Source organism: Phyllobates terribilis, unplaced genomic scaffold (genome assembly GCF_046119375.1).
Source record: "Phyllobates terribilis strain yellow unplaced genomic scaffold, ASM4611937v1 Scaffold_7__3_contigs__length_470593459, whole genome shotgun sequence".
Taxonomy (NCBI): Eukaryota; Metazoa; Chordata; class Amphibia; order Anura; family Dendrobatidae; genus Phyllobates; species Phyllobates terribilis.
This window is the reverse complement of record NW_027362767.1, coordinates 217,833,302-217,905,390: the sequence shown is the minus strand read 5'-3', so window position 1 is coordinate 217,905,390 and position 72,089 is coordinate 217,833,302. Positions and strand designations below refer to the sequence as shown.

At 43.3% G+C, this 72,089-nt stretch overlaps 2 protein-coding genes across 3 annotated transcripts; one reads left to right on the top strand and one right to left on the bottom strand.

Annotated features, from left to right (window-relative positions):
* Positions 1-14,025: 14,025 nt before the first annotated feature.
* Positions 14,026-19,928, bottom strand: NDUFA8 (NADH:ubiquinone oxidoreductase subunit A8). Its single transcript, XM_073639737.1, has 4 exons — positions 19,671-19,928; positions 17,735-17,898; positions 15,986-16,151; positions 14,026-14,246 (listed from the first exon to the last, which is right to left on the bottom strand). Exons 1-4 carry the CDS (start codon positions 19,719-19,721, stop codon positions 14,109-14,111), a joined length of 519 nt encoding a protein of 172 aa, XP_073495838.1. The 5' UTR covers positions 19,722-19,928; the 3' UTR covers positions 14,026-14,108.
* MORN5 (MORN repeat containing 5) lies at positions 19,768-67,800 on the top strand. 2 transcript variants are annotated; one of them, XM_073639738.1, is made up of 5 exons: positions 19,768-20,082; positions 24,980-25,127; positions 33,851-33,962; positions 35,797-35,928; positions 67,565-67,800. In XM_073639738.1, the coding sequence occupies exons 1-5, from the start codon at positions 20,036-20,038 to the stop codon at positions 67,642-67,644; spliced, it is 519 nt and encodes a 172-aa protein (XP_073495839.1). In that variant the 5' UTR covers positions 19,768-20,035; the 3' UTR covers positions 67,645-67,800. The 2 variants fall into 2 exon arrangements, with proteins under 2 accessions (XP_073495839.1, XP_073495841.1); XM_073639740.1 differs by lacking the exon at positions 67,565-67,800 and adding an exon at positions 41,049-41,068.
* The last annotated feature ends 4,289 nt before the right edge of the window (positions 67,801-72,089 follow it).

Sequence of the window (72,089 nt, the reverse complement as noted above, 5' to 3'; positions counted from 1 at the left end):
TATATCACACAGGAGACACCAAGACCACTGTGTATACATCACATAGGAGACATCAAGACTACTGTGTATGCATCACATAGGAGACACCAAGACTACTGTATATACATCACATAGGAGACACCAAGACTACTGTGTATACATCACATAGGAGACATCAAGACTACTGTGTATGCATCACATAGGAGACACCAAGACTACTTTGTATATATCACACAGGAGACACCAAGACTACTGTCACTCAAGGTATGAGAAAGACTTAGTGCAACACAAAGGGAAGAGTGAAAGGGAGCCCAGACTCTAGGAAAGGGGGGAGTGGAGACCTCCTAGGCTGACCTAATATCACCCTTTCTCCACTAACCTCCCTGTATTGGTTCTTCACCAATCGCCACACGCGAACCTCGCCCTGTCTTTCCCTGGCGTTTGGCCCTGGCTAGGGAAGGGAGGGGGATGAGCGCTGGACAATCCTCACTGACAACTAAAGATAACAAGGGGGAACAAACAAGGGAAGATAGCTTAGCTTTTAGTCGACTTCAGAGAGATGAACACTCATCCTCATAGCTTCAGAGAGAAAGAAGTAATGCCCTGCTCTGAGCCTTCACAAGGGGTAATGTGAGTATCGCCGGCACTGCCCTCTAGCAGACAGCAGGTATTTATACACCTAGGCCGGGGTGTAAATTGGCAAGAGAAAGATAACCGCTGGGTCCTAGAGAGACAGTCTCTAAGAAGGTGTCTGTAATGCCAAACGAAGAGATCTTCTGCAACCAACTGCAGGGTGAATGTCTGTCACTTCTGACACACGTGTGACAACTACTGTGTACGCATCACATAGGAGACACCAAGACTACTGTGTATAGGAAACACTGAGACTGCTGTATACATAACATAGGAGACACATGAGGCTGTTGTATATACATCACATGAGACTTGGGGCTGCAGATTATATATCATAGGAAGCAACACAGAGGCTGCCGCTGTGGTCTGCCGTGGGACGGGAGCGCATCGCGCTAACTCTGCCCATGAAGTATGTTTTGATGCTGGCACTGGCCAGGATGTAATCTTTATTGGTATGTGCTGTAGCGTTCAGTCCTGTGCTCGAGCTTGCAGAACAAGAAGAAATTCAAGGGCTGGCTGCTGTCAAAATGCAGCTGCCAACCCAAACACTGCGAATTTGCCCGGGGGCCGAAGAAAAGGTCATTAAGGCCTCGGCCTGAGGTTCCCCACCACTGCTGTAGTAATCCCACAAGAGCAGGGTCCTCTTCCCACTGTACGCGTCTGTCATTGTTAGTTTGTTCAGCTAATTTATATTTTGCATGTAACCTTGGGACTCCCGCACATTACACATTTTATGACCTCCCATTCTAAACCCATAGACATTAATATGCAGGTAGTTCCTCTTTGCAGCTAGAACAGCTTCAGCTCTTGTGATGAGGACTTCTACAACATTTTGGAAGTGTCTGTGAGAATTTTTGCTCATCCATCCAGAAGAACATTTGTGAGGTCAGATGTTGGAGGAGAGGCCGGGCTTATAAATTCTGCTCTAGCTCATCCTAAAGGTGTTGGATGGGTTCCAGGCCGAGGCTCAAGTTCTTCTGCACTAAACTCTCACCATCCATGCCTTTATGGAACTTGCATTGTGCACTGGGCACAGTTATGGGGAGCAGATAAGGGTCTTCCCCAAACTGTTCCCACAAAGCTGGAAGCTACAATTGTCCACAATGTCTTGTGCTGAAGAATTAAGTTTTCCCTTCACTGGAATTAAGAGTCCAAGGCCAACTACTTAAAATCAACCACATCATTACCCCTCCTCCACCAAACTTTACAGTGGACATATTTCAGTCAGGCGGGTAACGTTCTCCTGGCATTTACCAATCCCAGACTTATCCATCAGATGCCGGAGAAGTGGGATCCATCACTGCACAGAACATGTTTCCACTGCTCCAGACTCCAGTGGTGTCGGCTTTACACCACTCCATCCGACGATTGGTATTGTGCTTGGTGATGTAAGGCTGCATGCAGCAGCTCAGCCGTAGAAACCCATGCTATGAAGCTCCTGGCTGGCGGCGTAGTTTTAGTGCTGAAGTTATTGTCAGAGTAGATTTGGACTCTGCAGTTATGGAGTCAGCAGAGCGTTAGTGACTCTTACGCACTATGCGGCTCTGCAATCAGCGTGCCCGCTCAGTACCATTAGGTGGTCTGCCGCTTCATGGAGGAGTTGCTGTGGTTCCTTCAACTTTTCAATATGTCTCACAGTTAATCACGGAATATTTAAAAAGGAACTGACTTGTTACACCAGTGGCTCCTAGTATGGTACCGCGCTGGTATCAGTGAGATCCTTTTTGGTTTAGTACCGTGCATTAGTGTCTTCTTTACACCCACCTTTGTTAATCGTGACTACTCTAGATCCAGAGAACAGGTATTTTCTGCAGCTACGCCGAACAGAGGTGAAAGGATAAAAATTAGGGAATCCCATAGAATTGACTTCTCAGTTTAGCACAACGCACAATTTATAGCAACCCAAGGGGTCCACATCAGCCCATGCAGGTCTCGTAATATGCAGTTTTACATGCACATTCAAATGTGATCCCGTAAATTAACGGCAAGTCGTAGTGGTAATGAGCATGTGTGTCCTGGAACGAAGCAGTGGTCGCACATGTTCACAAAATGCTCCATTTACACAGAACTTGTCCTATGTGAATGGAGTAATAATGAATATAGATGAGCGAACCTGAGGTTCATACTGGACAGTCAGTGTCTGTTGCTAAACGCTGAACACGGACTTCTACCGGAAGTCCATTGCGATGTTCGGTGGAAGAGAGAGATTGATTTTTTTTCCAGATCCAAAATTCGGGTCTCCATGGTTTTCAATTCTGGTTCAAGTTCGGATATACAGTGGGTACGGAAAGTATTCAGACCCCTTTAAATTTTTCACTCTTTGTTTCATTGCAGCCATTTGGTAAATTCTAAAAAGTTCATTTTTTTCTCATTAATGTACACTCTGCACCCCATCTTGACTGAAAAAAACAGAAATGTAGACATTTTTGCAAAGTAATTAAAAAGGAAAACTGAAATATCACATGGTCATAAGTATTCAGACCCTTTGCTCAGTATTGAGTATACAGTGTTCCAAATTATTATGCAAATAACATTTTCTCAGATTTTCCCAAATTACCTATATGAATTGCAGTCATTGTAATTTTCCAGTCAAATAACTATTAGAGTACAATTGAAAGGTTTTTGTATAAACTGCCTATGATAACAGTATATTTTAAAAAAATAAAAAACTCAAACTGCACTCAGAATGCATGTTCCAAATTATTATGCACAGCACAGTTTTCAACCTTTTCATTTTAATAAAGAACAAAAAAATGGTCATTTTTGAAATTATAAGCATTAGCAGGTTATTACACACTGAAATCAAACAGTTTTCAACTTAAAACTTTATTCTAGGTGATGTTACATTTGCACATAGGATCCCTTGTTCGAAAGGAGCTTCTGAACTCTCTCGTCCATTGAATTTGTCAGGTTTTGGATGGTTTCTGCTTCAATAGTTTTGCATGAGGACAGAATACCCTCCCAGAGCTGTTGCTTAGATGTGAACTGCCTCCTGCCATCATAGACACTCCTTTTGATGATGCTCCTCTCTAATAGTTATTTGACTGGAAAATTACAATGACTGCAATTCATATAGGTAATTTGGGAAAATCTGAGAAAATATTATTTGCATAATAATTTGGAACACAGTGTAAGCCCCCTTTTGAGCTAGTACAGCCATAAGTCTTCTTGGGAATGATGCAACAAGTTTTTCACACCTGGATTTGGGGATCCTCTGCCATTCCTCCTTGCAGATCCTCTCCAGTTCCGTCAGGTTGGATGGTGAACGTTGGTGGACAGCCATTTTCAGGTCTCCCCAGAGATGCTCAATTGGGTTTAGGTCAGGGCTCTGGCTGGGCCAGTCAAGAATGGTCACAGAGTTGTTCTGAAGCCACTCCTTTGTTATTTTAGCTGTGTGCTTAGGGTCATTGTCTTGTTGGAAGGTGAACCTTCGGCCAAGTCTGAGGTCCAGAGCAGTCTGGAAGAGGTTGTCATTGAGGATACCTCTGTACTTGGCCACATTCATGTTTTTTTCAATTGAAACCAGTCGTCCTGTCCCTGCACCTGAAAAACACCCCCATAGCATGATGCTGCCACCACCATGTTTCACTGTTGGGATTGTATTGGGCAGGTGATGAGCAGTGCCTGGTTTTCTCCACACATACCACTTAGAATTATCACCAAAAAGTTTTATCTTCGTTTCATCAGACCAGAGAATCTTATGTCTCATAATCTGGGGGTCCTTCATGTGTTTTTGAGCAAACTCTATGCGGGCTTTCATATGTCTTGCACTGAGGAGAGGCTTCAGTCGGGTCACTCTGCCGTAAAGGCCCAACTGGTGGAGGGCTGCTGTGATAGTTGACTTTGTGGAACTTTCTCCCATCTCCCTACTGCATCTCTGGAGCTCAGCCACAGTGATCTTGGGATTCTTCTTTACCTCTCTCACCAAGGCTCTTCTCCCACGATTGCTCAGTTTGGCTGGACGGCCAGGTCTAGGAAGACTTCTGGTGGTCCCAAACTTCTTCCATTTAAGGATTATGGAGGCCACTGTGCTCTTAGGAACCTTGAGTAATGCAGAAATTCTTTTGTAACCTTGGCCAGATCTGTGCCTTGCCACAATTCTGTCTCTGAGCTCCTTGGGCAATGCCTTTGAGCTCATGATTCTCATTTGGTCTGACATGCACTGTGAGCTGTGAGGTCTTATATAGACAGGTGTGTGTCTTTCCAAATCAAGTCCTATCAGTTTAATTAAACACAGCTGGACTCCAATGAGGGAGTAGAACCATCTCAAGGAGGATCACACGGAAATGGACAGCACGTGACTTAAATATGAGTGTCTGAACAAAGGGTCTGAATACTTATGACCATGTGATATTTCAGTTTTTCTTTTTTAAAAAATTTGAAAAAATTTCTACATTTCTGTTTTTTTTCAGTCAAGATGGGGCGCAGAGTGTACTTTAATGAGAAAAAAATGAACTTTTTAGAATTTACCAAATGGCTGCAATGAAACAAAGAGTGAAAAATTTAAAGGGGTCTGAATACTTTCCGTACCCACTGTACAGTGGCAACCAAAAGTTTTGCTTTTTTTTAAAGTGTGATTCTTTCTGTCTGGTTGTTGCCATTTTCCTGGTGATTTTAGTAAACCGGAAAAGCAAGTGGTTGTCAGCTATAAGGACGAATATTGTGTTTGCTATTGTTTTATCCCTTTATGTGTTAGCTTTCAGCATTTGCTGGGCCAAATTTTCTGCATATTTTGGCATGGGTAGTCGAATTTTGCCAATTTTTTTTTTTTTTAAGAGTGTGTTTTTAGGTTAAAAGATGGGAAAGACAAAGCCAAATTTCTCACCAGATGTCAAGAAGTTTATTATTCTGAGAGTGAAGTCAGGCAAAAGCCATAAAGAGGAGCTATGGAATTCACCTGTTCTATGAGTCAGGTGTCACGTATATTAAAAAAAGAAAAAGAAGGTTCTCGAACAGCTGACAAACCTAGAAGTGGACGACCACGGAAAACTTCCTCCAGAGTTGATCACATTATTAAGAAAAAGTCAGTATCTGATGTCCATAAAATGCTGTACAGATTTCACACGAATGGAACGAAGAATATGGGGTCAAAGTGAGTCGCCAAACTGTGGAGCGATGGCTAAGAGCAGTAGGGCTGAATGCACGAGGTCCAGCCAAGAAGCCTTTCATCTCTGCAAAGAACCGACGGTCCGACTTGAGTTTGCCAAAGACAAAGAACACCGCCAATGGAAAGAGACAGATTGATCTAAGGTGTTGTGGTCGGATGAATCCAAGTTCAATCTGTTTGGTAGTGATGGCAGCACTATACAGTATATACCACTCAATTGGAAAATGTAATGATGTAAGGTACCAAACACCTCCAGTGAAACATGGTGGAGGCAATGTCATGGTTTGGGGCTGCTTTTCTGCATCTGCCATTGGCTTCTGCATAGAATTGATGGAAATATCATTGCTATCATGTACAAGGATATACTGGAGAATGTAATGCTGCCACATGGTAAAACCAAAGTAGGCAGGGGATGGAGATGACAGCAAGACAATGATCCTAAGCACACATCCAATTTAGTAAAAAACAGGTTAGCAAAGAAAAATGTTCGCCTGTTGCAATGGCCAAGCCAGTCACCTGATTTACACCCTATAGAGCAGCTTTGTGATGAGTTAGGGCGATGAGTTGGGGCCCGTGCCCAGGGCAATAAAGATGAATTGTTTGCAGATTTGCAAATGGAGCAAGATCCCTCAAGATGTCTTGAATACCCTAGTGGTGTCAATGTCCCGTCGGTGTGGGGCAGTAATTACAGCAAGAGATTATGCTACAAAATACTGAGTTATGTCATTGTAAACAATAAATTACCGTATTTTTCGGACCATAAGACGCACTTTTTCCCCCCCAAATTTGGGAGGAAAATGGGGGGTGCGTCTTATGGTCCGAACGTTGCGTACCTGCGGTGGTGGTGGTGCGGAATCTCCCTCCTTTAAGGTGGTGGCGGCAGTAAAGGAGGAGGAGGTGAGATGCTGCGGGTGTCTGGCTGGGGGCTGCGGGTGTCTGGCTGGGGGCCAGCGCAGGTTGGACTAAATGCGGGCAGTGTCTGGCTGCGGGCCGGGGCAGTGAGCGGCACAGGTTTCCGGTGTGCGCGGCCATCTTCCTGAAGCTGTGATCCACAGGAAAATGGCCACCCGTGGCGGCGCATGCGCTGACTTGTAGCTCGGGCGGCAATTTTCCTGTAGACCACAGCTTCAGGAAGATGGCCGCGCACACCGGAAACCTTCCCCTGCTCACCGCCCCGGCCCGCAGTCAGACACTGCCCACATCCAGTCTAAGTCCAGCCAGACACCAAGGGCCCCCAGCCAGACACCAGCGGCCTCCAGCCAGTGACCCGCAGCACCTCACCTGCTCCTCCTTTGCTGTTGCCGCCACCGCCACCACCACCACCACCGGTCCCCAGGGAGGCCTCGGTAGCACGCAGCCAGACCCGATCCCTGCCCTCAGGCATTCAGGCCCCTATCGCCAAACACTGGCCCCGGCCCTCAGCCAGGCCCAGGGCCCGGCCCCCAGCCATGCACCGGGCCTCAGCCAGGTCCCCAGCCATGCAATGGGCCTCAGTCAGGCCAACCAGCCATGCACTGGGCCTCAGCCAGGCCCCGGCCCCTAGCCAGGCCCAAGCCCCCAGCCAGGGCCAGGCCCCCAGCCTGCCACCGGGCCCCAGATATCTCTTCTGCTGCAGCTGCCAGGTTCCTGAGGGAGGGAACGGAGGGCCCTGCAATCCTGCTCCACCGCAACTCCCTGCTGCTGGAGAACCGGATTCCTGAAGGACCCTGCCTCCTGTGACCCTCGCTCCACCGACCCCCAGGTAAAATACTGTACCTATTAAGACTATAAGACGGACCCCATCTTATAAAAAAATATATTTCTTCTATATTCCACACCAAAATTTGGGGTGCGTCTTATGGTCCGGTGCGTCTTATAATGCGAAAAATACGGTACTCTCTAAGTGGTGATCAATAAATAGTAGATGCAAAACTTTTGGTAGTCCTTTTTCTTTAACCAAATGACCAGACCTATATTCCAAAGCATTGTGGTTAAAATGAAGGTCTTGTATGATGACAACTTCATGGACTTTCAACTCATCACCAGGGAAAAGGCATCACAGAAACCAGACAGAAGGAATCACAGTTAAAAAAAAATGCAAAACTTTTGGCCGCCACTGTAGTTCTGTTACCCGAACTGAACTTTGGAATAAAGTTTGGGTAGGGTACCAGAACCTGAACTTCCACGGGTCCGCTCATCCCTAGTAATGAGCATGTGCGTCCAAGAATGAAGCAGTGGTCGCACATGCTCACGACATGCTCCATTTGCACAGGGGACTGTTGACTGGCGATCATACATCTAACACCTATCCATGACGTCCTGTTTGCAGGTGCTCTACATTTTTTTTTTGCTTCTCACCTTCTGACCTTATAAGGAACGCCTAAATATTTTTCCCTTTATTACTGGAAATTGCGGTATAAAATAGCAAATGATCAGGTTTAGTCATTACCTCTTACAGCATCCTACGGCCTAGGCACCTGCACAGCGCTGTAATCGGGGGGTAACCGGATACACACGACCTGCTCTCTGTGGTCCTTTCGACCTTTTAACTTTTTTTTTTTTTTTTTTTTAACTTGGAGATGAGACGTCTACTAAATTTATCATGCAACTTAAAATGACATCATGTTTAAGACGACGACGACAATAAGTTTCCCCAGAAAGTGGAGCTCGGGAGCCGGCATCTGAAAGCACTTACTGCGGAGGACCCAGATGTGCAGCCGTTCCAGCTGTCAGCGGCTTTATTGATGCATGAGGTCGGTCTAAGAGAACAGGGAACACCAAGTTAGAGCAATCCTTCTCTAATTGCAGCTCCCAGACTGTTTGACAATGATTCTCTGTCCTTAGGATATGTTGTTAGTGTTATTCTCATTAATTCTCCGCCTGAGACGTCCTGGTTTTTTTTTTTTTTTTTATTATGTTTTTACAATCTACAATTTCATTCACAATCAATCTTGATTACTGGAGCTAATTTGGCAGCAACTAAAGGGTCAAAAAAAAAAAAAGGGATCGGTTCATTAGAGCTGCCGTAAAAGAGGACCGTGTTATAGTAATGGAGGAAAACTAGTTATAAAAGCCCCGGCCGCCCCATTACACTACGGGACGTACGGTCAGGTGTACGCAGGATTTTAGGATTTCGGCTCTGTGCCTCAGTGCCATGGAGTCCAGACAAAGTCACCGTAATGAGATTGCAATGTCGGCATTCAGCAGTTTTGCGTTCGCCATTGTTTTTTACACTCCCTGCATTTTTAAGGCCTCAAAAGTAACTGCACAATTGACTAATAACACGTTTTATGCTTTCATTCTCTAAACCAAGTGGGTGGTGCTACAATTAAAAGGGTATTCACATCTCCCCAATATGTAGAAGGTGTAATAATACTAATATTAGCAAATACCTCCAGTTAGAAATATAGTATAGTTCTTCTGATAAGCCAGAACAGTAACGTAGGTATCCATGGTTACAACCACTAACAACTAACTGTCACTACATGAGTGGTCGGATGGATACCTAAGCTACCGCAATGCCCTGCACATGGGGTAAGCGACATAGTGAATCAGAAGAACTATACTAGATTTCTAATTGGAGGTATTTGCTGATATTATTATTATACTTACTACATGTTGGGATAGGATATTGGAGATGGGAATACATCTTTAACTTAAAAGGGCTGTCTGGTAAAACCTGTGGATAGGTGATAACTTACTGATTGGTGGGGGCACTATTGCTGGGAACGGGAAAATGATATCCCAGACAGGGAACTTTTATCCCCATTTATAGCCGACTTCCAGAAGAAGCCATAAGGAATGAACGGAGCAGAGGTGGAGCATGTTTACTGCCGCTCCATTCTAACTGGAATAACATTTCCCTGTACTGTGAGGGTCCCAGTGTTTGGACCCCCACCCATCAACAAGTTATCACCCTTCTCACGGCTGGTGATAATTTGTTTTCAACCCTTTTAAGCGCCTTTCACTTCTAAAAAAAAGTGCTGAAAATAGTGAAGTGCAGCTCTGAAGCTCCCAAAGTACTTTATTTACCCGAAATTACATTTTCAGTCCCCATATCCCCCCCAAAAAATCACTTTAAAGTGTCAACTGCTAGGTACCTAGGAAAGGGTACAAGAACAAAGAAGTATGTAAAGACCAAATTACCATATTTCCTCCCCTGATGAAGCCATTGTGGTAGTGGCGATACGTGTGGGGTTATTTCCTCCCCTGATGAAGCCACTGTGATAGTGGCGATACGCGTGGGGTTATTTCCTCCCCTGATGAAGCCATTGTGGTAGTGGCGATACGCGTGGGGTTATTTCCTCCCCTGATGAAGCCGCTGTGGTAATGGCGATACGCGTGGGGTTATTTCCTCCCCTGATGAAGCCACTGTGATAGTGGCGATACGCGTGGGGTTATTTCCTCCCCTGATGAAGCCATTGTGGTAGTGGCGATACGCGTGGGGTTATTTCCTCCCCTGATGAAGCTGCTGTGGTAATGGCGATACGCGTGGGGTTATTTCCTCCCCTGATGAAGCCATTGTGGTAGTGGCGATATGCGTGGGGTTATTTCCTCCCCTGATGAAGCCGCTGTGATAGTGGCGATACGTGTGGGGTTATTTCCTCCCCTGATGAAGCCGCTGTGATAGTGCTGATACTTGTGGGGTTATTTCCTCCCCTGATGAAGCCGCTGTGATAGTGGCGATACGTGTGGGGTTATTTCCTCCCCTGATGAAGTCGCTGTGATAGTGGCGACACGTGTGGGGTTATTTCCTCCCCTGATGAAGCCATTGTGGTAGTGGCCATACGCGTGGGGTTATTTCCTCCCCTGATGAAGCCGCTGTGGTAATGGCGATACGTGTGGGGTTATTTCCTCCCCTGATGAAGTCGCTGTGATAGTGGCGACACGTGTGGGGTTATTTCCTCCCCTGATGAAGCCATTGTGATAGTGGCGATACGCGTGGGGTTATTTCCTCCCCTGATGAAGCCGCTGTGGTAATGGCGATATGCGTGGGGTTATTTCCTCCCCTGATGAAGCCATTGTGGTAGTGGCGATATGCGTGGGGTTATTTCCTCCCCTGATGAAGCCGCTGTGATAGTGGCGATACGTGTGGGGTTATTTCCTCCCCTGATGAAGCCGCTGTGATAGTGCTGATACTTGTGGGGTTATTTCCTCCCCTGATGAAGCCGCTGTGATAGTGGCGATACGTGTGGGGTTATTTCCTCCCCTGATGAAGTCGCTGTGATAGTGGCGACACGTGTGGGGTTATTTCCTCCCCTGATGAAGCCATTGTGGTAGTGGCGATACGCGTGGGGTTATTTCCTCCCATGATGAAGCCGCTGTGATAGTGGCGATACGTGTGGGGTTATTTCCTCCCCTGATGAAGCCGCTGTGGTAGTGGTGATACGTGTGGGGTTATTTCCTCCCCTGATGAAGCCATTGTGGTAGTGGCGATACGCGTGGGGTTATTTCCTCCCATGATGAAGCCACTGTGATAGTGGTGATACGTGTGGGGTTATTTCCTCCCCTGATGAAGCCGCTGTGGTAGTGGTGATACGTGTGGGGTTGGGTGTTCTCTTTCACCTATTATTTTTGGATTCTTGACTGCACTATTGCAGTAGCTGACTTCTATTCTTAGCATCTTCATCCCATTTATTTGCTGTTCTCCTATCTATCCTTGTGAACTGTGTCTACAGCATGTTATAATTATATTTATACACTTTATTATGTATCACCTTATATCATATTATATGTCATTATCAGGTTCTAGTATTCATGGGATGTGTTATATATGGTTGTATTTACTGGTGACATAGACTGAGGATCGGACAGAACAATATTGTGTTGTGGTCCCATATAATGCTTTTTTAATTGTTTTTATTTTTTGATTGTTCAGTCTATATTAATAAAATTATGCAAATATATACTTTTATCTTATTGGTGATCGCTGTCTTTACATACTTCTTTATTCTTGTGGTGTCCTTGGTAGTTATCTTTCTATATGACGGGTTGATCCCTAGATTATACTATTTGGGTGGTGCCCTCCATTTTTTGAACTCTAGTACCTAGGAAAGGATGGGATTTTGCCGATTTTCTCCTGCCTGTCTGATTGCATACAAGTATAACGGAGAGTCGAGCCTTCAGTACAGGAAGACAAGCTATTGGATAATGGCAGGAGCAATGCATATCAAGAAGTCAGAAAAGGAGGTTCCCGAACCTTTAGTGCTAGCAGAATGCTGATGAAAGAGAACTGCCCACTGAAAAAAAAGAGTGTAGGGCAAGTTACACAGCTTGAGAATCATGACATACAGTGGGTACGGAAAGTATTTAGACCCCTTTAAATTTTTCACACTTTGTTTCATTGCAGCCATTTGGTAAATTCCAAAAAGTTCATTTTTTCTCATTAAAGTACACTCTGCACCCCATCTTGACTGAAAAAAACAGAAATGTAGAAATTTTTGCAAATTTATTAAAAAAGAAAAACTGAAATATCACATGGTCATAAGTATTCAGACCCTTTGCTCAGAATTGAGTAGAAGCCCCCTTTTGAGCTAGTACAGTCATGAGTCTTCTTGGGAATGATGCAACAAGTTTTTCACACCTGGATTTGGGGATCCTCTGCCATTCTTCCTTGCAGATCCTCTCCAGTTCCGTCAGGTTGGCTGGTGAACGTTGGTGGACAGACATTCACGTTTCCTTCAATTGCAACCAGTCGTCCTGTCCCTGCAGCTGAAAAACACCCCCATAGCATGATGCTGCCACCACCATGTTTCACTGTTGGGATTGTATTGGGCAGGTGATGAACAGAGCCTGGTTTTCTCCACACATACCGCTTAGAATTATCACCAAAAAGTTCTATCTTCGTCTCAACCAGAGAATCTTATTTCTCATAGTCTGGGAGTCCTTCATGTGTTTTCGAGCAAACTCTATGCGGGCTTTCATATGTCTTGCACTGAGGAGAGGCTTCCATCAGGCCACTCTGCCATAAAGGCCCGACTGGTGGAGGGCTGCTGTGATAGTTGACTTTGTGGAACTTTCTCCCATCTCCCTACTGCATCTCTGGAGCTCAGCCACAGTGATCTTGGGGTTCTTCTTAATCTCTCTCACCAAGGCTCTTCTCCCACGATTGCTCAGTTTGGCTGGACGGCCAGGTCTAGGAAGACTTCTGGTGGTCCCAAACTTCTTCCATTTAAGGATTATGAAGGCCACTTTGCTCTTAGGAACCTTGAGTACTGCAGAAATTCTTTTGTAACCTTGGTCAGATCTGTGCCTTGCCACAATTCTGTCTCTGAGCTCCTTGGGCAGTTCCTTTGAGCTCATGATTCTCATTTGGTCTGACATGCACTGTGAGCTGTGAGGTCTTATATAGACAGCTGTGTGCCTTTCCAAATCAAGTCCTATCAGTTTAATTAAACACAGCTGGTCTCCAATGAAGGAGTAGAACCATCTCAAGGAGGATCACAAGGAAATGGACAGCATGTGACTTAAATATGAGTATCTGAGCAAAGGGTCTGAATACTTATGACCATGTGATATTTCAGTTTTTCTTTAATAAATTTGCAAAAAGTTCTACATTTCTGATTTGCAAAAAGTTCTACATTTCTGTTTTTTTCAGTCAAGATGGGGTGCAGAGTGTACTTTAATGAGAAAAAATGAACTTTTTAGAATTTACCAAATGGCTGCAATGAAACAAAGAGTGAAAAATTTAAAGGGGTCTGAATACTTTCCATACCCACCGTAATAGACTGCTATGTGCACCAAAAACAGGTTTAGGGTGCAGTCAGATGGCACAAGGATCGTATCGCAATGCTGGGACTGGCCGTTGGCTGTCCTGATCTGAGCGTGACAGAATGTATTTCTATGCATTTGTCACAGTCAGGTCAGGATAGCCGACGGCCAGTCCGAGGATTGCAATGCTTGAATAATACAGCTGTCTGACTGCGCCCTTAAAGGGAAACCGTCACGTTGAACATGCAGTCCTATCTGCAAGCAGCATAATATATAGCAGATAGAGCTGAAAAGGTTGAAATATAGTTTTGTGAGAAAAGACAGTATAACATAACTTATTCATTGAAAGTGCTGTTTCTATTACTAGGAGTCCAGTGGGCGGTCCTACGTAGTGACTGACAGCTAAAATGACAGGTAAACTTTAAATTTTTTTTTGTTCGCATCAATAAGATAAACCTTCCTTCGCCTGCAAAAAATAGATCTATAAAGTATATATAGCGCCATCATTGTTCTTTTACACACAGAACTTGGGAGCAGATTGGCCGAAAATTGGGGAAATCAGTGTTTTTTCGGGGGGGTAATTCCTTATGACTTTACGATGCATGGACGCAGTAAGCGATGATTCATCATTTTATTCCATTCCCACACAGACAATAAAACAGAAGCGTAGACATAAGACCAGAGCTGGACGTGAGGACGTCTACCAGTTCCAGAAGAAGAGCTTGCTGCCATACTTGGAGGGTTTTAATTCTCCCTCGACAGGAGGGTTTGGTTCTGGTCTTGGCCTGGATTGTAAGACATTTTCTGGGAGGGGTCTGTCCGTTTTCACTTTTGTCACCTGATGTGGAGGAAAATAAATAAAAATAAGAAGGAAAGATGAATATCAGCAGGTAATGTTTGGCTCCTTCAATATAGAATTTTCTAAAATTAGACTTTCTTGGCAATAAGACTTTCCATACACCTCAATAAAAAATCCCACATCTCCAACTGCACCGTGAACTTTTTTCAAGGATATGTCCAACATTGCCATACTGTATCCTCATCCAAGAGTCATAGAATGGACAGCCTGTGGCGCCCTGTCCGCCTGTGGCGCCCTGTCCACCTGTAGGGAGGTTATGGTGTTGGAGGATAGATAGCCCACGGATGGGGAGGGAGGAAAGCTCTCAAGCAGAGAGAGCGGGCTTTCCGTAAAGTTGTTGACAACTGCTTTATTAGAAGCAGCAGCACAGCCAGTCATACCAAGGAGTAGCACAGACTCTACATCAACATAAAAGTAGAGATTTTTTAATGAAGACTATTTGCAAAGAAATGAAACAAGAAAAACTAAGTTGGTGTAAAAGAGAACATGGTTTTTCATTCAGATATACCAATTTGTTGTACTCTCCAGTTACAGTAGGAAGATCAGCTCTGGAGAACAAACAGGTTCTCCAACTAAAACTCGAAAGGGACTATGACCAACGTGATTAATCCTCACTGGGACACCCGCGCCCGTCCCAACTACTGCTTAGCTCTCAGCTGATGCAGAGTGACTATTCAATAGCCCTGTTTTATACCTGGGCCTTGTGGTTTTTGCCAGTTGAGAAGCTATGGAGTTAATTCTGTTAGGTTGGTTTCTTCCTGCTGTCAGCACCGGGTGGGACGACTCTATTTAAACCCTTGAGAATCGGATCCCGCTGCCGGTCATTAGCTCTGCTGGTATACACGTCTGCGCTCTGCTCCTGTGCTTTGTCCTGATTATTCCCGTTCTTTGACCTCGGCTTGACATTTGACTTCCCGCTTGCTTTACGATTTTGCCCCTGACGTGACCTCCTGGATCTGACCGGGCTACCAAACTATCCTACTTGTCAGCTTGCACCACCGCTTGCTAACTCCTCAGCCCAGGGCCCCTGTGTGAGTAAAGACCCCTGTACAGGTGTTTAAGGGTGAAGGTCAGGTAAAAAAGGAGTCGCTGGCGCCAAGCCTGTTTGTGGTAGCCATTTTGGAGCTGCCAGTGCCCGCGTGACAATCACCAACAACAAAATATTACTCATTAATAGAGATGACCTCCGAACACGAAAAGAGAGATAACTTTGGAGTAAAGTCGAACCTGAACTTCCACCGGTCCGCTCAACAATTGCAGATTCCAGCTATCCTGTCACCTAACCTCCATCACTTCTTTATGGCTCAGGTAGCCAGTGGTGGTTGTTGTAGTGGCCACAAATACACAGTTGAATCCCATGACCCCCATTATGCAGCGCTCCCAGCCCGGCCACCAGTGCGTCTTCATTTCCGGCCATGTGCATTAGCCTGAAGCAGTCCTGTATGTGTGGAGTCAACAATGGTGTCCTGCAGCTCCCCAACGCTCAGTACTGTCCCCGACCCGGCACGGATATCAGTCGTCCTGTCTGTGGTGTAGACATTGCCCACCTCATATACAGACACATAGCTCTGTCGGAGATTAGACTTATTGATCAGGGGGCAATCGCTTACAGCCTTCCCACCAACCTACAAAAGCTGGACCCAATACAACCCCTCTAAAGTAATGAGGAACGCTGACGAGCGCAGGTTTTATTATATGGGAGTCTCCCCGGGTCCTACCTTAGATAACTCTCCCAGATCTGGTCTCACCCAACCGAGTTTGTCAAGGACACAGTTATCAAATGCCTCCTGCTGTTTACGACAGCGCCGGAGCTCCAGTAACCCGGTATAGTCCAGACAGGTCCAATAGTCAGTAAAGGGCTCGGCACAATGAGCCTTAATTTTCCTAAAAAGAAAAAAAAATAATGAATAATAGGCAAAAAAAGATTAGTGTTACAGGGGTCATCTACTCTGACAACCCTTTATAAATAGTTATATTTTACAGTAACAGATACTCCGGCCCCGGGGCCGCTCCAGCGATGATGGCACCAGGTCTCGTGTGACACTGTTATGCCCCGTGAGCACTGCAGACAATCAAGAGGTCGCTGCTGCGCTCACAATTCCTCTGGATGAACCTCGCACGTCCGAGCCCAGTACTACCCCTTTAAATGATATTTACAAGCTAAAATCTGATACTACTCGTGTAAGTCCAGGCAATTTTCCCCCATTAATGACCAAACACTGCTTTTTTTCACCTGTGTGGGTTTTAAAGCAATAATTCTTATTCTTGTTGGTTATTCAATCCAGGTTTGCGTATTTTTTTTTTCAGTCATACATAAAGTTACACTATTTTAAAAAGTAGTAAAAAGTTTTAAAAAAGAACAAAAAGTTTGTTTAATTTTTCTTTCAATAGCACAACCACTAATAAAATGTGTGAATCTCCTTATATGCATATGATTTGGATAGGAATTTACATATAGGCCATGAAATGGAGCACGGACTCCTTTTTGTGGAATGATGTATATATGACCTGTGGATGAATTTATTCAGCTAGTCTTGCCCCCTTATGTACTTTTTTAAACAAAGTGTTTTTTTAACTTATATTTTCAATAAAGATTGATATGTTTTTGATATGATGGCGTTTTTCCTCCCATTCATTAGAGGCTGTTGTTGATTATGGAAGTGCCTTAGGATATATTTGCCGGGTTTAGGTTGATACAAAAATGTGTGGGGTGGGCTAATGGTGGTGGGGAAGGGAGGGTTGGGGGGTATTTTCAAGTTTTCGCTTTATTTTACAGATTACATACCCCGTAAGGTCCTTGTACAGTTTTTTTAATTTTTTTCAGGGGAGGGGCGGTGGATGATTTTAACAGTAGTCACTTTTACTGCTCCAGATACAATAGAGCCCCCTGAGATGGACAACAGTGCATATCTGAGTCTCCTAAAAATCAGCCTCTTCCCAGCACCTTGTGACCCTCAGATTGTTGAGACTGGAGCATTGAAGGGACTCTGTCAGCAAAAAAATGACTGTTCAAACCAAGCACCCTTGGCATTGCCAGACTGTTCAGTGCATCATCCCACCATCTATTTCAACCATGTAAAGCCAAACCTGTCAATCAATGAAGAAGAGGGTGGTGATTGATGAGAAACAAATAGGCGGGAAGGTGCAGCGAACTGTTTGGTGTGCATGGTTTGAACAGTCCTTGTGCTCATATCACTCATCGAGACCTTTAGAGACATCTCCGTGGGGTCACAAGCGGACCATCCCAACATCTAATGACATAGGGAGCTCGACAAGCATCTAAACAATACATTTAAATAGGTTTGATGTATTTAACCACATACACTAGTTTTCATTCTGGATGTAAGAACAGACACAATAAGTTGTCAGCTTTGCTGTGTAGACTGGGACAATGTCTGCAGAGGATTGGGAATGAAGTAGCAGCTCCATTGTACTTTTGGACACTGTGCACACAGACGCTGTATTACCTGAAAACATCCAGGGCGCATTCATTCACTTTTCTGCCTTCATTCAGACACTTTCTTGGGTCTTTCTCTTCCCAGCGACACAACATGAACTCTTTATTAGTCTTGTCACATTGGGAGCCATAATGATGGGCTGCAGCCTTCAGCACGGCGGAGCTTACATTTACCTAAAGAATAATCAATTAATTCTCTTCTGGAAAAAAACATTTCTCCACACAGATAATAATCCTTTATATAGCGGCAACATATTGCAGTCCTGCAGTACATGACTGGTGCAGGTGTATGGAGCAGGCTGAGACATTGCAGGTGCTGGCTGTGTTACCCAGCCGAAACCTGATTCTAGCAGCAGCGGTTGGAGCTTGCTCTGTTTGCGGCTTTTTAACCACTTTAATGCCACTGTCAAACTCCCGACACTGAATTTTAAGTGGATCGATTGTGTCATGCAACCGTTTCAGCGCCCATCACCCCCTCTACAATATATTTGGCATCTCGGCATGTCAGTAAGAGTCTATGAAATAACCCGTATGGTAAATGCTGCAGAGAGAACAAAAAAAAGTTTCTGGTTGCTACATCTGTCCTCTGAAAATGCAATAATAAGTCCTCAAAATGTGGTATCTTCCCAAAATGATATTGTAAAAAAAACAAGTTATGAGCCCTCAAAAAGGTTACAGTCATGGAGAAAGAAAGTTATAGATCGTGGAAGAATGGCAGCAAAAAAAATAACAAAAAGGTAAAAAAAAAAACATAGAAAATGCAAAAATTAGAAAATAAATAATCGTTCAATTACAGTGAAGAATAAGTAATGGGGCGTCACAGAACAGTGTGCGAAGGGGAACAACCCCCGAAACTCTGGGCTTATGGAGGAGCTGTCAGCACTACATAAAAGGCCCCGTATCCCGGGAACCATACGGTGGATAAAAGAAAGAAAAAACCCTGAAGCAGCAGGAATAAAACAAGAGATAAAAGCGGCCACGTCTGACCTGGTGATCGGCCGCCTGTGAGCGTCGTGTAACCACATCACATCGGCTCATCCTGTTTCACAGATTGTTGCTCCACAGGCTCAGGAACACAAAAAGAACAAACAGCTTTACCTACCCTCCCCAGGTCCGGCACCGACTCTCCGCAGCTTTCTTGATTGGCTGTCACTGAAATCAGTGGCTTTTTCCATCTACAGCAGATGAGCTCAGTGACTGGCTGCAGCGTTGTCAATATGAAATCTCCGCCTGAGTCAATCACTGATCTCAGGCCCTATAGATGGCATGAGGGCACTTCAGTGATTGGCTGCAGCGCTGTCTACGTGGCTTCATCACTTCAATCACTGACCTCAACCACTATGGGTGGCATGGTCCAGGGGCGTCAGTGATTGGCTGCATTACTGTCAACGGGACTTCTCCACTGCAGCCAATCACTGAGCTCGGCATGAGCGTGATTGGCTGCAGCGATGTTGAAGTGACTTCAGAGCTGCAGCCAATCACTGAGCTCATTATCTTTATATGGCATTTTCCTTGATGATTGGCTGCAGCGTTGTCAACGTGAATTCTCTGCTGCAGCAAATCAACAAATCCCAGGGCAGTGAGAACAAGGCAGCGCTGGCCGGGGGAGGGTGAGATGAGCTCTGATGGGGTGTGCGCCCTGACCTCAGCCCATTGTGGAGCGATCTTGGATACGGGGCGACCCTTATACTCACATCTACACTTCAATGTGCAATACCAGACCCAGCCTGCGGCCCGGAGCGGCGCTGTGCGCACTGCTGCAGGGTCTGTCAGTATGGCCATGTATGCGGGGATTTCCTTCCCCATAGTCTGAGCATTATGTGACCTACAGAGAGATCTCCGACATTCAGTCACTGTGTTGCCTGCAGGACACAGTGTCAGCCCGTACACTGCAGCACTACAAGTCCCAGCACTGCCGCTATATGACTCCACACACACAGCTCTACCTCCTTCACTGACAGCTCATCGTGCGTGGGTAATTCCACGATCCCGGGCATGGCTGCGTCCGTCCCCGGAAGGTCAGCCTACTGCGCACGCGCGATACGCTTTCCATCCCGTCGCATAAAATATGACGTCATCGCGTCCTGCGGTTGCTAGAACGATAAGGTGACTTCCCCGGATACACGGCGGCTGCCGTCTAATGCAGTCAAGTCTCCTATACATGAAGGGGCCACGGGCGGGAGAAGAGCTCTGTCAGACACCGGCACGTCGGACATTACAACTGCTCGCGTGAAGCCACCTGTCGTTGGGCTTCGGTGGTCACGTGATCCCCTGTCGTCATGGTGACGCTTCATACACTGCCGTCCTAGTGATGGAGTACACGGGCAGCCGGTACAGCGGGGAGCGCCGGCATGGAAGGTACGGGGAGAGGGGACGTGCAGTGCTGAGGCAGGGCGGCCAATCACAGCACAGCTCTCACTGGATGACACCCTCTGAAATATCAAAGCAGAAACCTGATAGGTTGCCAGGGGCAACGGCTGACATCTTTTACGTGTATTTTTCCTATTCCTGTATTAGTATGGAGCTTCCCTTTAAGAATAATCACCCTGATAGTTTCCCATCATCTCCAGCCCCAGCGATTTCACGTCTTGTAACGTTTCTCTGCACGGTGGTTGAGCAGATCACCGTGTTTTCAGGGGCTGCTCTGCCCCATCTTATTTCCTCTATTATCTCCTGTTTTATATTTTAGCTTCAATAATGTCTTCTGGCACTCGACGGCACCCTCAACGATCACCACGGCAACAGTGATGGAGGCGGCACAGCACCGTTCTCTGCCGCTGCGGCTCTGCTCCCAGTCACTTCAATAGCAGCTGAGCTGCGGTACCTGAGAACGGCCACAGACCACCAATCTGATGATGATGGGTCAGCAATATAAACGTCCTAGACAATCCCTATAAGCCCGTCCTAGACGATGTCTTTAAGCCCACCCTAGACGATGTCTTTAAGCCCGCCCTAGACAATCCCTATAAGCCCGCCCTAGACAATCCCTATAAGCCCGCCCTAGACAATCCCTATAAGCCCGCCCTAGACAATCCCTATAAGCCCGCCCTAGACGATGTCTTTAAGCCCGCCCTAGACGATGTCTTTAAGCCCGCCCTAGACGATGTCTTTAAGCCCGCCCTAGACGATGTCTTTAAGCCCGCCCTAGACAATCCCTATATGCCCGCCCTAGACAATCTCTATATGCCCGCCTTAGACGATCCCTATAAGCCCGCCCTAGACGATCCCTATATGCCCGCCTTAGACGATCCCTATAAGCCCGCCCTAGACGATCCCTATAAGCCCGCCCTAGACGATCCCTATAAGCCCGCCCTAGACGATCCCTATAAGCCCGCCCTAGACGATCCCTATAAGCCCGCCCTAGACGATCCCTATAAGCCCGCCCTAGACGATCCCTATAAGCCCGCCCTAGACGATCCCTATAAGCCCGCCCTAGACGATCCCTATAAGCCCGCCCTAGACGATCCCTATAAGCCCGCCCTAGACGATCCCTATAAGCCCGCCCTAGACGATCCCTATAAGCCCGCCCTAGACGATGTCTTTAAGCCCGCCCTAGACGATGTCTTTAAGCCCGCCCTAGACGATGTCTTTAAGCCCGCCCTAGACGATGTCTTTAAGCCCGCCCTAGACGATGTCTTTAAGCCCGCCCTAGACAATCCCTATAAGCCTGCCCTAGATGATGTCTTTAAGCCCGCCATAGACAATCCCTATAAGCCCGCCATAGACAATCCCTATAAGCCCACCCTAGACGATGAATTTAAGCTTGCCTTTTAAAGACTGTTCCTGCTGACCAGGAGCGGTGCGCTCCTGAATGATGGACCGTTGTGGCATTGTTGCACCGCGCATCTCCACCGTGCTCCCTCCCGTGCACTCTACATGCACTCTTGGAGGAGTGTAGGGGTGCTGAAGCGACATGACAAGCGTGCTCCTTGCCTAGAAAACTGGCCACCGCTGATGGACTGCAGTGATGGCCGGTAACCTAGTCGACACGCAGTAAATTAAAAATCCCTTTGTTCTTGCGAATGGAGAGGATTTATAATAAGGGTAAATTGCAAAGTTGCTTCTTTTTTATCAACACATTGCAATTTTACCCATTTCTGATTCCTTTTTCCAGACATCATGCCAGGTAGTCCCATACCCGGGACTGAGGGTATTTATACAGATGGCACTGGACCGAAGGCCCGCATACGTAGTAACGTCATCCAAGCCACTGATTTTAACAGGACTGACTCACAATCCAATGTGCATGGGGGCTCCCAACTCTCCCCTGACACAAATGATGTTGGGGTCAAACAGTTTTGCTTACTTCTCTTTCCTCTGTGAGTACACGCGCATGCTCGATCAAACTGAGCACGTGTGACTATGGGGCCGGGAGAGAAAACTGTCAGCTGAAAGAACACCTAGCCGATAAAGTCTCCCAGGACAGTCCAGTAATAATACCTCTACATATACCATGTCACCCCATGTCTGGGAAAATAGTGGAAATGGATGGTAAAGAAGTACTCATAACTTCAGTGACGGGACATCGCTTGGATCTGTGATCTCTTTATAATTAGTGGGGTCTGACCTCTGAGACCCCCTCCGATCCTGATAATGGTAGGATTGCAGCACTGGCATATAGTGATGCTTCCCCTTCATTGTTTTTTTTTTTGCTGCATAGCAGCGCTATGTGTATTAGCCTGCGTGCACACAATGCAGATTTGGGGCATTTTTGTCGTGTTTTTTTCTGCACAGATTTGTGAAAACACCTGAAGCAATCCTGATGCCAGCAAAGTGAATGACAAACCTGAAGTGTCATGCACTCGTTGAGTATTTTTGACTTGCAGATTTGGTGCAGAAAATAATATGCAGCTCGTCAATTCTCTGTGCTTTTTGCCTGCGTTCTTCACCCATTGAATGCACTGAAAAAAGCGCGTCAAAATTGCAGCAAAAATGCAACGTTCATGAGGCTGTGTTTTCCTGCCAAGAGATTCAGAAATGTCTGCAATCAAATACTCATCGTGTGCACATAACCTTATAGTCATTTACAGTACATTTGTGTTCTAATTTATCGGGCGCACTTGACCGCACCACCTTCTGGCTGGGCGCGCTTAACCGCACCGCCTTGAAGCCGGGCACACTTGACCTCACTGCCTTCCATGCCGGTCCCGCTTGAACGCACCACATTCCAGACCGGTCCCGCTTGACTGCACCACCTTCCGGGCCGGTCCCGCTTGACTGCACCACCTTCCGGGCCGGTCCCGCTTGACCGCACCACCTTCCGGGCCGGTCCCTCTTGACCGCACCACCTTCCGGGCCGGTCCCTCTTGACCGCACCACCTTCCGGCCACACTCTGCCAGCTTTTTAAAAAGTTTACAGAGCTGGCCAGGACTTGCTAAAAAAAATATTACATGTTTTGCAACAACAAGGAGGGACTCCTGAATTGGGGCCAAAGTGTTTTGTTCTTTCTATTAATTTTTAGTCTTAAATAGTAAATAAATATTTGTGCATTTGATAGTTGGACAGATCTTCTATAGTGAAAGTCGCTGTGGCCCATAGAAAGGGGTCTGACAGGTCTGTTGTAGTAAAGACCTCCATTTCCCCTGTACAGAGGTATGTTGTGTTACATCTCTGGCCTTCCTCCTGACGAGGTATGACTGAATAGCCCATTGGGTATGTGCATTGCCCTTGGTAGTGGTGCGTTTGCCACTGTCCATTCAGGACTCGCTGCCTCAGACTGTGACAAGGAGAAGGGTGATGGCAGATTAGTCAGATATTTGCAGGAGGAGCATCAGAAGAGCAGCACAAATCACAGTTGTAAGAAAAGATGTTCCTGCATACAAAGGGCTTTTGTTATAGTGCATTAGATCTCATTCAGACATCAGGTTTTTACATAGAGTGGGGAAAATAAGTATTTGATACATTGCCGATTTTGCAAGTTTTCCCACCTACAAAGAATGGAGAGGTCTGTAATTTTTATGGTCGGTACACTTCACCTGTGAGAGACGGAATATAAAAATAAAATCCAGAAAATCCCATTGTATGATTTTTACATAATTTAAATTGGATTTTATTGCATGAAATAAGTATTTGATCACCGACCAACCAGCAAGAATTCTCTCTCACAGACCTGTTAGTTTTTCTATAAGAAGTCCTCCTACTCTGCACTCATTACTTGTATTAATTGCACCTGTTTGAACTCATTATCTGTATAAAACACACCTGTCCACACACTCAATCACACTCAAACCTCTCCACCATGGCCAAGACCAAAGAGCTGTCTAAGGACACCAGGGACAAAATTGTAGACCTGCACAAGGCAGGAATGGGCTACAGGACAAGAGGCAAGCAGCTTGATAAGAAGGCAACTACTGTTGGCACAATTATTAGAAAATGGAAGAGACACAAGATGACTGTCAATCTCCCATGGTCTGGGGCTCCATGCAGGATCTCGCTTCGTGGGGTAAAGAGGATTCTGAGAAAGGTCAGGAATCCGCTCAGAACTACACGGGAGGACCTGGTCAATGACCTGAAGAGAGCTGGGACCACAGTCTCAAACATTAGTAACACACTACACCGTCATGGATTAAAATCCCGTTGGGCACGCAAGATCCCCCTGCTCATGCCAGCACATGTCCAGGCCCGTTTGAAGTTCACCAATGACCATCTAGATGATCCAGAGAAGGTATAGGAGAAAGTCATGTGGTCAGATGACACCAAAATAGAACTTTTTGGAATCGACTCTCCTCGCCGTGTTAGGAAGAAGAAGGATGAGCACAACCCCAAGAACACCGTCCCAACCGCGCAGCGCATCTTGAAACCACAACCAGGTATGAAATTTTTGCCTGGGAGAAACCTTACTGATGCAGTATAACTACCTTATGGCTTATTGCTGTGCTCAGTCTTGCCATGGGGTTTGTCCTGTGATATAAAACAATCTTCCACAACCTCACCTTAGTAGCAGAGCTTGGCTGCTCCTCACCCAGTTTTAACCCTCCAACACAGCTGTTTCTGTTTTAGTCATTGACTGTCACACAACCTACATTTGAAATTGCTCATTATCACCTGTTTGGCATAATTGGTTACTCATTAATCTGACTATAATCCTAGATCATCCCTGACTTTGTTGCAGTGTAGCTAGGAGCAGTGATGCTGTTTTGAAGGCAAATAGTGGTCATCTTCATTCACTTTGCGTTTTGTATATATGTAGTATGTATGTACTAAATAAATTGAACCTGTTTGTAATAAAATAACTCTATTTCTTCTTTTTTTCAGACTGGAGGGTAAAGGGGAATATATCCTCCCCACAGAGACCCGCTATGAGGGGGAGATGAAGGATGGCATGTTTCACGGACAAGGAACGCTCTACTTTCCGAATGGCAGTAGATACGAGGCGCAGTGGGATTCTGGTGTTGCTTTAGAGGTAAAAAGAAAATGGACAATATTCACATCCTGCTATGGACCTATAGGCCCTCTAAGTGCCGCCATATGGTGCCTCGGTGCCGCACAGGATTTCTCCTGTATAAGCAGTTACAGTATATTGCAATACATCATGTGTTGGAACAAGCCACAATTGATTGCCTCACAGATCGCTTATGACTCCATATTAAATCAGCTGCATATTGAATTACAATAAGTGTCCATAGACTCCTATGGGGGCGATAGTACAGATCTGTACATAATCTGTAACCTGGTGTGCTGATAGTAAATACAGCATTTAAAGGGAGTCTGTCACCGGGTTTTTGCCACCTAATCTGAGAGCAGCATAATGTAAGGACAGAGACCCTGATTCCTGTGATGTATCACTTACTGGGATGCTTGCTGTGGTTTTGATAAAATCTCTAGTGATAATCACCTGCTGAAAAAACTGTGGACTAGTAAACCTGTTGCCAGGTCAAGCATATTCATATTCATGAGCTCTGCATAACACTGCCCCTACCACTGGTTTTCTGCCTATGCACAGTGTACACAGAAAGCAACCAATCAGTGATGTGGGCGGGGTTATGCACAGGGCTGTGGAGTCGGTAAGCCAAATCTCCGACTCCTCAATTTCCTTGATTCCGACACCCTCATACATGGCTCAAATTTACTGTCGCACAGATTCATCTCAGCTAAAAGTCTTGGACCCTTAGATCAGGAATAGGACAGACATTTATAGGACAGTTCATAACTGTCCCAAATTCTTATGAAAAAATATTCCCCACAAACTGCATTGACCTACTGTACCCAATTTAAGGAGTCGGAGTTGGTCCATTTTATACCGACTCCACCAAAATGGGCTCCTACTCCACAGCCCTGGTTAAACACAGATCAGCATTCAGAAAACTGGATATAAGGCCTCCTTCCCACATCCTGATATTTCCGATACTGGAAAAAAACAGTACCAGTGCTATCCGTGTGTACAATCCATGTGCTATCCGTGTGTCTGTATGTACCACACGTGTGTCAACTGTGTGCAGTCCGTTTTTATTATGCTGGGAAGGGGCCAATACCCATGGACTTTTCCAGCCTATTAACATCGGACCCAGCTGTCTGCTTAACCTTTACTGTTTTTTTTTAAAAAAGGGACCCTAAAAAAAAACATGACGTGGGACCCCCTCTATTATTTTGTGACCAGAAAAGGCTAAGCAGACAGCTACGGGGTAATATTAATAGGCTGGGAAGGTCCATGGATATTGGTCCCTTCCCATCCTAATGAGACCAGCCCTCAGCCGCCCCCGAAATGGCGCATCCATTAGATGCACCAATTTTGATGCTTAGCCTTGGCTCTTCCCGGTTTCCCTGGTGCGGTGGCAATCGGGATAATGGGTTTATAGGGGTTGATGTCAGCTGACATCAACCCCTCGGGTCAGTAATAGAGAGGTGTCTGTCACCGATATATTAAAAATAATCCACACCAGTCAGCTGTAGTCCAAATGGAGGTCCCATGATGATCCCCGTCTTAGTCGTCCAGCAGCCAATGCTGGTTATCACGCTGCGCTCTGCAAGAACCTGGGTATTGTGACGTCAGTAAGGTTACCGCAGTTCACAGCTGTCGGGGCTCACGAGGGCAGCACGAGAGCCAGAATGACGTCACCGCTCATCATTTCTGCTCTCGTTCTACGCAGCTGTCTGCTTAGCCTTTGCTGGTTATTACAAATAGGGGGGACCCCACGTTATATATATATATTTTTTTTAGGGTTCCCCCATCTTTTCAACTAAGCAGACAGCTGTGATGTGACATTAATCATGGAGCTTCCCAACCCATTATTGGGCCCCTACCAGCATAATAATATACAGGTTCATCTCACAAAATTAGAATATCATCAAAAAGTTAATTTATTTCAGTTCTTCAATACAAAAAGTGAAACTCATATATTATATAGAGTCATTACAAACAGAGGGATCAATTTCACGTGTTTATTTCTGTTAATGTTGAGGATTATGGCTTACAGCCAATGAAAACACAAAAGTCATTATCTCAGTAAATTAAAATAATTAACAAAAAACATCTGCAAAGTCTTCCTAAGCATTTAAAAAGGTCCCTTAGTCTGTTTCAGTAGGCTCCACAATCATGGGGAAGACTGCTGACTTGACAGATGTCCAGAAGGCAGTCATTGACACACTCCACAAGGTCCCAGAGTCTGGAGGAAGAGTGGAGAGGCCACAATCCAAGCTGCTGGAGGTCTAGTGTGAAGTCTCCACAATTAGTGGTGGTTTGGGGGGCCATGTCATCTGCTGGTGGAGGTCCACTGTGTTTTATCAAGACTAAAGTCAGCGCAGCCGTCTACCAGGACATTTTACAGCACTTCATGCTTCCCTCTGCCGACAAGCTTTATGGAGATGGAAATGTCATTCTCCAGCAGGACTTGGCCCCTGTCCACACTGCCAAAAGTACCAATACCTGGTTTACACACAACAGTATCACTGTGCTTGATTGGCAGCAAACTCTCCTGACCTTAACCCCATAGAGAATCTATTATAGAGAATCTATGGGGTATTGTCAAGAGGAAGATGAGACACCAGACCCCACAATACAGATGAGCTGAAGGCTGCTATCAAAGCCACCTGGGCTTCCATAACCCCTCAGCAGGGCCACAGGCTGATCGCCTCCATGCCACATTGCCGCATTGATGCAGTAATTGATGCAAAAGGAGCCCGACCAAGTATTGAGGGCATTTACTGAACAGACATTTCAGTAGGACATTTCGGATTTTAAGAACATTTTTCAAGCTGTTGTTATAAAGTATTCTAATTTACTGAGATAATGACTTTTGTGTTGTCATTGGCTGTAAGCCATAATCATCAACATTAACAGAAATAAACACTTGAAATAGATCCCTCTGTGTGTAATGACTCTATATAATAGATCCCTCTGTGTGTAATGACTGTATATAATAGATCCCTCTGTGTGTAATGACTGTATATAATAGATCCCTCTGTGTGTAATGACTCTATATAATAGATCCCTCTGTGTGTAATGACTCTATATAATAGATCACTCTGCGTGTAATGACTCTATATAATAGATCACTCTGTGTGTAATGACTCTATATAATAGATCCCTCTGCGTGTAATGACTATATAATAGATCCCTCTGCGTGTAATGACTCTATATAATAGATCCCTCTGTGTGTAATGACTCTATATAATAGATCACTCTGTGTGTAATGACTCTATATAATAGATCCCTCTGTGTGTAATGACTCTATATAATAGATCCCTCTGTGTGTAATGACTCTATATAATAGATCCCTCTGTGTGTAATGACTCTATATAATAGATCCCTCTGTGTGTAATGACTCTATATAATAGATCCCTCTGTGTGTAATGACTCTATATAATAGATCCCTCTGTGTGTAATGACTCTATATAATAGATCCCTCTGTGTGTAATGACTCTATATAATAGATCCCTGTGTGTAATGACTCTATATAATAGATCCCTCTGTGTGTAATGACTCTATATCATAGATCCCTCTGTGTGTAATGACTCTATATCATAGATCCCTCTGTGTGTAATGACTCTATATCATAGATCCCTCTGTGTGTAATGACTCTATATCATAGATCCCTCTGCGTGTAATGACTCTATATAATAGATCCCTCTGCGTGTAATGACTCTATATAATAGATCCCTCTGCGTGTAATGACTCTATATAATAGATCCCTCTGCGTGTAATGACTCTATATAATAGATCCCTCTGCGTGTAATGACTCTATATAATAGATCCCTCTGCGTGTAATGACTCTATATAATAGATCCCTCTGCGTGTAATGACTCTATATAATAGATCCCTCTGCGTGTAATGACTCTATATAATAGATCCCTCTGCGTGTAATGACTCTATATAATAGATCCCTCTGCGTGTAATGACTCTATATAATAGATCCCTCTGCGTGTAATGACTCTATATAATAGATCCCTCTGCGTGTAATGACTCTATATAATAGATCCCTCTGTGTGTAATGACTCTATATAATAGATCCCTCTGTGTGTAATGACTCTATATAATAGATCGCTCTGTGTAATGACTCTATATAATAGATCCCTCTGTGTGTGATGACTCTATATAATAGATCCCTCTGTGTGTGATGACTCTATATAATAGATCCCTCTGTGTGTAATGACTCTATATAATAGATCACTCTGTGTGTAATGACTCTATATAATAGATCCCTCTGCGTGTAATGACTCTATATAATAGATCACTCTGTGTGTAATGACTCTATATAATAGATCACTGTGTGTAATGACTCTATATAATAGATCCCTCTGTGTGTAATGACTCTATATAATAGATCCCTCTGTGTGTAATGACTCTATATAATAGATCACTCTGTGTGTAATGACTCTATATAATAGATCACTCTGTGTGTAATGACTCTATATAATAGATCCCTCTGTGTGTAATGACTCTATATAATAGATCCCTGTGTGTAATGACTCTATATAATAGATCCCTCTGTGTGTAATGACTCTATATAATAGATCCCTCTGTGTGTAATGACTCTATATAATAGATCCCTCTGTGTGTAATGACTCTATATAATATAGGAGTTTCACTTTTTGTATTGAAGAACTGAAATAAATTAACTTTTCGATGATATTCTAATTTTGTGAGATGCACCTGTAAGCCTTCAGCTCTCTGCTTTTCCCTAGCTGGTTCTTAAAAATAAGGGGGTCTCACGTCATCTTTGTGTAAGTGTCTACAGTTTGTGGGAAAACTGTCACCACACGTACTGCAGACACTGATGTATGAAGGGGCCTCAAGCTGTGATTTTGTCAAAACTGCAGCAAGCAGCCCAGTAAGTGACACATCGTAGGAATCCGGGTCTCTGCGCCTACATCATGTCGCTCTCAGATTACATATAAAACCTGCTGACAGATTCCCTTTAATATGATTGCTATCTAGAGGAAATGATTTAGTCATAGAATCATAGAATGGTAGAGTTTGAAGGGACCTCCTGGGTCATCTGGTCCAACCCCCTGCTCAAAGCAGGATTCACTAGATCATCTCAGACAGATGTCTGTCCAGCCTCTGTTTGAAGACGTCCATTGAAGGGGAACTCACCACCTCTCGTGGCAGCCTGTTCCACTCATTAATCACCCTAACTGTCAAAAAGTTTTTTCTAATATCTAATCTGTGTCTCCTCCCATTTAGTTTCATCCCATTGCTTCTAGTCTTTCCTTGTGCAAATGAGAATAAAGATGATCCTTCTACAATGTGACAGCCCTTGACATATTTGTAGACAGCTATTAAGTCTCCTCTCAGTCTTCTTTTTTGCAAGCTAAACATTCCCAAATCCTGCAACCGTTCCTCATAGGACATGGTTTGCAGACCAGTCACCATTCTGGTCGCTCTTCTCTGAACTTGCTCCAGTTTGTCTGTGTCTTTTTTAAAATGTGGTGCCCAAAACTGTACACAGTATTCCAGATGAGGTCTGACCAAAGAGGAGTAAAGACCGATAATGACTTCACGTGATCTAGACTGTATGCTTCTGTTATTACATCCCAGAATTGTATTTGCCTTTTTTGCTGCTGCATCACACTGTTGACTCATGTTCAGTCTATGATCTATTAGTATACCTAAGTCTTTTTCACATGTACTGTTGCTTAGCTCTATTCCTCCCATTCTGTATATGCTTTTTTCATTTTTATTGCCCAGATGTAGTACTTTGCATTTTTCCCTGTTAAAAACCATTCTGTTGGTTGCTGCCCACTGCTCCAGTTTATTTAGGTCTTTTTGAATCCTCTCTCTCTCTTCTCTAGTATTAGCTATCCCTCCTAGCTTTGTGTCATCAGCAAATTTAATCAGTTTACCCTCAATTCCTTCATCTAAATCATTGATAAAGATGTTGAACAATACAGGTCCCAGGACGGAGCCCTGTGGTACCCCACTTGAGACATTCATCCAGCTGGATGTGAAGCCATTTACAACCACCCTTTGAGTCCGATCACTAAGCCAGTTATGAATCCACCTAACAGTTGCCTGGTCCATTGCATACTTGGTCATTTTTTCAATAAGGATGGTGTGAGATACTTTGTCAAATGCTTTGCTGAAGTCAAGATATACTATATCTACAGCATTTCCCTGATCCACCCAGTCAGTGATTCTGTCATAGAAGTAAATTAAGTTAGTCTGACATGACTTGTTAGTTACAAACCCATGCTGACTCTGGTTAATCACTTCATTCTTATCCAGGTACTTACATACATGTTGTTTAATAATTTGTTCAAAGATCTTTCCTGGTATAGAAGTCAGACTCACCGGCCTATAGTTCCCTGGGTCCACCTTCTTCCCCTTTTTGAAGATAGGAACAACATTTGCTCTTCTCCAGTCTTCTGGGACGTCTCCTGTTCTCCAAGAATTTTCAAAGATTATGGAGAGTGTTCTAAAATTTCTTCTACGATCTCCTTCAGTACTCTGGGGTGTAATTCATCTGGACCTGGAGACTTGAACTCATTTATGTTAGCTAAATATTCCCTCACAATCTTTCTGTTTACAGATAACTTGGATTCTTCTATTCCTTTAAAAGGACAGTGAAGATCAGTTGATGTTACATTTTCTTTCTGAGAGAAAACTGATGCAAAATAGGAATTAAAAAGTTCGGCCTTCTCAACATCCTCTCTTACCATTTCTCCATTTTCATCCTGTAAAAATCCTATAGCATCTTTGACTTTTCTTTTACTTTTGACATACCCCCAAAATCCTTTTTTATTGCTTTTGACATCTCTTGCAAGCCTTAATTCATTGTCAGCTTTAGCTAACCTGATACTTGCACTGCAGGATCTGCAGACTGCATTATAATCTTCTTTAGATATGCCTCCCTCTTTCCATTTAATAAACATTTCTTTTTTTCTTTTTAGCATGTGTTTAAGTTCTGTGTTCATCCATCCTGGTTTCCTTAAATGCTTCCCATTCTTCCTACTTTTCGGGATTGTTAACGATTGTGCTTTGAGAATCTCATTTTTAAAAATTTCCCATCCTTCCTGGACATTTTTGTCCTTAAGGACATCCAGCCATTGGATCCCTCCTATTCTCTTTCTGAGTCTCTTAAAATCTGCCTTTCTAAAATCTAACCTTGAAGTTTGAGTCTTCACATGTCTTCCTCCTCTAGTTATCCAAAATTCTATAATAGCATGATCGCTGCCTCCTAGGGTCCCAGCCACCTTTACCTCCTCAACCATTTCCTCCCTGTTTATAAGGATTAGATCCAAAGTAGCAGATCCCCTTGTTTTCTCCCCTACCTTTTGGAAGATAAAGTTGTCCGCAAGAGAGGATAAGAATTTGCTTGACCTGCTAGTTTTACTTGAGAGAGATTCCCAACAAATGTCTGGATAGTTGAAATCTCCCATGACCACTACGTCATATTTTTTGGAGAACTTGGTCATTTGATACATAAAGAGTTCATCCATATCTTCAGCTTGCCCAGGTGGCCTGTAGTAAATGCCTACAATGGTGTCCTTTCCGTTGTTCTCTCCTTGTATTCTTACCCAAACAGTTTCCACAGAACTCCCAGTCTCTGAAGCTTCAGTCTCTGTGCAGATATACGCTTTTCTAACATACAATGCAACACCTCCTCCTCGTTTATCAAGTCTGTTTCTTGCAAATAAGTTGTATCCTTTTAGCCTTTTATTCCAATCATGTGTATCGTCCCACCAAGTTTCAGTGATTCCAATGACATCATATTCCTTTTCCTGCATTAGTAGTTCCAATTCTCCTTGTTTGTTGCCCATGCTTTGTGCATTTGTATAAAAACATTTTAGTTTGTGATTGGTTTCTCTTCCTCCCATATTTTTATTATTTAAATTGTTTTGTCTTTGTTCTTCCTTTCCACTTCCAGTAGCAGAGATCTCAATAGTATTTGTCAGCTGTATGGCTTTTTACTTTAATACTTTTGTGCGTCTGTTGTTTAACTTCACATTTTTTCCTAGTGATCTATTAACTCCTTCTTAACTAGGCGAATTTTAATTTTTGCTCTTTTGTTGTTTTTTTCCTCCCCTTCCAAGAAGCATAACTATTTTATCTTTGCAAATTCTTTAGCTGTTAAGACCTTTTTTTTTGTGTGGGACAAATTGTAGTTTTAAATGACACTATTTTACCAATCAACCTAATGGAAAAAGGGGAAAATAATCGAGGTAAAATGGTGAAACAAAAAAAAAAAAACACGATTCCGCCATATTTTTTTTTTATTAGTTTTTACAGTTTTCATTATTCAGTAAAAATTATTTGGCTACAATACAGGTCAGTAAATTCTGGCTAAACTTGTAGATTTATTATTTTTTTGCATTTTAGTTGTTCAAAAAATTCAAAACTTTGTAAAAAAAAAAAAAAATTATTAATTAATTTTCTGAGACCATAAAGTTTTTTTATTTCCCTTGTTTTTTTTTTGCATGATGAGCTGTAGTTTTAGTAATACTATTTTGATCAACTTTTTATTGCATTTTTGGAGGGAGGTGCGGTGACCGAAAAATGCGTTTCACTTTTTTTTTAATGCCTTTTTAATGTATGGGTTAATTAAACGTATTAGAACTTTTAGGAAGCGGCTGTACCAACCATGGTTTTTTTTTTTTAAATTTTTTTTTATTTATGATTTACTTTAAATACTTAGATTTTTAGAAATAATTTTTCTTACATTGTTTTATTTTTTTGATATCTTATAGGGCACATATACGTTTGCAGATGGACTTCAGTATGAAAAGGAGAAATGGCGTTACTGCGACGGTTATGACAGACGGTTTTATACTGAAATTTGTAACGGCCTGAAACCTGCAGGTACGACTACATCCCTTGGGGATTGTTCACACTTGGTGGGCTGATTTGCTGTGGATTTTTCCTCCTGATTTGTGAGTAAAAAGTCCACAGGGTGTTTATAGGAGCAGCAAAGTGGATGGGGTTCTGACAAATTTCATCTACTCTTCTCAATATTGAAATTGCAACACCAAGAAAGAAATATAGTGGAGATATGGAAATCACAGGATGGATAGACTTGTTATTAACCTGCAAATGATGAAAATATGGAAGCAAAATTTTCAAAGCCTCTCGATGTATAGAGTTTGAACACCACATGCAGAAATTCCCCAGTTACAGCATTGGCTGCTATCAATGAGGTTATTAATGGTCTGAGGAACGTTCTGATGCACTTAGACTAATCATCAAAATCCACTCCTGGCAGCTTCCTTTGCAATTGCCGACCAAAGACGTCTCACATATGCACGATGGGAGACAAGTCCGGAGACGCTGCAGACCATGGTAGGAAGTTTAAGCCACACACACAGTCTGCTTCCAGTAGCACAAGCAAGTTGTCGTGTTGGAAAAACGTCTCCTGGGACATGTTTGAGAAATGGCCGCACCACAGGTTCCACCACCAATGTAACGCCAAACTGTTAGTGTACCTGGAATGAAGAGTAGAGGGGTGCGGCTACCTCACGCCATAATCCTAGGAGGAGAGCTGGTGTGACGTTCCCATGTGAAGGCCTCTTCATGGCCTTGTGGTCTCCAGACCAATCTCCGGCTAACATTGAGTGGAAAATGAAAGCTGGAATCATTGCTGAAGAGGCTAGACCTCCATTCCAGCCTCCATTGCCATCTTACTCTCCACCATGATAGTTTTTGAGAGCGATTTCGTGAGATCCGTGGAACATGTAGCTGGACGTCTGGCTTATTGCCCAATGTCGTACGCTTTACACTTCATATGTGACGTTTAATTTGATTTGCAGTACAGAATGAATGAAAAGTGGAACCAGTGGTACTGCTGTTTCTCCAAAGTGTCATCACAACAACACCAGGCCGCATGTTGCTTGTGCTGTGAGCAGCCTGTGCGGCCTAAGCCTGCTCCCATGGCTGCAGCGTCTCCAGACTTGTCTCCCATCGAGCACTCTGGGACGTCATTAGTCGGAGATTGCACAGGAGCTGCCAGCAGAGGATCTTGATGAACATTCCCCAGACGACCATTAATAACCTCAGTGATAGCAGCCGAGGCTGTAAGTGACGGGATTTCTGCACGTGACTCCTATTCAATACTTAATAAATAGAGATTTTTGTATATTTTTATTCCATTTTCTTCATATCAGTAACATGTCTATCCATCCTGTGCATTCCATAATTCCACGACTTTTCTTTCTTGTAGAAATTTCAATCTTGAGGAGTGTATTTCCACCGCAGAATGTGACCTGCGATGCAGATTTTAAATTTACAGCATTTCCAATTTATACTGCAGATTTTCATGGTGGATTTTATGCAGAGGTTAAAATCCTTCTCAAAATCCACAAGAAATCTCTGTGTAGCATGTGCAAAATTTATCACGGATTTTACTGCATTGGAAAATTTGCACGTGGATTTTAGTTGTTGCTTTTGTACTGTATCTGTAAAGGGGGCAAGAAAAGCAAACCCGAAAATATCTGATGAATGTAAGTAAAGGCTTCAAGTGTGGGTCAGCTCCACGTGACGATGGAAGGTACTTGTCACATCACGTCTTGTCACACGGGGCTGAACGACACATCATCATGCTGCAATGACGACCCGACGAAGTGGGGATGGCTCTGACCAAGGGGCACAGGAAAAAAGATGGGGGAATAATATCTGTTGTGCTTTTCGTTGTGATCTTTAGGTCGCTCCCAATTTACAAACTTGGATCCCCCTCGACAGATCGCGGAGGGCTGTTATGATTGCGGGGATGGCTTCTATGACCCCGTCAGCAGAGTGGTGAATGACTACCAGCACCGATTCCTGAGAAACGCAGGTAAAATAAAAAAAAAATCTATACCCTTGTGTGCAATTTTTTTTTTATCAGGATCGAAATGTCAGAAAGAAGCCAACGAAAAATGTAAAGCTGCCTCCATATAGAAGGAAAATCCCATAGGCAATAATGTCTGTATATGCAGGTTCAGCCTCAGAAGATAAAGACCTATCCGGAGGCAATTTTTTATTACTTAAATGCATGAATATTGGGCTAAAAGTAATTTTTCCATTTGGGTTTTATTAAATATTTAGCATCGTTTGGCTTTTATAGAGGTTTTAAGTTTTTCTGGAGGATTTGGAGAGTTTCTACTTAGCGGCTCTGTGCACACCGGCATCTTTTCTAGGTGGATTCAATCCGGAAACCGCCTGAAAAAGAGCAGAAAATCCACTGCAAAAAATTGACATAATGCACAGCAAGGTAAAAACACCAAAAAATAAAAAACTCTCGGTGCACAGATAGCCTCAGGCTACTTTTATCTGGAGTTTTTTTTTTGATTGTTTCAAAAACCCACTAGTTTCTCAAGTGAAACTGCTTCAGGAAACCCTCTTTTTTTTGGAGGAGGTTTTTTTTTCCCCTGAATTGTCCTTTTGCAGCCTTTCGAGTGGACGGTGCCTTCTTTGGAGAGGTTTCCTTCAGGATACACTTCAAGGAATTGACATGCTCTTTATTTTATTCACTTGGCATTTTTCAAAACCTCTTCAGAAAAAAAAGGAGCTACTTTTAGAATAATCGCTCACAAAGCCGGTTCAGGAAAAAGCTGTCGGCTTTGCCGTGGTTTTTGGGGCAGCGCTGTCTTTTTACCCTTACCCAGCTATGTGGAGGAATGAACTAAATACTTCTCCTAACCAGGGTTTCCGAACCCTGAAGTGGTTAAAAGAAGTGACAAACCTGCGCACAGCAATGTCGTTTTTCCAGACTGTTTTTATTGTCTTTTTTAGGCTTTTTTCCGCTGCGGAAACTACCTGAAAACCAAAAAAAGGTCTAAAAGAATGAACATATGCATGTCTATGGAAAAACCTCATTGCTGTGCACGTGTTCAGTCTTTCATCACTTCTTTTAACCACTTCAGGATTGGTTAAAAGAAATATCATGCTCATTGGGAAGACGTCCGCTCTCATAGTAAAAAAAACACCAAGAAAACAGCCGGTGAAGCCATTTCAGGACAGGGGACACCGTGTCCACATAGATAGATCCCTCTTATTGGCTATGTGTACGCTGAGTTTTTTTTGAGCAGAAACTCAAAGGAAAATCTTCCTCAAAAATTAGGAGTTTCTGCTCTAAAGACGCCATGTTTTTTTTTGTTGATCAATGTAATGAATCCACAGTGACTCAATGATGTTACACGAGGGGATAGAATCCTCTCTATACGCTCTGTATATACTACAAACACAGACTTTCATGAGAGGGTAGTTCAGACTGGATGTAATTGCAGGCCGACTTGCCGTAATTACTAAGCTGAGCCGGGCTTCTGCAGGAAGCCGTAGTCAGCCCCTCTCCCGACACGGCTCATCATAGCTGGAGAATGTTTCTGAGAACAGTCACTGCTCCGCAGGCGGCACTTACCCATCTCTGAGGACTGATTCAAGAGCATGTTATAGATAACTTGTCAAAGCCAAGACCATTCTCAGCCATGGCGAGCAAACATTAACCCAACAGCTTTCTCGTCTTGTGTAGAAGAGGGCACTTCCTTTCGGGACTCCCGTGTCAGCACACCATAAGGCTCAATTACAGTATCCGCAAGGCCACTTAGTGACCACACACAATTATCATTATTGTTACATGGTGCTTATGTTGGTTTATATTGTGGTGTACTTAGGTCTATTTTACAAGCTGCCATTTATATTTTAAACACTGATGTATAGTCGTCTGCCTCTATAGAAGTGTGAAAAATGAATGGACTAAAGGAAATATTGTCCAATAGCCGGAAAACTTATTATGCTAAGATATACAGCACGTGGAATAAGTATTGAACACGTCACCAATTTTCTAAGTAAATCTATTTCTAAAGGTGCTATTGACATGAAATTCTCAACGGTCTGATGGTCAGTCCACACAGGCAAAGAAATCACCATAGATGTCCATAAATTAAGTTATGTGTAATAATGAGAAATGACACAGGAAAAAGGTATTGAACACGCTTACTGAAATGTATTTAATACTTCATACAAAAGCCTTTGTTTGGTGATGAATTCTCAAGACGCCTCCTGTATGGAGAAACTAGTTGCAGGCATTGCTCAGATGTGATTTTGTCTCCTTCTTCCACACAAAAACTCTTTACTCCCTGAAGCTCCCGTGGGCTTCTTCTATGAACTCCGAGCTTTAGTTCCTTCCATACATTTTATAATGGATTCAGGTCCGGTGATCGGCTCGGCCATTCTAGCAGCTTTATTTTCTTTCTCTGAAACCAGTTGAGAGGTTCCTTGGCTGTGTGTTTGGGATCATTGTCTTGCTGAAATGTCCACCCTCGTTTCATCTTCATCATCCTGGTAGATGGCAGCAGATTTTTATCAAGAATGTCTCGGTACATTTGTCCATTCATCCTTCCTTCAATTATATGAAGTTTACCAGTGCCGTATGCTGAAAAACAGCCCCACACCATGATGTCCCCACCTCCAAACTTCACTGTTAGTATGGTGTTTTGGGGGTGATATGCAGTGCCTTTTGGCCTCCAAACATGGTGCGTGTTATGGCATCCAAAGAGTTCAATTTTGGTCTCATCTGACCAGACCAGGGGTGGTCAATTATGTTTCCCAAGGGGCCACATGAGAGACCGTGACTGTTGTGGAGGCCGACCCAATAGGCTGAAATTAATTCCGCTCACTATTAATATTAATTTTAATTATTTTATATTGAGCAGAATTAAGTAAGCTGACATCCACCTATATACCGTATGAGCCCCCACATAGCCTCATATATACAGCATGAGCCCCCACATATCCTTCCTATATGCAGTGTGAGCCCCACATAGCATCCTATATGCAGTGTGAGCCCCACATAGCCTCCTATGTACATACAAACATTCCATATACACAGATACCCAACTCGCTATTGTCCCCCCTGCCCTCTGCTCCTATCTCTGTGCTCTGACTCTTCATCATTTCATCGCATCAGCCGTCTCACACGCTGATTGGTGGAAGAAGGGTCCGGCAGCTCCGTCCTCCACCAATGTATTCACCACTGTCTACATCTTGAGGATGCGGATAGCAGTGACGGCGGCAGCGCATGGACGGCGGGTGAGGACACACTGCAGCCCGCGAGCCACTGTTTCAGCTCTTCGGCTGTCTCGGTCTGGACCAGACTATATTCTCCCAGTATTTCACAGACTTGTCTAAATGTTGTTGAGCAAACTTTAAATGCCCGTAAGCATAGTTTTTGTTCAGCAATGGCGTGGTGAGTGTGCATACAGGCCATGAAGGTTGCGTGGTGAGCGTGCATACAGGTGTCACTCAAGGTGTGGGAAAGACTAAGTGCAACACGAAGGGAAGAGGGGAAGGAAGCCCAGACACTAGGGAAAGGGGGAATGGAGACCTCCTAGGCTGATCTCATATCACCCTGTCTCCCCTAACGTCCCTATATTGGTTTCTCACCAATCGCTACGTAGAAACCTAAACCTTGTATTTCCCTAGAGCTTGGCCCTGGATAGGGAAGGGGGGATGAGCACTAGTCAGTCCCCACTAACAACTAAAGACAACAAGGGAGACAAACAAGGGGGAAAGTAACTTAGCCTGAGCTGACTTCAGAGATATTAAACCACACGTCCTCCTAGCACCAGAGAGGAAGTAAACAGTCTGCAGTAGCGCCAAGTCTTCACAAGGAAACATGTGAATATCACCGGCGCCTCCCTGTAGCAAACAGAAAGTATTTAAACACCCAGACCTTGGTGTCAATTAGCAGGAGGGAGGTACAGTTAGGTCCATATATATTTGGACAGAGGCAACATTGTTCAAATTTTGGTTCTAGACATTACCACAATGAATTTTAAAACAATTCAGATGCAGTTGAAGTTCAAACTTTCAGCTTTCATTTGAGGGTATCCGCATTAAAATTGGATGAAGGGTTTAGGAGTTTCAGCTCCTTAACATGTGCCACCCTGTTTTTAAAGGGACCAAAAGTAATTGGACAGAATCAATAATTGTAAATAAAATGTTCATTTCTAGTACTTGGTTGAAAACCCTTTGTTGGCAATGACTGCCTGAAGTCTTGAACATCACCAGACGCTGTGTTTCCTCCTTTTTGATGCTCGGCCAGGCCTTCACTGCGGTGGTTTTCAGTCGCTGTTTGTTTGTGGGCCTTTCTGTCTGAAGTTTAGTCTTTAACAAGTGAAATGCATGCTCAATTGGGTTGAGATCAGGTGACTGACTTGGCCATTCAAGAATATTCCACTTCTTTGCTTTAATAAACTCCATGGTTGCTTTAGCTTTATGTTTTGGGTCATTGTCCATCTGTAGTATGAAACGACGACCAGTCAGTTTGGCTGCATTTGGCTGGATCTGAGCACACAGTATGGCTCTGACTACATCAGAGTTTATTCGGCTGCTTCTGTCCTGTGTCACATCATCAATAAACACTAGTGACCCAGTGCCACTGGCAGCCATGCATGCCCAAGCCATCACACTGCCTCCACCATGATTTACAGAGGATGTGGTATGCTTTGGATCATGAGCTGTACCACGCCTTCGCCATACTTTTCTCTTTCCATCATTCTGGTAGAGGTTGATCTTGAGAATGTTCTTCCAGAACTGTGCTGGCTTTTTTAGATGTTTTTTAGCAAAGTTCAGTCTAGCCTTTTTATTCTTGATGCTTATGAGTGGCTTGCACCGTGCAGTGAACCCTCTGTATTTACTTTCATGCAGTCTTCTCTGTATGGTAGATTTGTATATTGATAAGCCTTCCTCCTGGAGAGTGTTGTTCACTTGGTTGGCTGTTATGAAGGGGTTTCTCTTCACCATGGAGATTATTCTGCGATCATCCACCACTGTTGTCTTCCGTGGGCGCCAAGGTCTTTTTGCATTGATGAGTTCACCAGTGCTTTCTTTCTTTCTCAGAATGTACCAAACTATAGATTTTGCCACTCCTAATATTGTAGCAATTTCTCGGATGTTTTTTTTCTGTTTTTGCAGCTTAAGGATGGCTTGTTTCACCTGCATGGAGAGCTCCTTTGACCGCATGTTAACTTCACAGCAAAACCTTCCAAATGCAAGCACCACACCTCAAATCAACTCCAGGCCTTTTATCTGCTTAATTGAGAATGACATAACGAAGGGATTGCCCACACCTGTCCATGAAATAGCCTTGGAGTCAATTGTCCAATTACTTTTGGTCCCTTTAAAAACAGGGTGGCACATGTTAAGGAGCTGAAACGCCTAAACCCTTCATCCAATTTTAATGTGGATACCCTCAAATGAAAGCTGAAAGTCTGAACTTCAACTGTATCTGAATTGTTTTGTTTAAAATTCATTGTGGTAATGTCTAGAACCAAAATTAGAAAAATGTTGTCTCTGTCCAAATATATATGGACCTAACTGTAGCTGCTGGGTCCTAGAGTGATACAGATCTAAGAAGGTGTCTCTAATGCCAAATGAAGAGATCTTCTGCAACCAACTACAAGGAGACTGTCTGTCACATCTGACACACCCGTGACAACAGGCCATGGATGTTGAGTGCATTACTTATTGTTTTCCTTGAAGCAATTGTACCTGCTGATTCCAAGTCTTTCTGTAGCTATTCACAGGTGGTCCTTGGCTCTTGGGCAATTCTTCTGATAATTCTTTTCACTGCTCTTCCTGAAATCTTGCAAGGATCACCTAGTCGTGGCCGGTTTATGGTGAAGCAATGTACTTTCCACTTCTGGATTATGGTGATTAGGTATGATCCTGCTGCAATTAAAACCATTTTTTTCTTATTATCTAGAGCAGTAAAGCTATTCAAATTTCATATTTTACATGCTATGGCACTACAGAGTGTGCTACTTTATTTGTTTGTTATGAATAGAGGTGGCTGCTCTTAGTTCGCACCTGTACACACCAGTTTTTTTCACTTTGTTTCATTGCAGCCATTTGGTAAATTCTAAAAAGGTCATTTTTTTTCTCATTAAATTCCACTCTGCACCCCATCTTGACTGAAAAAAAAACAGAAATGTAGAAATTTTTGCAAATTTATTAAAAAAGAAAAACTGAAATATCACATGGTCATAAGTATTCAGACCCTTTGCTCAGTATTGAGTAGAAGCACCCTTTTGAGCTACTACAGCCATGAGTCTTCTTGGGAATGATGCAACAAGTTTTTCACACCTGTATTTGGGGATCCTCTGCCATTCTTCCTTGCAGATCCTCTCCAGTTCCGTCAGGTTGGATGGTGAAGAGCTTTTCATCCAGGATATCTCTGTACTTGGCCACATTCATGTTTCCTTCAATTGCAACCAGTCGTCCTGTCCCTGCAGCTGAAAAACACCCCCATAGCATGATGCTGCCACCACCATGTTTCACTGTTGGGATTGTATTGGGCAGGTGATGATCAGTGCCTGGTTTTCTCCACCCATACCGCTTAGAATTATCACCAAAAAGTTCTATCTTCGTCTCATCAGACCAGAGAATCTTATTTCTCATAGTCTGGGAGTCCTTCATGTGTTTTTGAGCAAACTCTATGCGGGCTTTCATATGTCTTGCACTGAGGAGAGGCTTCCATCGGGTCACTCTGCCATAAAGGCCTGACTGGTGGAGGGCTGCTGTGATAGTTGACTTTGTGGAACTTTCTCCCATCTCCCTACTGCATCTTTGGAGCTCAGCCACAGTGATCTTGGGGTACTTCTTTACCTCTCTCACTAAGGCTCTTCTCCCAGGATTGTTCAGTTTGGCTGGACGGCCAGGTTTAGGAAGACTTCTGGTGGTCCCAAACTTCTTCCATTTAAGGATTATGGAGGCCACTGTGCTCTTAGGAACCTTGAGTAATGCAGAAATTCTTTTGTAACCTTGGCCAGATCTGTGCCTTGCCACAATTCTGTCTCTGAGCTCCTTGGGCAGTTCCTTTGAGCTCATGATTCTCATTTGGTCTGACATGCACTGTGAACTGTGAGGTCTTATATAGACAGGTGTGTGCCTTTCCAAATCAAGTCCTATCAGTTTAATTAAACACAGCTGGACTCCAATGAAGGAGTAGAACCATCTCAAGGAGGATCACACGGAAATGGACAGCATGTGACTTAAATATGATTGTCTGAGCAAAGGGTCTGAATACTTATGACCATGTGATATTTCAGTTTTTCTTTTTTGATAAATTTGCAAAAAATTCTACATTTCTGTTTTTTTTCAGTCAAGATGGGGTGAAAAGTGTACTTCTAATGAGAAAAAAATGAACTTTTTAGAATTTACCAAATGGCTGTAATGAAACAAAGAGTGAAAAATTTAAAGGAGTCTGAATACTTTCCATACCCACTGTATATTTGGAATTGTTCATAATTCCCTCCACCTTCACTAAAGCCCCAGTTCCATCTACTGAAAATCAGCCCCAAAGCATAATGCTGCCTCCACCATACCTCTTTGTGGGTATGGTGTGCTTTTGGTGATGCGCAGTGATGCGCAAACATACCTCTTGAAATTATGGCCAAGAAGTTCAATCTTGATCTGATCGTAACATAACACGTTTTCCCACATGGTTTGGCAGACTTGATGTAGGTTTTGGCAAAACATAGCCAGGCTTGGATGTTTTTCTTTGTAAGATATGGTTTCCATCTTGACACCCTACCCCACAAGTCAGACACATGAAGAATAAGGGACATTGTTGTCACATGCAGTACACAACCAATACTTGCCAGAAATTCCTACAACTCCTTTAATGTTCCAGTTGGCCCCTTTGCAGCCTTTGGGACCAGTTTTCTCCTTGTTTTTTTTTATTAATTTTTGAGGAACGTAATAGTTGGTTTTGAAGGCCAAAATACAATGTAAAAAAAAAAAGGCAGCACTCATCCATTCTGATGAAAGAAAGACCTCACTGGAAATGTCCTCTGGGAATTTACCCTTAGGGTACACTCTTAAAGCCCCACTCCAGTGATTTATTTTTTTTTGCCCGTTTGTTAGGCATCATATGTGTTAGTGTAATGACATAATAAATAGTCACCGTTTTGAGCGGCGCCCCAGTCCCTTCTGCCGTGACGTTACCACATCTGTAAGCTGTCGGATCAATGGAGCGGAGCTCACTCACTCAATGTAAGGCAATGAGCCTCTTTAGCTTCATTCTCAGTTTCATAGACTTGCATTGGAAAAATTCAATAAGAGACGTCCGCTCCACACAGCAACCATTGTCTGTCTGGTTTGGCAGGGCAAAAATGTTACGTGACAGCGGAGCGCTGCTGAAAACAGCAGAGGACCATGACCAGTGAGAATATTACTACCATCATTACACATGATCCCTAACAAACGGGCAAATAAAAAGAAAATCACCGGAGCAGGGTTTTAAGGGAGTAATGCACGGTGTATTTTCTGCAGAAGATTTCTTTTGTTTGTCCCTTTGCAAAGCTTTTCTAACTTTTATCAGTTGTGGTACTATTAGAACCTAGGTTCTCACCCTGTAAAACCAGCAGCGGCCACTGCACCTCCATGCTGCTGCCATCCACAGTGTTCCTATACGTGTGTGAACCATAGTGTCCCAGCGAGATTCCCACACACATTTTTTTACATTGGCCACTCAGCACAATATTAGGCTGTTTCTTCTTGTTCTGTACTTTTTCCTCCTTGTCAATACAGCCAATGACTGATAACCCCTTTATATACAGTAGATAACACAGGATCCACCGTTCACAATAAGTGATGTCACAGCTCACCTTCTCCCCCTCCTGTACAATGACTGATAACTCCTCTATATACAGTAGAGAACACAGGATCCACTATTTACAATAGGTGTTGTCACAGCTCACCTCCTCCCCCTCCCGTACAATGACTGATAACCCCTCTATATACAGTAGATAACACAGGATCCACCATTCACAATAAGTGATGTCACAGCTCACCTCCTCCCCCTCCCGTACAATGACTGATAACCCCTCTATATACAGTAGATAACACAGGATCCACCATTCACAATAAGTGATGTCACAGCTCACCTCCTCCCCCTCCTGTACAATGACTGATAACCCCTCTATATACAGTAGATAATACAGGATCCACCATTCACAATAGGTGATGTCACAGCTCACCTCCTCCTGCACAATGACTGATAGCATCTCTATATACAGTAGATAACACAGGATCCACCATTCACAATAAGTGATGTCACAGCTCACCTCCTCCTCCTGCACAATGACTGATAGCGTCTCTATATAGAGTAGAGAACACAGGATCCACCATTCACAATAGGTGATGTCACAGCTCACCTCCTCCTCCTGTACAATGACTGATAACACCTCTATATAGAGTAGAGAACACAGGATCCACTATTCACAATAGGTGTTGTCATAGCTCACCTCCTCCTCCTCCTGTACAATGACTGATAACATACAGTAGATAACACAGGATCCACCATTTAGAATAGGTGATGTTTTCAGCTCACCTTCTCCCACTCCCCGCACAATGAATATTATGCAGATCTCCCATAAGTCAGTGTACATCTCCAGTCTATCGTAGTCTTTGATCCATTTACCTGCTGTAAAATGCTGCACGTTGACCGCCCCCATTATCATGTAAAGAATAGAGAATTAAAAAAAAATCTGAAATAAAAGTAAAAATAAATTGGAAAAAGTATGTTCAAGTGTCTGGTTTTAATTCTTAGCGATTGCACGGATTGGTTTTGCTGTGTTTCATGTTAATGGTTCTATAAATAATGTGACTTGTTTCATTGTGTCCTCAGTTTTGTAGGATAGATCACCTCTACTGCTGACAATAAAAATCTGAAAGTTTCTGTATGCCATAGGAGCTGCCCTTCTGCCCTATCGACACCCCCACCCCATAACTTTGTCTCAATCGTTTTAGTTGGCGAACATCCCAAAAAGTTTGGTATGCAGAAAATATTATATCAACCGAGATAAGCATTGCGCTTTTCCAAAAACACAGGAACCTGTAATGATTAACAGTATGGTGGGAACACCCACCCATCCCATGTTCTCGCATAGACTTTGAACTTTTGTTTAGAAGATATCCTGTCTGTGACAAAACCACTGTTTAACTAAACACCAGTCCTATGACAGCAGCATTGTAAACCGGGGCGCAAGGTTTCCCATGATGCAGAAAACCGTCTCACCATTTATAAAGTCAGACTAAGAAGTCACCTAATGTCAGGCACAGAAGTGGTGGAAAGTTAAACAATTATTATGTTACCTTAGGGACAACTTCATATTGATTTTTAAAGGTCTTGGAAATATATGAAGTGACCACCTCAATGAGCGTGAGCTGCACTTTTTGGGACTCCCATATATACAAATAATTACAAGAAGTAATTATCCTCATCTATTCCTCCTTGTCAGACCTCATCTGGAATACTGTCCGGTTCTGGGCACCACATTTAAAAAAAAAAAAAGATATTGAAAAACTGGAAGCAAGTTCAGAGAAGAGCGACCAGGATGGTCAGCGGACTGCAAACTATGTCCTACGAGGAACGGTTAGAGGATCTGAGAAGGGATGAAACCGTGTAGAGGGATCATCCTTATTGTCATCTGCACATGGAAACACGGGAAGCAATGGGATGAAACTGAAAGGGAGAAGATACAGATTAGATATTAGAAAAAACGTCTTGACAGTGAGGGTGATCAATGAGCTGAACAGGCGGTCACGAGAGGTGGTGAGTTCTCCTTCAATGGACGTCTTCAGAGGCTGGAGAGACATCTGTCTGAGATGGTTTAGTGACTCCTGCATTGAGCAGGGGGTTGGACACGATGACCCTGGAGGTCTCCTCCAACTCTAACATTCTATGAAATGGAGAAAGCCATTCCTGCGCAGCCATTTCTTTATTCCCAGTGATAAACTTACTGTCAAGTAATTTAAGTGTTTTTTTGGAACTATTAACCTCAGTTCTGGCTTTTGACCATAGGGATATGAGTTCCCCGGTTATTTTACAATTCCTTGTCGGTAATTGCTGGATGAAGGATTTTATGCATCTCAAGTTTTCTCATTTAATACATGTGATATAAAAAGACATGCTGGTTGATTTTATTATTTTCGACCCAGGCACATTTTATTAAACCAGCAGTTGTACCAACTTCTGTAGCTCTTTCACTATCATTCTACATTGTAGGAACACTCCACTTGTGTGGAGTACTTCACTTGTGAGTACACTGCATGTAATTGCCCTTATGTACTGGAGTGTTCTTCAGTGAGAACTATGACTCTTAGCCACATGCCGAGCTTTATTTCAGAATGTCCTTTATTCCACAAAGAATTGATATTTTGGAGATCATGTGCCCTAGAAGATATGACACCTACTCGTACAACTTAAAACACAACAGTATTGAAAGTTAACTTGGGGGTTGCAACTGAGTATTAATTAGCATCTTAATAACTTCATTAAAATATGTACATTGCACTCTTAAATTAATTTAAGTACACAAGGAAATTGTCAAAGTCCTGCTTTGCACACACCAATTTTGCCTTATAGTGAAATATAGGATAATAGCATCACCTATCAAAGCACCTAGCAGCTTTTAGACAACTTCTCATCATTTTCTTTCTTCTGAATATCCTCTGTATAAAACTCCAATGAGTGATACTGTCAGTTTTACACTGCTTTCTCTGCCTCCTACTTGCAAAAGCTGACATGGTGAAATCTATCACAAGCAGGAGGCAGAGGAGCCAAGCTGAAGCTGCATCACACAGGATACACTGAGACGCCGTGTGAATTAGGGGACAGCAGCTCTGTCACTGTTCTACAGCAGAGGCATCATGAAATGATGTCTACATCAGTGTAATATTAGTCTCTATGTCTAATGGGCTTCATTGAACAAGTATGGGCAGAGATAGACTTATCATTGTATCTTTAGTTTACCAAATCTCACCCCCATTAGTAATAAAATAAAAAAAAAAGGTTAGCAAGAACCATTCATTGGCTGATCCCCTTATGTTCTGCACATGCAACAGGGGGCCTTCTTATCATCGTCACTGGTTAGGACTGGTTTGATTTTGGTGTCGTACTAAATTTTATGACATTTCCAAAACTGGGAAGGACCATAAAAATGGTACTCAATAGATTATTTAGTTGCTGAGTTTTGCACTTAGATGAAAATACAGAATAATGTATGTTTGGAAACAATACTGCAAAACGCCCGGTAAAATTGGGATAAGTAGTATGATAATAAAACAGAATTTCCCTGGGGAGGTACTGGAAGGCACAAGGCCATGAAGTAAAGGAAAGCGTAATAGAAAAAAAACATGCCGTAGGCAAAGGAAAATGAGGAAAGGGTCTGGAATGACAGGGAACCCATCCAGAGCGACTTGTGCAGGGTGGGCAGGAAGGAGCAGGAAAACTCCAAGGCTACAAGCCAGCCTACTAAAGCATCTAAAGCAGATGGTAGGAAACATTCAGGAAGTCCTCTGTAGCTGCGTCTTAACGAGACCGGTTTAGCAGAAGTTGTGCAGGGGTCTGGGAGTGTCACTTTCGGATGTCTATCACCCCCCGAGTTCAAGTGTAGCTTGTTTTTACAGAACAGTTTAAATGGTGGTTAGTGTCAAAGATCACATCGAAGACAATTCAGCTTGAAAACAAACAATATTCTTCTTTACTACTACCTGCGCGCAAGTCCCTAGATATGGATTATTTTTTTATAGGATTTTGCGGACTGAGCCAAATGATGTCAGTGCAATGTAAGGAGGACATACCCAGACTAAGCACTATACCGGTTGACTCCACCTCACCTAGGGATGAATATGTTGCATTTTCAGATTTTATATTTACCCATAATACCTTTTTAAAGTTTTTTTCTGAAAGAGGACAACCTCTTTAAGAAGTCTTGAAGGTTTGCATCTGTTGAGTTAGCCACATAGATATTTTCACATATTCTAAAAGCTTTATGACTAGGGTTGGGCGAATTTATTGGAGTTAAATTGAACTTTACTCGACTTTTACAAAAATTGTGTTCTCAAGAATACAGATTTTTTTATAATTCGCTCTACTTGAATTCAGCAAAATGGCAACCAGCTGTGACTGCCATTTTACTGAACTGTAGAGGGCCAGCAAACGGTTAAAAAGCAGAAACAAATCTAATAGTTCACCACTCACCTGTCCTGGCATCCCCGCCATCCACCATCCGGTCCTGAGGTCGACCGGATGGTGGACGGTGGGGATGCCAGGACGGGTGAGTGGTAAAGTATGTGATTTGTTTCTGCTTTTTAACCTTTTGCTGGCCTTCTACAGCTTGTTTCCCCATTTGAGTGCCAGTATCTTCATTTCTAGGACAGGTCTTCCAAAAGTGACTACACTTTGGACCTCATGGCACGCCGTGATGTCGACCTCTAAGACCTGGTCAAGGCCAGAAGTCCTGTTCTAGGTCTAGGCCTCGGAGGTCTTGACACATCGTAACGTCACAAGGTGCCGTGACCTCTGTCTGAGGCCTGATTGCGACCAGAAGTCTTGTCATAGAGTAAAGACACCGGCCCTCAGCTGTGGAAAGCAAACGCACTGGGGACCGGACGGCGAGCAGCAGAGGCAGGGTGTTGGGACAGGTGGGCGGAGAGGTGAGTATTAGTGGTTTTCTTTTTATCATTTACGTTATGTTTATTATGCTCTAGGTTCCCTCCAGACCCCAGAGCCTAATAGGGAACATTCAATTCTTGGACAATATCTTTGCTGCAAATCAAATTTCCCAGTAAAATCTGCTCAGTTTGGTTAACACAAATTTAGTAGAATCTGCATATTTTTATTTACAACCAATTACTGTGGTTTTGAGATGCAATTTTTTGGCCCCAAGCTGTCTACCGGAGACACATCTGTATAGACTGTAATCCCTGCAGCCTAAATCAGCAATGAAAATCCATGACAAACTGCAGGAAACATGCTGGTTTTCTTCATGGAGTATTTGGCAAAAAGACAATGTGAGAAAATTTTTGGTTAAAAATTGGAACCTTTTTGATGTCTCTGACGTTGGGGGGGTGGAGCCCAATTCGTACAATATATTACTGTCATGAAAGTTAGCCGCCATCTTAGGTATGATACGTCATACCTGAAGATATTCCCTATTGGTATTTCTAAAAATCCCTCACACAGCTCCTACCATGTCACATTTCTCCAGCCCCTGGTAAAGAGAGCAATTCGCCCCCCACCTCTGGAGATCAGTCTCAAGGAACTTCTTTGATATGGTAAATAGATGGGCCAGCTCTGTTGTGTCCAAGCAGGACAGAGTCAGCGAGACCCTAGGGGGTAATTAACACCTTGATGTCACTTGAAACCCGAAGCAAACCATTTGTGCAAGCCTGCAAACCTCTCCATTGTCCCAAGAAACCATGTGCTTTCTTTGTGGAAAATGTCCGCCAAAAGCTACAGACATATTATCAATTCATAACCACACGATACAAGTTAGGGAACCCAAATAAAATGTATCATGTGGGGAAGGTGCCCGCGGACACAATCATGGGACTTATAAATCTACAAGGGCCCTGGAAAGAGTAGGATCACGACGAGACCTCTGGTGATACGATGAGATCACCCCAGGGAAAGTTATGGGTACTTTTCCCAAATGGAGCCAAAACTGACATTGGTGGGGGGGGGGGGGGCTTACTAAATTGACATCACCAAGAGTGGGCGTGACAAGACTTTAGTATAGCCGACAGCCAGAAACCCCCTCAGTTTTGACCCAGGAGATGATGTGAACAACTCCTAACGTCAGGTCCAGGTCTCTGAGTGGGAGGAGCACCTTTGCCATGTGCTACTGAAGCCTGGATGACTGCAACTAAGCTTGAACCTGTGGGATCGCAAATCCTCCCTTGCACCACAAGAACGGTAACTGATTTATCGTTGTTATTCCTGTGTTTTGTAATTCTAATTGTTATATCTCTTATTCTGGCCAAATACCGTTGTATAGTTAATTGTATAGCCTTGTAATCTAGTGTATTCTTATAATCCATTAAATCATAAATTAATTGTGGGCTATATCCTTTACTCTGCATATACGAATCCATTGGTCCGGAAACGCTTGGCTGAAACGCTACTGGGTTGGTTCCTGACCTGATACAAGTCTATTAACGGACTGGGCTTGTATCAAACGAGAACTGGTGGCCGCATACCATCTGGGGGATTTGAGGAAGGCTGGCAGTGACGGTCGGAGGTGTGGATATATATTACTGGCGCAGCCAGGGAAATAGATATACCGCCCTCGCTGCAGAGGGCCTCAAATAGCCAGAGGGCTACAGGACGGCCTCTCCGGCGACCACTCACTCTAGGTGCAGTACCTTGACTGACCTGAGAGGCAAGGGGGTGCCAGAGAGTTGTGCCTGTATCATGGCATCACGGATTGGTGACGTGTAAGGGACAACACACCACTGTATTTTCCCCCGCTGGTAGCAGCTTCCTGGCACTACTTACTCTAGGTGCAGTACCTTGACTCACCTGAGAGGTAAGGGGGCGCCAGAGAGCTGCACCCACTGGCCTGCATTTCATCACAATTACCATGCATACTTTAGATAATAGGCTAAAAACAGATTTAAGTCTATTCCTCTCAGCCTCACCTTAAGAATAAAATTCTTTGCTAACTCGAAATGTGTCAATTGGAATAAATTCATCGATCAATAATCCTTTTCCAATTTTCTAGTATCAATTCTGCTCGAACCTAGAATAGTCTTTGGGGTTGTTCACATATCCAATGTTTTTGTTGGACCAAGCAGGCCGGCAAAATCAGAGACGCATCTGATATTGATCCCCGTGTCGGATTAACATTGGCAATGGAAGTCTATGGGTCCGTGAAAAAAAATAAGTAAAATGAACAGCAGTCAGATGCCTTCTTGAGTACTGACCGCTTTTCACACACTGATGGGAGAAGCTGGAGAAACTTTTTTTTTTTTTTTTATCATCCAAGAAAAACTGGTGAAACTCGGACCAAACTCCAATGACACTCTTATAAAACTCAGATCAAAATCGCTAATGAAACTTGGTCTCTTTTTCTCGTACGTGAAAATATGGATGTCTGAATGAGGTCTAAAATTGACAGGTCTACTGTTTTAGACCAGTGATCAGACCATGGAAAGTTCCCATAGTGGGACTATGTAAAAAAAAGAAACTTAAGGGAATTAGCCAAAAAATAAAGTACTAAAAAATGGCTTTAAATAAAAAATTGATATAACATATTGATATGACATTGCCAAATTTTTCAATCTGTTCTGTGAACACCATAAAGAAATTTAAAAAAATAAATGCTGTTTTTTCTTCATACTGCCAGACAGAAAGTGGAATAAAAAGTTGTTTCTAAGGAAAAAAAAAATAGTTTTACTGAAAATATCAACCCATCCAGCAAAAAAACAATCACACGCACACTGCTTTGTCAGCTGAAAAATAAAAAAGTATAGCTCTCCGAATATAGCAGTGCAAAAAACAAAAAAAAGTGTTTTTAGTGTGCATACAACTTTTTCCAGTTCAATTTACGTTCCTTCACTTCTGATCTCAATCAATAATTTCTACACACATATGGGGTGTTGCCGAGATCGAGAGAAATTGCATAAAAAATTGTGGGGTGCACTTTCTCCTTTTACACCTTGTTTAGGGCTAAAACAATATTTTAATGGAAAACATTTATTTTTGCAGCCCAACGTTATCAAATTATGTGAAACACTTGTGGTCTTAAACTACTTGCTACATCCCAGGATTAATTCCTTGAGGGTTGTTATTTCCAAAATGGGGTCACTTGTGTGTGTGTCTGGGGGGAGGGTCTACTGTTGTGGACCCTCAGGGGCTCTGCGAATGCCAAATTTGTGCACCAAAAGTCATGCGCTCCTTTTCTTCCGAGCTTGAAGTTTGCCCAAACAGTAGTTTAACTGGCTGGGGAAGGGGATTTATCATAACCACTTCATCTGAGAGAAGGTCTCACTGCTCTTTGGGTCAATTCACATGACCTGGGAAAAATCCTCTTCGCTTTTGGCTTGGGTCACACGACTGTTTTCGCTCCATCCCAGAAAATCGGTCCAATTATCCTAATCAGACTCTGATCGGAGTGGGATCTGATTTTCTTGGAGGTGGAGAAAAAAAAAGTTTCTCCGCCTTCTCCATGCTGTCGGACCTGAATTTGCAAGTACCATCTGATTCTAGGAGGCAAATCGTGTACAGTGTGATTTGTTTTCCTCGGACCACTCTGTCCAAGGAAAAAAATTGTACTTGTGCACAGTGCCATAGAATAACATGGGTATGAGTGCTATCCGTCAAAACCTTCGATAGCACTTGTCCGATTTATACAGTCGTGTGCACGAGCCCTTTTGCTGCAAAGCAGAGGAAAATACACACCGCATCTGAGTTATGTTTTGCTGTAGATTTGACTAAATTTCAATTCCAGCTACATGAAAAGTGGGGAAAATCCACTATTAAAATTAACGTGCTGCGAATTTGAAAAACCACCCCCCTTGTCTATTTCTATGTGGGAAAAGTCTGCAGCATGTGGATGACACTTGTAAAAAAAAACTGATCCACTTACTGTTATCTTCTGTGGATTATACCAGCACACATCCACAGGTACAATATAGAGTACTATTGTCCCATGTGGACTTTATCCTACAGTAGAAAATCCTTTTCTATGTTGACTAGTAGATCCTCTTGTTAGATAAAAGTCGTCCAAACGTTCACAATTGGACGACCATCTAATGTGACTGGGGACCTCCTGACTGATCGATTACGTTATGGCAGGTGTCCTAAGAATCGGCTGGATCCTCTTGTTCGGCACAAAGACTCTTCTGACAGTGGCCGACCCAAGTCATTAGAGATAGCTGCCTAGTGAGCATGACCAGCTGTACAGTCCTGAGCAGTACTGATCCAGAGGACGGCAATGCCAAATGCTTATGAGATGGATACCTATTGGGTAAAAAAAGAAAATCCTTCCCAATTACAGCAATCCGAATAAATCCCTGGATCAGTTACCTTCTCAAGTAACCTAACACAGCTAACTTGTAAAATTATATATTACCAGAAAGGCATCCAGAGCCCTTTTAACCCCTTGACATGGCTCCGAAGCAATACGTCACCTGCAGGGGTGCGTTCCCAATCTGGGAGGCATTATTACTGGGATTGTGCGGGCACAGCAGTTGTGCCTGTGCGATCAGCAGCGGCAGTGTAGCTGACACTTATAGCTGCTCTCCTGCTGATCTCATAAAGTACCTCTAATCGCCACCATTTAACCTCTTGTGCAAACAAGGGAAGAGAGTGTCACAGGAATGCCTTGTATTGCCTTCAAGACCAATACCATAGGTAGGACTTATTGAGATAACTTGGGGCTGTATCATTTATATATATCTTATTGTATAGGCGTAATGAGATATGCCCTAAAATCTGTCGGCGTATGTCCTAGCCAGGCTGGTGGGCATGCCAGCGCACGGGGCAAGGCAAGTAATAGCCATAATGCCTCCGGAGTGCTCCCTTAAAACAAAGAAGTACCCGTTTAGAAAGTATTAAAAAGTAATAATGCCTCTTTCAAAAGCAATAATGCCTCCTGTGTAGCAACAGTGCATCGATAGCCGGCACTCACATCTCCTTAAAAGAATTGTTTTATGGATCCAGTAGTATAAAAGGCACAAAAAATGGTTGACTACAACTGCACAAAAATTAAAAAGGCAGAAAAGAAATATCCACTGCGCTCCCAGGCGACATGTTTCAGACCCGCGTGGTCCTGTGTCAGGACAGTGCCACCCGTGTGCTGTGCTAGATAACAAAAATGGAAGAAGATCTAGCCACACAGCCGATACTTTTTTGTTATATTCTGAGCCCCTAACATATTTTGAGTCCAAGGGAAACCAACCTTCTGGCTCCCCAACAAGCTACTCCACTGCTATGTGGTTAAAATAAAATGTAAAAAAAAGGTCACAAAAAGTCAAACAATTATTTTTTTACAAAAGTGTAATGATTGTAAATTACATAAAATATAACTAGATCTACCTCATTACGTGGGGCTGTTAATGTTAATCTGGGCATCAGCCAAGTTTATTCCAAAACCACAAAAAAGGGTATTTGAAGGTATTGTTTGGCGGAGCCATAGACTGTAATGGTCAGTCGTTCTATAAATATGATTACATTTAACAAACCATATGAAGACTATAACATTTTTTAGAAGTGTAGTAATGCCTATACTTCTAAAAAGTAGTCTACCTTTTATAACGATAGTCTAATGTAAGCATAGTTGTACCGCGACTGACCATTAACACTGGAACTACTGATGGAGTCATTTTGACTCCTTTCGTTTTTTATTTCTCTTCTGTGACTACATTTTTCAGAATTCCGGCTTGAAACTCGGTGACTTTTCCTCAAATATGATGTGAAAAAAGATTTTGTGAGAATAAATAATTTTGGTGAAAAATTTGCGCGTTTTTTTCAAAATTTACCAAGAACTACTGAAGGGAGTCATTTTGACTCCCTACTATATTTTGAGGTCCTTTTGTCACTAAATGTTGCTATAAAGTTTTGTGCATAATTTTTTCACTCTGTCTTATTTACCCTGATGTTCATATAGATGTAGTTCAATTTACATGTCAACTTTTCACATTTTCCTTGTGTTTTACCTGCTTGTATTACTGTGTAATGCTGAACAAACTCTATCTGATGAGGAGCTAGATGCATTCATTGCGATATTCTATGCTCGTGGAATATCTGGCACGAACCGTCACTCGATTAGCAGTATTTGGTGTAATGACTGGGGAATACCGTTTTGCAAAGCGACAATGTCTAGGGACCGCTTTGTTGAAATTATGAGGTTTCTCAGATTTGATGAGAAATCTACTCGATCGGAGAGACTGCAAACGGACAAGTTTGCTCTATTTTCTACTGTGTGGGACAGGTTTATTGAAAATTGTATTGCGTGTTACAAACCTGGCCCATACATAATGGTGGATGAGCAACTTTTCCCAAGCAAAACTAGGTGTCCATTCACGCAGTACATGCCTTCCAAACCAGATAAATATGGCCACAAATATTGGCTAGCTGTTGATAAGAGGAGCAAATATCTGGCAAATGGCTTCCCTTATCTAGGCAAAGATGACACACGCCGTGCTGAGGACCGTTTAGCTGACCATGCGGTAATGAAGTTATTGGACCCGTTTTTGAAAAAAGGTCGCAATGTTACAACCGATAATTATTTTACTTCAGTAAAATTAGCTAAACAGCTAAAAAGCAAAGGAACAACCATCGTGGGAACACTGAACAAGATAAGGCGAGAAGTGCCTAAAGAAATAAAATCCATGAAAGAGGAATTGTACAACACTAAAGTGTTTAGAAATGAAGACAATTTTACACTTACAGTATATCAAGGAAAGCCCAACAAAAATGTTGTCATTTTGAGTTCCGTCCATCCAGATGTTGTTGTTGCGTCTGATTCCACTAAAAAAACTCCAGAAACGGTAAAGTTTTACAATGAAACAAAATATGGAGTAGATGTAGTGGATCAGATGGCACGAAAATATACCACACGAACATGCACAAGGAGATGGCCTGTTCATGCATTTGAAAATGCCTTAGACTTTGCGGGTATAAATGCATGGATAATATTCAAGGAGATTACCCACCAAAAAATGTCACGCAAGGCATTTTTGCAAACGCTTGTGAGAGAGTTGAGTGGTCCTTATGTCACAGATAGGGAAAAGGTTTCCACGTCCCAAGTTTCTACATGCTCAGAAGTGATGGTTCAAACAAAATTTTGCCAGATCAAAGAAAAGTGCAAGAAAAATAGATCTGTCGGAAATTGTAAGACTTGTGGTAAGTCTTTGTGTGGGCAATGTACTGCCATAAATCAAAGGCAATGCCTAAAATGCAAAACACCAAATGTTTAGAAGGTGAATTCTGCGCCATATTTTCATTTTTATGCTCCTCCACCTACATTTTCTCTGCTTTTTGTTCTTCAGTTGTTGTTTATATGTGTGCACTTGAATAAAAAAAAAATGTTTGAAAAACGTCTATTATAATTATTGTTATTTTCTGTAGAAAAATAAGAAAAGCAGAAAAAAAACAATCAAAAGCATTACTGTTGGATCTCACAATAATAATACATTACAAAAAATATAATTATTAATAAATAACCACAAATGAAACTCTAAAAATAAACGAAAACAAGCAAGGAGTCAAAATGACTCCTTTCAGTAGTTCTAGGCGGGGTCACGAGTCCAGTAGTCCTAGTGTTAAAGTCTATAGCTCGGCTGAACGGTACCTTTGATTACCTTCTTTGTGGTTTTCAAACAGCCCCAAAGATATGATGATTTTAAAAAACTAAATATTTGGTGTGAATTGATTTACACTTCCCATTCCACTGGCCACAGCAATGGTCTGTGGCCGCTGTGCGGGAGAGGGAACGCCACTTTTTGCCTCTCATGTGCACGGCTGTCACGAGTGTATCAGGTTTGACAGACAGTCGTTCTGGATCCGGCTGTAGAAGGTCACTGTGCATAGCTTTGCAGACACCTTCTTGATCCTTTCATCTCTGTAGTGTAGTGGTATCCTTCTCTCGCTAGGACCCAGCAGTGATATCCACCTTCTGCTGCTAATTGATACACCCTTGCTTGATATATAAAAACCCTCAGTGTCTCCAGAGAGTCGCCGGTGATAGAACTATTTTCCCCTGCTCATGCCTGGAGTACTAGCAGTCGACTAGTTTCTTCTTGGAGCTTCTTGGTGGATTATTGTCGTCTTTTCTCTGGTGTCTTCTCAAGCAAAGTGTATCCCCTTGTCTGTTTTCCTTGTTTGTTTTTAGTTGTAGTGGGGCTGACTAGTGCTAACCCCTTCCCCTCCCTACCTAGGGCCTAGCTCTAGGGACAGTTAGGGATTAGGTATCCTGGTCGGCAATAGGTGCGGAACCTATTTAGCGACGGTAGGGGAGGGTGTTGTAGGATCTGCCTAGTGGTCTTCACTCTCCCTTTCCCTAGTTTTTGGGCTCCCCCCCCCCCTTTTCCCATCGTTATACACTTGGTCCTCACCTAGCGTGACAGCGGCTCTTCTTTTGACTTGCCAGCCTGGTGCGACATAAACGTTTTAGTGACATGTACATGTAACCTTTTGCTAGGAGGACTAATCAGAAGAAGAACCGTGAACGTCAGCAGGTAAGAGGACGTACTCCCTGTGCCATGCAGCAGCTACAGACCACTGGCGTGACTGGCAGAATGGGAAGTGCAAATTGATTCGCACAAAATCTAATAATAGTCTGTTCTGTTACAGTCTTTATTGTCTTTAAAAAATTACTCTCACTAATTATATTAAAACAACAAATGCATGCTCATTGATTTAACCCCGCCATTCCAGCTGTGTCCCAGGTCTTTCCCCCTTGTATTCTTTTTACCTAGCTGCAGCGTTGATTTACTGTAGATCTCACATGACCACTGCAGCTAATCACTGACCACAGAGGCATATGGCTCAGGAATGATTTAGGGTATGTGCACACTGCATCTTTATTTCCGCTGCAGAGCCTCCAAATTTTTCTAGGCAAAGTGGCATCAGGAAAAGCTGGCGGTCTTTTTCATGAAATGGCTTTGCTGGTGGCTTCATCGTTGTTTTCTGCAGCAACTCTGCCACCGTTTTCTTTGTGCTTTCTGTTACGGATCCGGATGGTGGAACCTCTGTGCTGCGGAGCAAGGAGGGACCAGAGGGGCGTAACTAGGTATCAACTCGGATCGACCCAGGTCGTACGGCAGCTAACGACTCCGTGACCAGGGAGGGACCGAGCTGAGGGACCAGGTGCTACTCTGGGGATGACCTTGGAAGGGAGCAGGTGACTCCCACCGGTCAGATGGCTGAGACTGACCGATACTGCAGATGGGCACAGCAGGCAGGCTGACGAGAGGTCCAGGTAGATGAACTGGCAGAGACAGCAGGTGACAGGCGGAAGTCTCTAGGTAGGCTGTCATGTGGTCACGGCAAGTGACGGGCAGGAGCCTCTAGGTAGGCTGTCATGTGGTCACGGCAAGTGACGGGCAGGAGCCTTCAGGTAGGCAGACAGGTAACAGGCAGGTGCTTCCAGGTAAGCAGGTGGATGAGGCCCATAGACAGACTGGCGGACTGAATGGAAAACACACTGTCGGGCAAGAGAGTAGTCAGGCTGGCGGACAGGACTGATAGCCAGGCTGGCAGGCAGGACTAGTATTCAGGCTAGCAGTGGGACCGGAGGGCTGAAGCAGAGGTTAGAACACTGTGCATCAACTATTGCTCGGGCACCTCCATTTTGGAGGAGGTGCCTTATATATGGGAGGGCCTCCGGCAATTGGCTGGGGACTCCTTAGGGCGGCGCGCGCGGCCCCTTTAAGAGGGAGGGAGCGCGCGTGCCCTAAGCACAGTGCCCGGGAAGCTTCACGCGCAGGCAGCAAAAGCAGGAAGAGGAGCGCTGGAGAACGCCGGGCAGGGAGCGCGGCGGTGAGAGGGACGGCGTCTCTGCCTGGTAGGAGGCAGAGACGCCGATGCTACACTTTTTACTATAGTGGAGAGCAACTTCTTAAGAAACCCGCCCGAAGATTGAACATCCTAGTTCTTTTAACCACTTCATTGTTTCCAAACCATGAAGCCGGTAAAAGAAGTATTAAAAGACTTGAACGTGTACACAGCAATGTCGTGTTTACATTGCTGTGCACTATTTACATTTTTTTGCTAAGGTTTCGCTGTGCTTTTTCAGGAGGAATCCGCCTGAAAAAGACATTCTATGGCCATACCATTAATTTACATAGCGATATAGATTCCTGATATGATATACATAGCACGCCTAGCATTTCCTTACCTGAATTTTGAAAAGAGTAATCCAACCAGCAGCTGGACCACAATGCTCGACCTGACGTCTACCAGAGACAGAAATTAAGATCTTGAAATGTTGTAAACCGTCTCTATCACTGTATTAACATATTTAAAAGAGCTGCTATTGGAAGCAATTATATTAGTCCGGTGTTTGCTGGCGCTAATCAATACCTAGGAATAATTGCATCTGAAACATTGATGCGCAGTCCTGATGCTTGAGGTCTCGGAGCCCAGCGCTGGGGCTCGCAGGCAGCTGCAGTAAGAGGCACATTTGTGATTCAAATTGTTGGCTGCACAGCCAGGTAGTGTGAAAAGGATAGTCAAGTGGCTGTTAAGTCCATTGCCGCCAATTACTGACAATCAGGGAGGGGCTTTAAGGCTTGTTCAGTATAATAAGCCCAGTTTGTCTTGTTTCATGGGTTACTGCTGAAGAGGTTGCAGCTGCACAGATTCAAATAGCCTCAGAACTGCCGTAATTACCCAGCAATCGGCCTTTTTAGGGTAAAAAGTCTATGTACGAATAGGAGCGATGTATGGTCTACGACGGGTTCTGCTCTCATTTTATACTTTTTTTTTCCATTTGCTGTTTATTAAAGATGGCATTTCTTTTATTTTATTAGTATGTTACCTTCTTGCTTCTGTTATTTCGTTGCTGTAAAATCTTTTAGGGTTTTATAGAAAAATTTGAGAGTAGTTGGCTTATAGGACAAAATGACCCAGCAGTTAAGAGCAAAAACTTTAGACTTTGTGACAAGTTCTCTTTATTTTATTTCCGCTGCTCCACTGATTGACATTTTTTTTATTTTTTTTTTAATCTGCCTTTTTATTTAGTGCTCATTTTTTTAGTCTTTGCCAAAGGGACACACGGCTCATGGGATTTTCAGGCTACTTTGCATTTTTACCCTGTGAGCAACTCCCCCCCCCCCCCTTGGTGAAGGCCATAAAAACTTACCCTAAGTTGTCCCTTCCAACTCTAACATTCAGGGATTCTAAATAAAATGGCCACTGTATAGCAGATTAAAAAAATAAATTAGATTACTTAAGGGGAACTGGGCACTATTTAAGACAGAAGCATATGACTATAGTAGTTGTATACTCCTTGGTCAAAAAACTATAGCAGAGGTGGGCAACATGTAGCAATGAAGAATTTTTGGGTTGTCTTTTTTGAATGTAAAATTTGCTTGAATAATTAGCGGACGCCATGTTGCGTTTAGAGAGCCCCTGATGTGCCTAAACAGTGGAAATCCCTCATAAGTGACATAATTTTGGAAACTAGACCCCTCAGGGAACTTATCTAGATGTGTGGTGAGCACCCTGAACCCCCAGGTGCTTCACAGAAGTTTATAACATGGAGCCGTAAAAAAAAAAACTTTTTTCACAAAAATGATGTTTTAGCCCCAAATTTTTTAGTTACACAAGGGTAAGAGGAAAATGGAACCTAAAAACTGTTGTGCAATTTCTCCTGAGTACGCCGATACCCCGTATGTGGGGAAAATACACTGTTTGTCGCAGGGTTCAGGAGGGAAGGAGCACTGTGTGACTTTTTAAACACAAAATTGGCTGGAATAAAGAGCGGACGCCATGTCGCATTTCGGGGTCCCCTGATGTGCCTAAATAGTGGAAACCCCCCATTTTGGACAATACACCCCTCAAGGATTTTATCAAGGGGTATAGTGAACATTTTGAACCCAAAGGTACGACACAGAATTTGATAACATTAGGTCGTCATATTGAATAAGTTGTCATTAGTCTTGAGCGCAAGTGCTCGCTACTTGAGTTTGCAACGGGTAATCAGGTATGCACCAAGTATCACGGGTGCTGCAGTGACATGCTCGAGTCCCTGCCCGCATTTTTCACAGTTGTTAGACACCCAAAAAAAACATGCGGGGATCGCTCGTGCATGGCAGGCAATCCCCGCAACGTTTTTTTTTGGCCGCGAAGCATATGGGGCAAAGAATCGAGCATGTCACTCCAGCACCCGCAATACTCAGTACATACCCGAGCACCCGATGCAAACTCAAGTAGCGAGCACTTGCACTCAACACTGGTCGCCATATCGTCATCATTTTTTTTTCTTCTTTACTTTTGAAAAAATCCTAACCCTAATACAACCCCAACCCTAGCCCAACCCTAACCCCAACCCTAACCCTAGCTCAACCCTAACCCTAGCACAACCCTAACTCCAACCCTAACCCTAGCTCAACCCTAACCCTAGCTCAGCCCTAACCCTAGCTCAACCCTAAACCTAGCTCAACCCTGACCCCAACCCTAACCCTAGCTCAACCCTAACCCTAGCTCAACCCTAACCCCAACCCCAACCCTAACCCTAGCTCAACCCTAACCCTAGCTCAACCCTAACCCTAGCACAACCCTAACCCCAACCCTAACCCTAGCTCAACCCTAACCCTAGCTCAACCCTAACCCCAACCCTAATCTAACCCTAGCACAACCCTAACCCTAGAGTTTATTTTTTTACGCCGTTCCTCGTGCGGTATAAGTGATTAGACGACTTTATTCTTCAGGTCGGTACGATTACAGCGATACAAGATTTATATCGGGTTTTAATGATTGACAGCTGTCACACACTAAAAAACGCTTTTTTTTGCAAAGACTAGTTTTTGCGTCGTCATATTTTGAGAGCTATAATTTTTCAATATTTTGGCCGACAGTCATGTGACGGCTCGTTTTTTGCGGGACGAGTTGACGTTTTTATTGGAGCCATTTTTAGGCACGTGACATTTTTTGATCGCTTTCTATTCCGATTTTTGGGAGGCAGAGTAAACAAAAACCAACAATTCAGGAATTGTTTTTTTTTTTTTATTATTCTGTTCCGCGTGTGGTAAAATTGATAAGGCAACTTTATTCTTTGGGTCAGTACGTTTACAGCGGTTCCACATTTATATCATTTTTTTTATGTTTTGGCGCTTGTAACGGGTCTGGGAGGCGGAACCTCTGAGCTACTATACAAGGGGGCGGTCCTTGTAAGGGAGCGGGTGGCGACCAGGGAAGACGGGCAGGCAGTCACAGCAGGTGACCGGGACAGTCTCTGGGTGAACGGGTAGGAGGTCACGGCAAGTGACCGGGGCAGTCTCTGGATGAACGGGCAGGAGGTCACGGCAAGTGACCGGGGCAGTCTCTGGATGAACGGGCAGGAGGTCACGGCAAGTGACCGGGGCAGTCTCTGGAAGAACGGGCAGGAGGTCACGGCAAGTGACCGGGGCAGTCTCTGGGTAAAGGGCAGGTACGACCTGTGATGGCTGAGCCTCCAGGTAGGCTAGCAGGCAGATGGTAGATGTGTGCTCCCAGGTGAGCAAGCGAGAGTCTCTGGATAAACGGATGGTCACAGCATGTGACGGCGGATCCTCCAGGTAGGCTAACAGGCAGGTAGCAGATGAGCGCTCCCAGGTGAGCGGGCAAGAGTCTCTGGAATAGCAGGTGGTCACAGCACGTGACAGCGGAGCCTCCAGGTAGGCCAACAGACAGGCAGCAGATGAGCGCTCCCAGGTGAGCGGGCAGGAGTCTCTGGAATGGCAGGTGGTCACAGCACGTGACGGCGGAGCCTCCAGGTAGGCTAGCAGGCAGGTAGCAGATGTGCGCTCCCAGGTGAGCGGGCAAGCTGGTCCATAGACAGACTGACAGGAGTAGGAAGGCAGACCGTCGGACCTCAGGCTAGCAAGCAGGTAGGAGGAATATCAGGCAGGAAACAGACAGCAAACTGGCAGGATTCTGGCAGGTAACTGGCAACAGGACCTGAGGGCTGAAGCAGAGTAGTGAACAGTGCAACAACATTGCTCGGGCACCTCCATTTTGGAGGAGGTGCCTTATATATGGTGAAGTCCTCCGGCCATTGGCCGGGGACTCCTTAGGACGGCGCGTGCGGCCCCTTTAAGAGGGAGGGAGCGCGCGCGCGCCCTAAGCACAGTGGCCGGGAAGGAGCGCGCGCTGCCAGCAGAGCGGGAGGAGGACGCCGGGCTCGGAGCAGAGGGGTGAGGGGAACAGCGTCCCTGCCTAGCAGAGGACAGGGACGCCGGCGCTACAGCGCTTTTACACAATAAAAACTATTTTCTAGAAAGAAATATTTTTTTGCATCGCTTTATTCTGAGAGCTATAACGTTTTTATTTTTCGGATGATGGAGCTGTATGGCGGCTTGTTTTTTGCGGGACGAGATGATGTTTTTTTTAGCGGTACCATTTTTATTTATATTCATCTTTTTGATTGCGTGTTATTCCATTTTTTGTTTGGCGGTATGATGATAAAGCATGATAAAGCATAGTTTTTGCTTCATTTTTTTTTTTTTTTTTTACCGTGTTCACTAAAGGGGTTATCTAGTGGGACAGTTTTATAGGTCAGGTCGTTCTGGACGCGGCGATACCAAATATGTGTACTTTTTATTGGTTTATTTTTTTTTTTTCATAATAAATATGGGTACAGTATATTTTTATTTTTTGGGAATTATTTTTTTTATATATATTTTTTATATATTTTTACAATTTTTTTCACTTTCTTACCCTTTTTTTTTTGCTTTTACACATTGTACCACTATGGGACTTTCACTTTTTGCAGCCTGATCGGCTGTATAGCATAGAGAGCAGCAGCAGCTCCCTATACCATGCAGCCTGTCAGTGCTGCACACAGGGAGACATTACTTTGGTCGTGCACTGCGCATGACCAAAGTAACGTCCTGCCTCCTGGTGACCCGGATGTTGTCATGACGACATCGGGTCATCATGACAACATCCGATAGCCGCCGCAGACCTCGCTGGAGGCCGGAGAGGAGGTGAGCACCGGCGCTTACCTCCCCCCTTGCTTCGATCGCAGGGGTTAATGTGCAGGGAGCGGTGCGCAACGCTTGTGTACGGGCGCGATCGCATTATGCGTAATAGTACGTAGCTGGTCCATAAGTCCCAGGGCGCAGCTACATACTATTACTGATGAGGTCGGAAATCGGTTAAAGGTAGTCATGGCAGAACATTGCCTGCTCTTCTACCATTTAGAGTCGTATCAACTCAAAACGCATCAGAAAAACTGTTCTGTACTTTTTATCATTTTAATGGATTTACAATAAAGATTATTGGTTTTCAAATTCTCAGTGTTCTGAAGATTGGTCTGAGTGCCAGAGGTGAGACCAATACCCATTCGGCATTTACAAAGCCTTGAAAAAGTATTCATAGCCCGTAAACTTTTCCACATTTTTTCACATTACACCCACAAACTTAAATGTGTTTTATTGGGATTTAATGCACTATACCAACATAAAGTACCAGTTATTTGTGAAGTGTAAAGGAAATGATATATAGTTTTCTAATTATTTTAAAAATATAAATCTGAAAATTGTGGCGTGCATTTGTATTCAGCCCCCTGTAGTCTGATACCCCTATATAACATCCTGAGTGACCAATTGCCTCCAGAAGTCACATAATTTGCACATTGAGTCCACCTGGGTGTAGTTTATTCTCAGTATAACTGCAGCTGTTCTGTGAAGGCCTCAGAGGTTTGTTTGAGAACATTAGTGATCAAACCGCATCATGAAAACCAAGGAGCCCACCAGACAAGTCAGGGATAAAGTTGTGGAGGAGAAAGCAGGGTTAGGTTATAAGAAAATGGCCCAAGCTTTGAACATCTCACGGAGCACTGTTCAATCTATCATCCAAAAATGGAAGGAGTCTGGCACAGCTGCAAACCTACCAAGACATGGCCGTCCACCAAAACTGACATCCCCAGCAAGGAGAGCACTAATTAGAGAAGCAGCCAAGAGGCCCATGGTCACTGGAGGAATTGCAGAGATCCACAGCTCAGGTGGGAGAATCTGTCCACAGGACAACTATTAGGCTACGTTCATGCGGCAATATTTTTGTCAATATTTCACATCAATATTTGTAAGCCAAAATCAGGAGAGGAAAAATCAGAGGAAAAGTATAATAGAAACTTGTGCACCCTTTCTGTATTTTTAACCCACTCATGGTTTTGGCTTACAAATACTGATGTGAAATAATGAACGTGTGAATGTAGCCTTAGTTGTACACTCCACAAATCTGGCCTTTATGGAAGAGTGACAAGAAGAAAGTAATTCTTGAAAGCCATAAGAAGTCCTGTTTGCAGTTTGCAAATGGCCATGTATGGAGCACAGCTATTTGTGGATGTGGAAGAAGGTGCTCTGATCAGCTGAGACTAAAGTAGAACATTTTGAGCTAAATGCAAAATTCTATGTGTGGCAGAAAACCATCAATGCACATCACTCTGAAAACACCATCCCCACCATCACACATGGTGGTGGATCACTCTGAAAACACCATCCCCACCATCACACATGGTGGTGGCAGCATCATGCTGTGAGGAGGCTTTTCCTCAGCAGGAACAGGGAAGCTGGTCAGAGTTGATGGGAAGATGGATGGAGCTAAATAAAGGACAATCCTGGAGGAAAACCGCTTAACGGCTGCAAAAGACTTGAGACTGGGGCATGGGTTATCCTTCCAGCAGGACAACAACCCTAAACATCCTGCCAGAGCTACAGATCAAAGCATATTCATGTGTGTGAACAGCCCAGTCACCGTCCACATCTAGATCCCAGTGAGAATCTGTGACAAGACGTGAAAATTGCTGTTCACAGACGTCTCCATCCAATCTCACTGAGCGAGAGCGAGTGAGCAAAGAAGAAGGGGCAAAATGTCACCTCTAGATGTGCAAAGCTGATGGAGATAGACCCCAAAACACTGCAGCAGTAATTGCCGTGAAAGATGGTCCTAAAAAGTTTTGACTTGTTGGGGGGGGGGGGCTGAATACAAATGCACTTCACAATTTTCAGATTCTAAAATTTCAATATTATAAAACTGTGTATCATTTCCTTTACACTTTACGCTTACTATTTTGTGTTGGTGTATCACATATAATCCTAATAGAATACATTTAAATGTGTGTGCGTAAAATGAAAAATTGTGGTAAAGGCCACAGGGTATGAAGGCACTGTATGGCATATCCACAGGATCTGTTTGAAGGCTACCCCTGTAACGGTATTCTGGGTGTGGCCCAGTTATTGCATATTGTCACATATCCACTGTATAGGTGATAACTGCTAGATTGTTGGGGGGTCTAGCAGTTTGGATCGCCATAGCCGAGGGTCCCCGAATTCCTTGCGTGAATAGTCAGTGGCAGGACCATAGGCAATGATCAAAGCAACAGTTCATATTCTTGACCACTACTCCATCTACAAAGTAAAGTTGGCTTCCTCCACTCTAGCACCCGGTGTGCGACCCTGCAGTCGGACCACCACCAATCTACTATTTATTCCCTAGCCAGTGGATAAGTCAAAATTGGCAACAACTCATCACAATTGAAATACCCCATTCACATAAGTCAGGAAAAAGCCTCCCCGGCCTGCAATAGAAGTGCCGGTCACAGTGTCACATAAGAGAGCAAGGATTTAAGGGGTAACGTTTCTCCTTGTGGAGAGTGACAAGCCTGGCCTGGCATCTCAGAGTGAGGAGACTTATAAGGCCATGCATGCTCCTGTAGGAAAGAGGCAATTTGCATATAACAGAACACAGTGCTTTGTGACAGTGACAGACACAATGGACTCATACAAGAACCTGCCACAGTGCCCTCTACCTGCGGAAGCTGTAAAGTCAGACTGAAAATAGTCACGGGGCCTTTAATAACAGAGTCTCCTTATCAGCAGCAATCACAATGCCTGTCATAGCGCCAGTGCAGATGCCAGGTAATGATTTCAGTGCTGCGCCAGCATTATCACCCATACACTTATCATTTGTTTCTCTTCTGTCTCTCCAGATGATGATGAGCATGAATGGATCGTTCAGACGTGCCGGAAGGGATGGGATGAGATTACAGGATACAACCCTAAGCACTAGGCCGGGGTGACACTTAGCTGACATCTCACCTGTTCTTTTTTTCGTACGGGCACAGAATATAATCTCGTGTTTTGGAATATAAAAGTGTCCACAGTCACATCCGCTTCTTACTTCTTCAGAATAGATTTGTGAATAAAATGAAAACTTTGGTCCCAATTCATTATTGTTTTTCCGCCTTTCTTTGACTAGTTGTCAGTGTTTTCCACCCCTTTTTAATTTGCGCTTTTTTTTTTTTTTTTTTAATTAGTCATTGTGGATGGAGTTTTGGATGTTTTCAAATGTCTCATAGTTTCATCAATTGCAACTTTTTAAAGTCTCAAAATTTTCCCCCTGGAATTTTTTTTGTTGTTCAAGTTTTGGTAGTTTTTTTAACAGAACATGTGACTTTTTTTTGTGCTAAAATGACACAAAAATGCTTATAGACAATAAGAAATATTTTTATTTTGCTAAAAATTTATGAACCGCATGCCCAACTTTGATGTATTTTTACATAAAAAATGTCAGTCTACCACAAGACTAAAAAAGAAAAATGCAAATGTGTTAACAGGGTCATAGTAAAGAGAAAAAGTAAAAAAGTGAGTGATCCATGAAGGGATTCTATAGTAATCTAAATACAAGTAAACTATTTTAACATTGGCAGTATAAAATAAATGTATTTTAGCTTCTGTGTTCATCTATTGCAGCACAACACCTGGAGTCCCAGGGTTATTTATATCAGAGCTTAAATAAGCATCGCGTAGTTAAATTTTTTTTATCATTGACCAGCCTTGCAAAGTTGTGAATCTTTTTAATATATCCCTTTAACTTATTTTGCTTCCTTCTTTCTCAAACAACCTGTTAACAGTACTGTTTTAACTTCTCTTTTAGATGCCGCTTTGACCTGCTGCTCTACCAAGATTCTGTAACCACTATTTACAAACTCTCTCCTTGTATGAGTTTCTTCTTTTACCCTCCACCTATGCTCAATCGGTGAGAACGGTACATAGTTTGTAAGTTTGATTCTTGCTAGTGCAGCAGATCAAAGCAGCTTCTAAAGGAGCATGAACTAGGCACTTGAAACAGCAATTTCAGCAGATTTTTTTTGAGAGAAAAGGAGGTAAAATAAAGTAATGGAGTATATTACAGAGATTAATAATTTTGCAAAGGCTAATCAATTAAATACATTAAAAAAAAAGTTACTCTATAAGACCGCCGACCAACTCTGCATTGACAAATGACTTCCTAGAAAGGTGGCCCTCTTAAGAAGCCAGTATCCATAGTGTATGGTGGGACAGAAAATATAGCTGAAAAGTCTAGATATAAGAGTGGAATATACAAAATATTTTACAGGGGGTCTCCCGATGTATAACAAAGTATTAGCGCTTCATGTGTTGATATTTTCATATATATTTAAAGGGATTATTGTTGTTATAAAGGGGGTTCCCAATTTGCCATCCTATTCTTTTGACCAAAGTGGAGAGTCGCAGCAAAGACTATGATCACTGGCCGTCCATTGATTATTTGGCCGCCCATTGACTGTCCTTCCTTCTGTAATAATTGCAGATTGCTTAGGGTTTCAGCAACCGGAACCATAGTTATCAACTTTTTATGGGAATCCCACTTAAACACCTTCTTAAAAGTTTATTGGAGACCACCGTAGTACAAATCTCTCGTCAATAAACTTATCCTTGTAGGGTTCCTCCAACGTTTTCGTTTTATTACTAAGGAAAATGTAAATTTTAACTCTCCGGCCAATGCAAAATGGCTTTTAATTACTTGTGTACATTTGGTATCATGCTTGCTTATATTCTCTAAAATGTAAAAACAATGTTAGCACTCAAGGATAGCCCAAGGGGATTTGCAGCGTAAACCTGAGAGCGTAAGAGGTTCTGACCTGCTGTAATTCAAAACCGTTCTTTAATTTCACAGCAGTACACATCCTCAGAAAGGAAGAACCTCGCCTGACCTTCTGCAGACTGACCTTGAGCTTTCTCAATTAGCCGTGCCTGATTTTAATAATCTGGTCATTTTGGAAAAATTAAAACTTTTCAAATTGCAGCATCATTTTTTCCTTTAGCGTCGTCCGGCCTCGGATGTGGGTTGAGCCTTTTGAGTCTTTTCATTTGAACACCAAATCAGACCGAGCGAGCCTGCAGCTTCCAGTGTAATCACGTAATAGAAGGGAAAATCCATGTGGCACAAACAGGACTTGATGTCTTGTCACTCATTGAAGCACTGTAGACACCTTAGACACCGAGAAGGCTAGTCATGAGGATGGAGCAACTTGTCAAACCTTCATTCAGTATTGAAGAAGAGAAAAACGCTCATAGGGCGACACTAAGATTCTAATGGGGAGGATGGAGGTTCCACTTCCTCATCCGTAGATAATACGCTCGCCTGATGGTGTTGTGTAGAGGACACAACACCTGTAGAACGTTTGGGTAAGTGAAGCTACTGCAGTTGACCACTTGGGAAAGGTTTGAGAAGACTTTAGGAGTTCCAGTTGCACCGCTGCTCACATATGGACACGGACAAGATAGGGTATTAAGCTTTATTGAGGAACAGGACATCTAAGCGTTTCAGGGTTTATCCTACTAAATTACTCTCTACCTTGATTTAGGTTCTGGTCCCGAGACCATCGTCAATTATTCAAAGGAGAGAGCAGAACTGCTGATCTTCTTCGTTCATGAGCAAAGCAGTGTACGGGCTCATTAGAAACGCGTTGGGTGTGAATAGGACTCTGCTCATACCCAGGGACAAGATAAGCCCTTCTTCCTTTTCTTTGAGTGATCATTCGGAGTCTCAAACTACTATATAAGTGCAGTCGTGGCCAAAAATTTTGACACAAATTTTGGTTCTAACAGAGTTTGCTGCTTCAGTGGTTTTAGATCTGTTAGATGTTTCTCTGGTTACTGAAGTGCAATTATCAGCATTTCATACGTTTTTAAACTTTTATTAACAAATAAATCAAGTTTATGCAAAGTCTAAGTATCTACAGCATTGTCCCTTATTTTTCAAAACTTCTGCCCTTCGCCCCAGCAGCTGATTATCTCCTTCTGGGTCAAATCCTGACTGATGACAACACATACTTGTCTACTCAGTGTTTGGAGTTCATCACAATTTTTGTGTTTTTTGTTTGTCCGCCCAATTTTTGAGGATTGACCACAGGTTTTCAATGGGATTGAGATCTTGGAAGTTTCCTGGCCATGGACCCAAAATTTCAATGTTTTGTTCACTGAGCCACTCGGGTATCACTTTTGCCTTGTGACATGGTCTCCATCATGCTGGGAAAAGCAGCGTTCATCACGAAATTACTCCAGGATCTTGGGAGAAGTTGTTCTTGGAGGATGTTTAGACACCATTCTTTATTCATGGCGGTGTTCTTTCACAAAACGGTGAATGAAAAGCTCCTACACATAAATGGTCTCCGGATGCTTTATTGTTGGCATGACACAGAACTCATGGTAGAGCTCACATTTTCTTCCCTGGACAATCATTCTTCTAGTTCTCTGTAGTCCAATCCCCATATTCTACAGACTGACTGACATTTTGCAGAAAGTACAGAGATTGGACTACAGAAGATTAAGTCAAAGTTCTTTTCTCTGATGAAGCCCATTCAAACTGTGTGAGATATCTGGAAAAATGATTGTCTGGAGAAGAGGTGAGCTCTACCATGAGTCCTGGGTCATGCCAACAGTGAAGCATCCAGAGACCATTATGTGTAGGGGCTTTTCATTCATGGAGGGGGCTAAGCTCACAACCCCCACAGATGGGGTTAAGCCTATGAACACTGCCAAAAATAAAGAATAGGATCTAAACATCCTCCAAGAGCAACTTTTCCCAACCATTCAGGAGCAATTTGGTGAAGAACAGTGTTTTTTTCCAGCATGATGTAAACCATGTCACAAGGCAAAAGTGAGAACTAAGTGGCTCCATGAACCAAACATTAACATCTTACGTCCAAGGCCAGGAAACTCCCCAAATTTTAATCCCATTGAGAACCTGTAGTCAATCCTCAAAAAGTGGAGAACAAATTAAAAAAAAACAGAAATTGTGATAAACTCCCAGCATTGATTAGGCAAGAATGGGCGGCCATCAGTCCAGATTTGGGCCAGAAGCTGGTATCCAGCTGCCAGCGCGAAGGGCAGAAGTCTGGAAAAAGAAGGGTCAACACTGTAACTATTGAGTCTTTGTATTAACTTTTGTGTATTTGTTAATAAATAAAAATGTAATGAAGTTCTGATAATTGTACTTCAGTAACTATAAAAACTTCCGGCTAAAAGATCTAAAAACACGGAAGCAGCAAACTTTGTGAAAATCAAAATTCGTGTCAGCCTGAAAACTTTTGACCATGGCTGTAGTTTTGATAGGTATCAAAACTTTTCTATAAGTTTAGTTACCCTTTAATCTTTTGACAGTCAGAAATTCCAGAAGGCCACAAATCTTGGGTTTTGGAAGCTGGAACC

Coding starts and splice junctions, on each gene's coding strand:
- MORN5 (XM_073639738.1), top strand. CDS start 20,036: ATGGAGTACACGGGCAGCCGGTACAGCGGGGAGCGCCGGCATGGAAG. Junction 20,083..24,979: donor GGGGAGCGCCGGCATGGAAG/GTACGGGGAGAG, acceptor TCTTTTTTTCAG/ACTGGAGGGTAAAGGGGAAT. Junction 33,963..35,796: donor TAACGGCCTGAAACCTGCAG/GTACGACTACAT, acceptor TGTGATCTTTAG/GTCGCTCCCAATTTACAAAC.
- NDUFA8 (XM_073639737.1), bottom strand. CDS start 19,721: ATGCCCGGGATCGTGGAATTACCCACGCACGATGAGCTGTCAGTGAAG. Junction 17,899..19,670: donor ATGAGCTGTCAGTGAAGGAG/GTAGAGCTGTGT, acceptor ATTATTCTTTAG/GTAAATGTAAGCTCCGCCGT. Junction 16,152..17,734: donor TGCGCCCTGGATGTTTTCAG/GTAATACAGCGT, acceptor TTTTCTTTTTAG/GAAAATTAAGGCTCATTGTG.